This window comes from Lontra canadensis, unplaced genomic scaffold (assembly GCF_010015895.1).
Source record: "Lontra canadensis isolate GAN:19392208 unplaced genomic scaffold, GSC_riverotter_1.0 scaffold106, whole genome shotgun sequence".
NCBI classification, from domain to species: domain Eukaryota; kingdom Metazoa; phylum Chordata; class Mammalia; order Carnivora; family Mustelidae; genus Lontra; species Lontra canadensis.
Window position 1 is genome coordinate 2,457,689 of NW_022631100.1, and position 60,948 is coordinate 2,518,636.

Here is a 60,948-nt window from a genome sequence, read left to right on the forward strand (position 1 = left end):
TAGGATGGTTTCCCAGTGGGCCCGGTGCTTGCCAGGGTCCCAGGTCTTTCCCCCCTAGACAGGGCCACACCCAAGCTCAGCTTCCTGCAGGGTGCTTAGTTAGCTCTGCCACCATCACCTGTGTCTGTGGGGGTGACTTCCTGAGAGCACTAGCTTTCCAAATACCTCTGTAAGCAGCTGGTGTCCAAATAAAGACAGCCTGGTCTGATTATTGTTCTGCTGCCCACATTACCCTCAGGCCTACTATATTCAATTTACAAAAGGATGCCCATAGTCCACTCTGAGTCCAGGAGAGCGCTCTGGCTCGTGTGCCTCTCATTGGGACACTGAGAGCACCGGGACCCATGCCGTCACTTCTCTTATTTACCTTGGCCTTGTAAACTTTCTTTCCCTCATCATGTTCCTCTGCAAACACTATAGCATTGTGGCTCTTGGGGAGCAGTGGGAAGGGCAGACCATTGTTTGGGGAAGGAGGGTGAGAAGTCCCGTTCACAGAAGGAGAAGGGAAACAACACTCCTATTCTAACTTGTGGTCTAAGTCCACACTCCCGGTCTTCTGGAGCAGGAAGGCTGGCTGTGGCCATTCCCATTACACGACTGGTAAATGGAGGCACAGGGAGATGACGTGCTCTGACCAAGATCACCCAGCTGGGTAGCAGTGGTGTGAGGTGTTGGGACAAGCAGGCTGGGCTCTGTCTTTACGATTTCATAGGGGTATGTTACTTCTGGGAAAGGCAACCAGTGGAGGCCAGCACGTGGAAGAAGTCTAAACACGTGGCTCCTGTAGGTCAAGCTCAGTGACTGGAAAGGTTAGTTACCCAGAAGCTCACTAACTGTCATTCAGAGTACATTGCGGTGACTACAGCCTTTTGTCTAGCACGCATCCCCATGCCCCTGTCTGGCTGCATTTCCACCCAAACCTTGAGGCTGGCGGAGGCGATCAGTTCCAGAATCCCCCTCATCACAGGCCTGGGCAAAGTGAGTACTCGGCCACAGTACCCTGGCAACAGTGACCAATCCAAGAGGACCCTGGGAGAGAAAGCCGTGTCCTTCTGCCGGGCTCACTTGGGAAGATGTGAGTCTGGGCTGTTCAGAGCCTCTCTTCCTCCCCACCCAGAGAGAACCAGTCAACAGAATGAAGCTATACACGGAGGCCGGCTCGCTGAGATGGAGTTTGAGAGAGACACAGAAAGAGTCAGACAGAGAGAGGTGTTTGTTGATTAGTTGACTCTCTGACATAATTTGAGCCCATTGTATCAGCTGGGGTTGAGAAGAGAAGCAGAACTAGCAGAATCATGTAGATGATAGACAGACAGACAGGTAGATAGACAGAGGTACGGATTTGTTCATTATAGGGGCTGGCTCAGCAAGTCTGGGGTCCACAAGGCAGGTACTTGGGGTAGGAAGATCACAACCAGGCTGGAACCCCATGCCAAGGTCAAAGCTATGCGTCCACACATTGCACTGAAAAGGAAGATCCAGAGGGAAGGGAGAGTGCTTGTTGACCCAGCAGCTGTCCAGGGTGTCTCTTCTGGCTGAAGAAGCCAGGCCCACCCAGGACAACCTCCCACTGACTAACACAAAGGGGCTCTCACGACATCTGCAGAATTCCTTCACCGTAGCACCAACATGAGCGCAAAAACCAATGCAGGGCTGGATCTCATGACCCTGAGATCAGGCCATGAGCCGAAACCAGGAGTTGGATTCCCAACTGACTGTGCCACTGAGGTGCCCCTGTGTTGGCTTTCTATCACTTGGGATGAAAAACCTCCTCACCCAGCTGCCGTTCATCAAGCACCTTCCACATTCTCTCGCTTAATCCTTCCTTACACATAGACAAATGAGATCGGTAATATTTCTGATTTTGGAGCCTGAGACAGAGAGAGGTCAAGATATTGTTCAAAGATGCAGAGCTTCGAGCCAAATCCTTCTACTGCCGATGCCATGGTGCCAGTGTTGGTCAGCAGGAGCCATCCATGTGTACAAATTTCTTGGAGCGAAATGAGTGAAAATGTGTAAAGTGCTTAAAGCAGTACCTGAGAGCAGTCTGGAAGCAGATCTCAGCAAAAATGTTATTTTTTCCCGCTAAAAAGAGGTCTAGGAAATGTGCCTGGTTGAGCCAGCTCTCAAGTACCAGACCTGTGCGCCCCGTTGGAAATGAACCCTCAGCCCCAGTGGCTCTAACCACCACCATCTGCATCTTCCCTGCTAAGCCTCCAGACATTTCCTGACCTACTGGATTTGTGAGTGTTACCCAAAAGTTGGGTCAAGCCACGAGATTTTGGGGTAGTTTGTTACAGAGTAATAGTGCCTTGGAACCCCCATGCCATGCCACACCTTTCCTGGAAATGTTCCAGGGGTTCCCCATGGCCACCGGGATGAAATCCAGATTCCTTTGCCCTTCCTCGCCAGGTTCCTGCCCACCCCCAGAGCCAACTCCTGTCCCTCCCGCACACGTCTGAGCCGAGCCCCAGGCATATGGCAATCCCTAGAATGCTCCCTACTTTCCTAGACTTCATGCTTTTGTATGTGCTGCTGCTGCCTGGATGTCTTTCTGACATCTAGACCATTAAGTGAATCATCTAGCAAATTGGGAGATGTAAATCCATTTTCTTCCTTGAAATCTTTCCCCCCCCCCCGGAAGAATAGTGTTTGCATGGCCCTAAAATAGTTCAGGTGATCTGCAAGAGAATATTCATAGAATATGGGATATTTCCTGGGTTTCTGAATAAAATAACAGCTATCTGTATGGATTCTGGGGCCAGATTGCCGGCATTCCAATCCTGGCTGTGTCATTTACAAGCAGATGACCGTGTGCAAGCTACTCAACCCCTCAGTGCTCCCAGGCTTATCCCTCATCCGCAGAATAGGGAATCCATGATACTCCGTAGAGTTGTGATAAGAATTCAGTGAGTGAAAATGTGTAAAGTACTTAGAACAGTGCCTGGCAGAGAGCGCTCCGATCAAGAAGTGTTTATTTTTTATTTTATTTTTAAATTAAAAAAAAAAAAAGATATTTATTTATTTATTTGAGATAGAATGAGACAGCGTGTGCGCGCACAAGCACGGGGAGAAGCAGGCAGAGGGAGAAGCAGATTCCCTGCCAAGCGGGGAGCCCGATGTGGGGCTTGATCCTGGGACCCCGGGATCATGACCTGAGCTGAAGGCAGCTGCTCAACCAGCTGAGACCCAGGTGCCCCTCTTTTATTTATTTATTTATTTTAGAAGATTTTATTTTTTGTCAGAGAAAAGAGAGAGCACAGGCAGAGGGAGAGGCAGGCTCCCCAATGAGCAAGGAGTCTGATGTGGGGCTCAATTTCAGGACCCTGGGATCATGACCTGAGGCAGATGCTTCACTGACTTGAGCCATTCAGGTGTCCAGGAAGCATTTGTTTAAAATAAAATAGGTCTCCTGCAAGCAGCTGGCTCTAGCCGTTGCTACACTCACAGTGGGCAGCAGCTCTATGGACAGGCCCACATTTGCTCAGCACCTTGCCATCTGTCACTGTCTGACTCTATCATCGTGACTCAGTTAGTCTATTAGACCATTGAAGAAAGAGCCTGGGTTTTATTCCTTCCTAACTCTCCCTAGAATCAGAGCGGTATTAGACCTTCATTAAATACGTATCATTTCCTGCTTTGATGTTACAATCTGAGCCCAGAAGAGGTTGTGAGCTCTTCTAAGTCATACAGGTAATGAGTGGCAGAGTCGGGACTGAAATTTTCAGTCTTGTTCACTCCGACTGCCAGGTCTGAGCTAGTTACTGTGTGTGCACATGCAACACACGAGAGTGCAAGTGAGTGTGTATCTGGAGTATCTTCAGTACCCCTTGCTGAGAATCTGCTTTTAAAATTATTTTATCCAGGGACCCATAACAACCTGTGGTCTTTCAGCAGCCTTCCTCTGACCCTTACAATCACTATTACTCCTGGAGAAGGAGGGACATGGAGAGGGAAATGGATTTGCCTTCTTCTGATCATCCAGACTGTTCGCTTAATATCTGGGTAATTCCAACTCACAGAACGTCTTCCTAAGGAAGGAGATGGTTGCTTTCAACCGATCACTTTTCCAGGTGTAGAGGTCAGGGCAGCATTATTCAAAAACCCTAATTCAGGGGCGCCTGGGTGACTCATTTGTATAAGCCTCGGACTCCTGATCTCAGCTCAGGTCTTGACCTCAGGGTCCTAGTTGGAGCCTGCGTTGAGCTCCAATGCTGGGCAGGGAGCCCACTTAAAAAAATTCCCCCCAAACCCTAATTCAGTACAGGGGCTCCAGCAGCGGGTGAACCCTCTCGCTTCTACAAACTGCCACATTGTCAACACCAGACGGCGCTGTGTCCCCGCTGGCTTTTGAACCACCACGTCGAGCACACAAAAGGCCAGGTTTTCCTCCAGGACAGTTGAAGTTTTGGTTCCCAACATCCTGCATTTCTAACCGCCTTCCGTGTGTGTGTGTGTGTGTGTGTGTGTGTCTGTGTGTGTGTGTCTGTAGGGGACGGTCCCATCTTAACCAGTCGTGACCCTGTCTGAAAAGCCGCGTCTCCTGCTTTCAGCTCTATTATCGACTGGAACGAAATTCATTTAGATCGGAACGAGTCGAAGGCCTACTAGGCACCAGGCGCTGTGCGCCCCTGGCATCCCTCCGCCCCGCGCTGTGTGGCTTTCGCGACAGGGTCCGCCGAGCACACCAGCCCCGTTCGCGGTGCCCCGGGCAGAGACTCGCGCCCGGCTCACCTGTTCCCGGGGGCGAGCTGCGTCCATCTCTCCCAGGACCTGCACCGCACGAGCTCCCTCCGCGTTCCTCTTCTACTTTCCTGCCTCCGCCGGGATCCGTTAAGTGGCATTTTGTAGGGGGGAGGCGGGGAGAAGGGCGGGGAAGGGGCCTGGCGGGGAGGGGCGTCGGAGCGCTGTCGCCGAGTGTCGCGCCGCCCCCTCCGCCCCGCGCCGGGGTGTGGGCGCGGCGCAGCGCGCGGCAGAGGGCCGGGCGCGTGGGGACGCGGGAGTGCGGGGTTTTCCGCGAGCCGCGCGGCGCCGGAGCACGCTGGCCGCCTGAGCTCGGCGCGGAGCCCAGGGCCCAGAGCCGCCGCCACCCGCCCCTGTGCGCGCCCCGCCATGGAGCCCTCGCACAAAGACGCCGAGACGGCGGCGGCGGCGGCGGCGGTGGCGGCGGCGGACCCCCGCGCCGCGTCCTCGTCCAGCGGGGTGGTGGTGCAGGTCCGCGAGAAGAAGGGCCCCCTGCGCGCCGCCATCCCCTACATGCCCTTCCCGGTGGCTGTCATCTGCCTCTTCCTCAACACCTTCGTGCCGGGATTGGGTAAGACGCGGCGGCGCTCGCGACCCCAGCGCCCCGAGTCCCAGCGGGGAGGGCACGGGGGACGCCCTCGGGTGGCGCCCGCGCGCGCCCCGGCTCGCGCTCCCAGCGCCCCCGGGCTGGTGGCCAAGGCTTGCGGAGTGGGCGCCCGGGAGGAGGCGTCGCTCCGGGCTCCCTGACCCGCCCTTCACCTCCTCCCACCTGTGAGCGCGGTGGTGCGGCCCCCAAAGCCGGAACTTTGCCGGGGACCCCGGGGCCAGCGGGCGGCTCCCCCGCCCCCCGCGAGGCTCCGCTCCGGACGCCCCGGAATCCTGCCCCTCGCGCGCCCTCCCGGGAGCCCCTTTCTTTCAGGGGCTGGGGGCCCAGCCAGGGGAGCGCGGCGGCGTGGAGCTCCCGGGCGTTAGAGAGGTCCGCCGATCTCGGGAAGAGGGGGACCAGGAGGGCTTTGGAGACACCCCGCGAGCCCACCTGTCTTCGCGGGGTGCGGACCGTGCGGGGGCGAGTGTCCTCCGCCTCCTTCCGGGGTGTCCGCGATTCCATCAGTTTGGATGCCTGTGGGTTTGGATCGCTCACGGCCAGAGGTGACCCCATAGCTCCATTTGGTTCTCAAGAAAGTGGGGAGCGCGCCGATATAATTCTGTGTGGGACTCTGGCTGCCCGGAGGGGGCCCTGTTGCTCCCAGTGTTCCAAATTTTAAAAGAGTCCCATTACAGAGGTAGGGGTGCTCAAGGTTGCAGAGAGAAGTTTCCCTGACCCTCCCTCTCCTGACCCAACCCCAAATCTCTGTCTGCGCGCCCTCCCCCCAACTCCCGGCTTGCTTGCTTGGCACCCGGTGTTCTTGCCGGGAGGCCCGCCCGCACCCCAAGTGCGTGAGGGACTAGAGCGGTAGCCACCTCTGTGCCCTCGCCAGGAGAGAGCCTGCCCCCGCGCCAGCCAGTTGCCAGCGCCTGGCTCCAAGTTCCCAAGAACAGAGGTCAGCTGGAAGCCGTTTGCTGATTTACTATGGCCTTTCTCACGGCCCCGCGCTCAGCCGGCTCCCTGGGGCGGTGCGTGGCCGGGGTAGCGAAGGTCACGCCCATCCACGCGGGACGCGTTCACTTTCCCTTCGGTGCTTGCTTCTGCTTGTGCCCTGGGCGGCTGCGGGGGCCGGGCCTGCAGATCTGTCTGAGCAGGAAGTTAGGTGGGCGGCAGCCGTGCTCCCCCCTGGCGGCGACTCCAGCAGCCTGTCCCCTCCGCCCCCTCCCCCGCCCCGGGGCCGTGTCACCAGGCCGCTGTCCCCACAATTAGACGCCGCGGGGGACAGCTAGCTGTTGTTAGTTTGCGTCAGAAATTCCCACCTGCTGGAGTACAAACGCACCGCCTAGTCTCTCTGGGGACCTGAAGATCACGGTCGGGGATGGGTCTTCATTCTGCTTTTTTAAAAAAGTGAAGTAAACGGCACCTCGTATGGTCTTTTGCAGAATTATGCATTGCGTTCCCGTTTGGGAGGGGTCGTCCCAAGCTGATGGGTGAGGGGATCCCTCCCCACGGCAGACCGATGCAGGAGGCAACAACTAGCTGCCCACCTCCACGCTGTACTGGCTTTCCCAGCTCTCCCCTCTGCCCCCGGCATCCAGCTCTTTCTTCCCTCTTCGCACCTCCCTTTGTTAGATCAGAATCCTATGGGATTTTTCTAGGAAACCTTTCTGAGAAGCCAGAAGAAAATAAAGGGAAAATTAGCAAATGCAGAAGTAATAAAACAGGTGAGCCAAGGGTGTACAGTTTTCTGAATTTTCAAGGACCGAATCCAGGAATTCCCCCCACCGCCACCCGTCATTGTCTGGTCAGCAGGCGTACAGCTCCGCCCCCGCCCCAGCTCGCTTCTGCACTCTCAGAGAGGGGCTCCTGATCCTGGGTGGTGTTTCTCATCTGTAAGTCGAGGATGCCTGTCACTCTGGGCTGTGGAGGGGACAGTATGAAATTCTAGAAAGCTCAGCGGTTGGGCAAAGAGTCAGTGTTCCCGGGAGGGTGGGTTCCTCTTGCCCCTGGCCCTTCTGCAGGGCTGAGCACTGCACCCCCCCCCCCCCACTGGGTGTGTTGGGCACTCTCCAGGACCTTGGCTTTGAGTCCTTGTGGATCTCTCTTCAGCGGAGCCTGGGGTGACAATGCAGGCCACGCAAAACTTGCAGGTGTGTTTTGTTCTGTTGGCTTTGTTGTTGTTATTGTTTTGTTTTCCTTGTCCTCCATGAGCGGTGTGAGTGGCCTCAGTACCTGGAAATCATCTCCTTGGCCTAGATCCCCTCTGCCAGGCTCTGCCAGGTCCTTGTGGCTTATCTGAAGCTCCCATGAAAACTGAATATTGATGTCGGGCTCTGCCCTTTGATGAAATGCAGCTTTTTTTCAATGCATGTGATCTCATTCATTCAACCAGCACAGAGCAACCGCTACCTACCAGGCGCCGGGGCGTGAGGATGAGTCAGTCAGTCCAGGTGTCAGAGACTATTGGGAACATGGAGGCAAACTTTGTTTGGATTTGATAAATGCTGTCAAGGCAGCAAGAACAGAGTGTTTGAGCACAGTTACTTCTTCCTAGAAGGACGTAGGGTCCAGAGAAATCCTCCCAGAGGTGTTGTAGGAGGTGAGACCCTGCCTAGGGAGTCAGCCACAGGGCCCCAAGCCCTTGCTATCCTCATTTTACTCCCACTCTTCGAAAACGGGTCAGACCTTTGGCCCCAAGATCGGTTCTTTTTTTTGGAAACTTGCTCTTCTGCAAGTCTTTTCCACATCTGCAAATCAAATGGGACAGAGTGGGTGGGGTGGGGGGCGGCTGAAGGCAGTCATGTGTTTCCTCTGACAGGTGTCTCAGGGTCATCTAGCATGAGAAGCCCAGTCCTTACAATCCCCGGGGACTTGTCGATGTAAGTGACAGTGCTGTCATTCTGTCGAGGATGTTTCCTCTCCTGGGATTTCTGATTTGTGGTCACTCTGACTCCTCATTGGAACAATACAAAATAAATTTTAAAAACGGATGACAATAGGGGTGCCTGGGTGGCTCACTTGGTTAAGCATTCGACTCTTGGTTTCCTTGGCTCAGGTCATGATCTCAGGGTCTTGAGATGGGCTTCTCTCTCCCTCTCCCTTTATCCCTCCCCCTGCCCTTGCGCACAGGTACATATACTCTCAAACAAATCAGCAAATAAATCTTTAAAAAGCACGGATGGTGGTCAAGAGTGTGGTCCTCCACGTCATCTCACTCAGTGACCCACTGCTGATACAGACCATGGTCAGTAACTTCACAGTCCAAAAAACAGGGCATTTATAAGTTTATACACAATTCTTCACATATGTGATGAAAGTTAATTGTTATGCCCCAGAATGGATGGAAAGTTTGTCTGTTGGGTTACAGACAAAATTATACTTTCATACTTAAAATTTTTATCTTTATTGATTGACTTGGTGCAACGAAAATGTTGGTGACTCAGATGGCAACAGGGAAGTGATGGGGGGAGAGCTTCCCTTGACCGTTACCCATTCCTTCAGATTAATGTTAGCCATAAATCGACTGTTGGATATTCATAAATATTTAGTCTATCTCTAATATACTGCCTACCCTTTGACATCCAACTAAAGTCTTGCTTCCATAGCAAAAGCATCATGGGATGGCTCAGTTTCTGTCTTTCCTCTAGGCCCCGAGGCTCAAACTGCTGATGATTTTTGCCCTATCTTGTGGCATCTATTGCTGACTTTTTTTTTAAATTGTTTCAAGAGTTTATTTTTTGCCTCTGTAAATGTACGTTCCTTGAAAGCAGCAACCATTTTAAATTTCTCCTTGATATAGTATAGTATATGTGAATGAATATTGACTAGAATTATACTCCTGGAATAGACATTGGAGATCATCTGGTCCAATGCCTTTATTTTATATGTAAGTGCGGTGGTCCCAAGCATGCAAGGACCCAGGAAATTTACATCCTATTCAACCTTTTTAAGGAAGTTATTTAAGTATGTATTTCAGTAAAACCAGAGAGTAAACCAAGAGAGAATATACGAGATCCAGGAAACACGGAATCCGATTCAGGGCAGCCATGAAAATCGAGGATAAAATCATTCAGCAGGCCTGAGAGCAGTCAGTCTTCTTTAGAGTGGGAAGATGAAGGCCCCAAGAAAGAGTTTTCTGAGAATGGTGTGAGAAGGGAACATTCCACAGAGCTAAGAGTATTATTGGGACTGCCAGAAATTAAACATTTGGTTAAAAAAAAAAAAAAAAAGGAAGGCAATTAGTAACAACAGTAAAGACAAAAGGCTCTGGGAAAGCATTAAAATCCAAAAATGAAGCAAAATGCCCAATTAGATCAGAAGGTCAACAGACTTCAAAAAAGAAGAATAAAAATATTCCAAACAATAAATGGAATGAGAAAGGATTTGGAAGGTATTGGGGATATGGTGTAGAAAACACATGTTTCTTCCGCCAACAATAAAAAAAGAGAGGTAATGAGCGATTTCAGGTTGATCAAAAATTTTTCAGGGAAGGCATAGCTCAAATATGAAGCAGATCAAAATGTGGCCTGATATGGAGCAAATGATGGAATATAAAAAAGGCTCTTTGAGGCGCATAGAGTCTGTGTCATTGGAACTGTGGTGCACAGTATGGGTTCTTAGCACCCAAGACTCCGCAGCAAAGAATATTTGCTTAGTCATAATAATATAAATGCTGCTCATCTTTTAAAAGCAACCACAGACAAGGCGCTGAAGACTGCTTAATAATAGCTATAAAGGAAGATGTAAAGTTTTTCCATCTTGACAACATAAAAGGGAAACTATAGCCCGTAGAAGCTGGCAGGTGGATTGTGATAGATTATTATTCTCTATTATTCACTGTCCTCCCTGAAAAGAGGATGGCATATCTGCGCCTGATGCTATATGGCTTGCCATGCTTCCTGGGGAAGGGGGAGCCTTCCTTCCCTGCGCACTGATAACAGGCTTGGCCATGTGACTTGCTCTGGCCAGTCGGATGTGAGTGGCAGTGACATAGGCCATGACCGAGCCGACACTTTAAGGGGCCTTGTGAGGTTTTGGCATTGGTCTTCTCGTGCTCTCGTGAGAGTGGCAGGTTTCAGAGGGGGGCCGCTCTTCAGGCTGCTTCCCAGAATCAAAAGGGCATCAGAAACAGGGCACAGCACATCATAGGACTAAGAAATAAGCGTGAGTTGCCAAGATCCTGCAGCAGCTGGCATCATTACCACCCTAGGGCACCCTACAAAGCTGACTGATGCAGAGAGGGTAGGGGAGAGGTGTGACTACTGTCCCCGTATAAAGTTGGGGGGGTGTCAAGAGAGGCTGTCAGTAGTTGGTAGACCAAGAAATAAAGGGTACCAAGGTGATCAGTGGATGAACCGAAATAGGGCTGTGTTGGGACAGTGGGACAATTGTGGGACGATGATATACTGGGATAATATTGGAACAAGAGCAGCGGGAAGTTGAGGGCTGATGTCAGTCAGCTAATCTTACATACCATAGCAGAAAGTCAATGCCTAATGTTGATAAAACATGAGAAAGCAATAGAAGTACACTCCGGAGGTTAGAAAAACATCAGAAGAATTCCTACTCTTTCTGACATCGCCGTTGTTTCTTTACCGACTGGTTCAGTCCCAGCAGTGTACGTCCATGCTGACATTGTCCCCCCACCCTTTTAAAAATAGCCTGTTTTGATCTTCCACCCACCTCCCACCACTGCTCTTTCCCTGCTCCCCCTTACAGTACAGTTCCCTGCAGGAGTTCCTGGATTGGCTGCCACCAATCCCTCTCCGCTCGCTCTCGCTTTCTCTTGAACCCATTGTGGTCGTTCTGCGTCCATGGTCCGTCACTCACCTGAATTGTACTTTGCAGGATCCCAAGCTCCTCCGGGTTGCTAAATCCCGTGGCCAGGTCTCTATCTCTTCCTCCTGGATTGCTCCGTAGCACCAGACACAGTCCCCACGCCCTCCTTGAAAACACTCTCTTCCTCTGGCTTCTGGAACACTTCCCTCTCTTGGTTTACTCTGTACCTCACAGCTCCTTCTCCGTCTCCCTTGCTCATCTTGGCAGCCTCCAAACTTGGGGATCCCTGGGCACTTGAGGCTCTTAATCTTGGCCTTCTCTTTGACCTTGCTCTTTTTCCCGCCTACGCCAGCTCCTTTGATGGTGTCTCCTGGCTTTTAGTTGCATCTTTAGAATGACCACTCCCAAAGCCAGATCTCCAACTCAGACCTCCCCCTGGACTCCGGAGTCTTATACCCAACTGACTTCCCCACACCTCCACTTGGAAACCACAAGGCATCTGACACTAACTTACCTAAACCAAGCTCCTGCTGTTCTTCCCCAGACCTGCTTCTCCCTCCTTCCCCCCACTTGCAGCAAATGGCATCCATCCAGGAGCTCAGGCATAAACCCGGACTCATCCTTGACTCCTCTTTTTCTCGCACCCCACGCCCAATCTGTCAGGAAACGCTCCTGGCTCTGCTTTCAAAATCTATTCAGTGTCTGACCACTTCTTACCATGCTGCTTCTGCCTTGCTGGTCCAAGCCCCATCTTCTCCTGAATGGTTGCCATGGTCTGCTCACCTTTATTGATGTTCCTAGTGGTCTCTCTTCAACATGGCCACCAGGGCTATCCTTTGAAATCACGAGTGAGTCAGATCAGGTCATTTTTTTGAGCTGGAAACCCTCCAACGGCTCGGCTCTGCATCACCCAGAGCCAAAGCTCAAGGTTTTATCGTAACCCACAAGGGCTGGGGCCAGAACTTTCCCGAAGAAAGGTAACATGAGCCGCAGGTATCATCTAAAATTTTCTGGTACCTATATCATAAAACACTAAAAGGAACAGGTGAAATTAACTTTACCTAGTATATTTTATTTAACTCAATATCCCCAATAAATTTACCATCCAGTGCATGTCAATCATAATTGTTAAGGACATGTTTAATATTTCTTTTTTACATACCACGTGTTCAAAGTCTTAAAGCAGTTTCAGTTTGGACCAGCCCCGTACCACGGCCCGCAGCTCCAGAGTGTCCTCTGTCCACCGTCCTTTGGATTCACCTCCTCCTGCTCTCCCTCTTGCTCACTCTGTTCCAGCCCTACTGGCCTCTTTGCCATTCCTCAGATATTTTATTTTATTTGTTTATTTTTTAAGATTTTATTTGCTTACTTAAGGAAGAAAGAGAGAGCAGAGAGAGAGAACACACACAAGAGGTGGGGAGAGGCAGAGGGAGAGGGAGAAGCAGACTCCCCACCGAGCATGGATCCTGGTGTGGGACTTGATCCCAGGACCCCAGGATCATGACCCAAGCCGAAGGCAGACATTTAACCAATTGAACCACCCAGGTGCCCCCATTTTAGGAGCCACCTTCGCACCTCAGAGCAGTGCTGTTTGCTGTTCCTTCTGCCTGGCGGGCTTGTCCCACAGATATCTATGCGGCTCACACATTCAGGACCTGCTACAGTGCTGCGGCCTCAAGGCCACACAGCTGTTTTGTGGGTGCTGGGTTCCTCTTAACGTGCAGTGCAGACAGGGTGGCTTAAGCAACAGGAATTTATCTTCATGCTTCTGTAGGCTGGGCTGGCTTCTCCTGAGGCCTCTCTGCCTGGCTTATAGATGGCCGTGTTCTCCCTGTCCTCTCCCTGTCTTTGCTCTGTGCGTGTGCGTGTCTGTGTCCTAATTTCCCCTTCTTTTAAGGACACAAGTCGTCCTGGGTTAGGGTCCACCCAAAGACCTCATTTTAACTTAATCACCTCTTTAAAGGTCTAATCTCCAGGGGCACCCAGAGACTCAGCTGGTTGAGTATCTGACTCTTGGTTTCTTCTGCTCAGGTCATGATCTCGGGGTCATGGGATCATGCCCCATGTTGGGCTCCCTGCTCAGGAGGGAGTCTGCTTGAGCTTCTCTCCCTCTGCCCTCCCCACCCAAATAAATAAAAGAATCTTAAAAAAAAAAAAAAAGATCTAATCTCCACAGTCTTAAGAGTCTTAAGAGTCACAGTCACAGTCTTAAGAGCTGGGGGTGAAGATTTCAATCTGTGGGCTTTGAGGGGACACAGTTCAGCCCAGACACCTTCCTAGATGATCTTACTTAAGACGGCAGCTCTCCCCTTCCTCCCCACTCCCCCTCCGCCCCACACGCCCTACCTTTCCCTACTTCTTTTCCTCGAGAGCACTGTTGCTGTCAAACATAGTGTATATTTAACTAATTTTCTCTATTGTCTGTTTTTTTGTTTGTTTGGCTGGTTTGGGTCTATTCTGTTCATTGCTGTATCTCTGCACCCCAGAGCAGAGCCTCGTTCATGACGGGGGTTCCATAAATAGAAGTGCTTGCCTTCGGGAAAGCTGGACTTGGCAGGGAGAGCTCTGAGTATAGGGAACTGTTGCTTTCCCCTAAAAGCCCTTTTCCCCCTATTTGATTTTTTAAAACCTGTGTATTACTTGCTTTTTTGTGGGGGGAGGGCTGGGATAAGAATCAATGCCACGGAAAGAAAAGGGGCTTTTATGTGTCACTGATAGGAATGTAAATTGGGACATCTTTTCCAGAAACCAGTTTGGCTTGATACTTTACGTATCAAGAGTCTTCGGGGGCTCCTGGGTGGCTCAGGGGGTTGAGCCTGAGCTTCGGCTCAGGTCATGATCTCAGGGTCCTGGGATCGAGCCCCGCATCAGGCTCTCTGCTCTGCAGGGAGCCTGCTTCCTCCTCTCTCTCTCTCTGCCTGCCTCTCTGCTTACTTGTGATCTCTCTCTGCCAAATAAATAAATAAAATCTTTAAAAAAAAAAAGAGTCTTCAAATGTTCATACCTTTTAAGTCAGTAATTCCACTTGCAGGAACTCATCCTAAGAAAACAATAAAAAACAGGCACAGAAAGTTAGGCATAAAGATATGCCATGAAGCCTTATTTATAACATTGAAAATTATAAACAAACCTGGGCGCCGGGCTGGCTCAGTGGGCGGAGCGGGCGATTCTCCATCTCGGGGTCATGAGTTCGAGCCCCACGTGAGGCATAGAGATGACTATAAAACCGGTATTACAAACAAACCCAGATGACAACAGTAGAAGGATGGTAGAATATTATTTACCCATTGAAATGGTGTTTACAAAGACTTTCTGATGAGGAACAGCAAGCTGTAGGAGGAAATGAGAAAAAAGTAGTTTGAAATTGTGTGGTCTGTAGGATTTCACATCTTTTGCATTTCCCGGATCCTAAGGCACCTCTTTCCCCCAGATGTGGATGTTTCTGAACGTGAGACTGCTATCAAGAGAAATGGTTTCTTTCTTTTTTTACTTTCTTTCCTAAAAAGTTGTTGCTCAATTCATGGTGTGTTTCCTGATCAGTGCAATCTTTTTTAAAATTTATTTTAAAATTATTATTATTATTTTAATAAAGATTGTATTTATTTATTTGACAGAGAGAGAGAGATCACAAGTAGGCAGAGAGGCAGGCAGAGAGTGGGGTGGGGGAAGCAGGCTCCCTGCTGAGCAGAGAGCCCAGGTGTGGGGCTCGATCCCAGGACCCTGAGATCATGACCTGGGCTGAAGGCAGAGCTTAACCCACTGAGCCACCCAGGCACCCCTGATCAGTGCAATTTTAAAATCAAGCATGTACAAGGTAGAAGACAGACGGGTAGATAAATCCAGGCGACCCTGGGATGTTTACAGGTGGGGAGTGCCTGGGGACTATTTTCTTCTTTATACTTTTACACATTTCCCAAATTTTCTAAAACAAACACAAAACGTATTACTTTTATAATCAGAAAAATGGAACCAGCATTGTCTCGAGTGAACCTCCTTCCCGTAGGGCTCTGATGGTCTAACGCAAGTATGGACGTGTTTTTACAACAGTGACGTGCTGGGAGATGCCCGAGGCAGTGGGGTTCCCGCAGGATCGTTAATAAGCAGTGTCCACGGAACACTGTGTCAGGGGTGGCAACGGGGTCAGCACATGGCCACTCTCAGAAGCCGAGTGACAACTGCTCCGTGCGTCTCCCGTGGGATGTGTCCTGCCGCGGCTTGGGCCAGGGGTGACCAGGTCATGTTTAGTAACAACAGCAGCATCCCTGTTTGCTCTGAGATGTTGCAAGGGACCAAGCTGCTGGAAGTGGTCAGCCAGTGGGTGCTACTAGGGAAGTCTGCATTTCCAGTGAGTGTCACCGAGCGCTGAGCCAAGGAGAGTGACTTCCGAGCGCCTCTGGCAGGGCTGACCGGCTGACAGGGGGTGCGCTGTAGTAAATGGGTGTGTGAGTGTGGAGGAAGGGCCCCCCTCATGTGGTCACAGTGGTGAAGGAATGCTTTCCACTAGAACTGGTTGGCTGGGAAGTGAGCAATGGGCTGGACAGAACCATTGCTCACCTGGACGGCAGGGAATGGAGTAACATTTCCAGCAGTGGGTCCCGATTCCTGAAGCCCCAAGTGTCATGGAAGCTGGGGGCAGTCTCCGAGTTGGCTCTGGTTCTCAAGAGCACAGAACTCTGAGCAGGTCCCCTTACCTCTCTGAGCCTCTGCGTCTCGGACGGGAGCTCAGGACTCGTACTTGGCCACCTCACAAGGTCATTGTGTTCTCTTAACCACTAGTTAGCATTGACCGAATGTTCTTTGTTCCCAAGGTCGTTTCTAGGGGTGTTCTCTCAGTGCCCCCCACTGCAGGGTGGGCAGGACCCCTGGAAGCACTTCCTGGTCCCTCAGAGCTGAGACCTGGTTCACACGTCCGACACGCTGGGGGTGCCCCCCAAACCCAGGGCCTGAAGCCCACCTCACTGTTGGGCTAGAGGCGATGTGAGCAGGGACCAGTGAGGAGTGTGTGTGTGTGCGTGTGTGTGCAGGTGTGTCGCACACACAAATGCCCTCCCAGGCTTTACCTTTACCTTTCGAGTGGCCCAGATCCTTGAGACCCCACCACCGGTGCCAGGCCTGCGCATTGGGCCTAGAATGTGGGAGTTTCCCGAGAGAACGGGGTGTGGGGCCTCCGTGCCCCAGGCTGAGCCGAGCTTACCAGCAACGGAGTTTCTAAGGGGACGCTAAGGTGAAGGTGTGAGGACCATATTTTCTTACTCAAATGGCAGAACATGGGGATATACTGGGCATTTTTTGAAATTCATTGGAGAGGCTGTTTTCTTGGCAGGAGGGGCTGACACGAGACCAGGACTGTTCTGGAAGCTGGACTGTGGGGCAGGCCCGGCCGGGGCGCTCTGAGGGAGCTGAGCTCCCCATGGGCTTTGGTCGTTGTTGACTGGGAAGCCCAGCTCCTATGCCAGGAATAATGTGGTGTTTGTGGAGAACAGCCTGTCCCAAGACTCCGCAAAGGAAATGGCCTAGCTCTCCCGGGGCCAGGCAGCTTCAGGGAGGCTCCAGTCCCCGCATTTTCCTCAAAAGGGCCCTCCTGCCACCTCCATGCCAATTGCCGTGTGTGCTTATTTGCCGTAATTGCCACTTGTTGAATTAAATGTGTGTGCGGGCCTTGTAGCGATCAGAGGAGGGACTGTGGGCTGGAGACCCGTCAGCCCTTCCCATCACTGCCGTCGCACAACCAGTAGGCCGCTATCGCCGTCTGGTGTGAACGGGACTCACATGTGTCCCGGAAGCTGAGTGGTACAAGTGACTTGCTTTATGGTGACCCTTGCTTTACTGGGGAGCACTGGCGCCCAGCCCGCTGTGTCTTCTGGGGCCCCCTGCACACACTGGAACAGTCACTCTTTCAGTGTCCCATTCTGTGGTTTTTGGCCCTTTGACCGTCCTTTTGTGCCTCCCCGGCTCCGTCCTCCAGTCTTACTCCTGACTACCTTCTTGCAGATCCTGGGACATGTGACGTGACAAGAACACATGAGTACAGGTGCCTTCAAGGAAGCTTCTGGCCTTGCTGCCTGGGGGCAGGGGTGCAGGAGCCTGTGCCTGGGTGGCCTGGGCACACGCATGCAGGCCGCCTGGAGGCTCCTGAGAGTGAGAAGCATCTGGAAGCCAGGAAGGAAGATGGACAGCGAGGCACCAGCACAGAAGCCAAACCCTGGGGACTTTCCCAGGTGCAGAGACAGCCTCCCCATGCGGACAGGCCGGCTCTGGCCGGGCCTGTGCGTGTGACAGGTGTCCCCCTCGGGCGTGGCTGCAGGAGCCATGCGATGGATGTGGGCCCTCCTGGGTCACAGGGCAGTCAGTGCAGCCAGGGCTCAACGTTTCTGGGCCAACAGGGTCTGTGCCCCCAGATGACAGCTTTGCTCGCATCTCAGCTCTGACTACTTGCTCTGCTGTGAAGCCTTTGGCAGCTCCCCACCATCCACAGGCCCAGTTCCTATTCCACGCCAGGCCCTCGGGACCCAGGGAACTTTCCCTGCTCTCCCCCCACTGGTTTCTTTAGTTCACGGTGCCCCTGTGCCTGGGATTGCCTCCCCCCATCGGGGGTAGCACCTGCCCGGCCGTCAAAGCCCACCACAGATGGCCTCCTGACCCCTCTGTGAGGTGAGCTCCCCCTTCCAGGACTGTCGGACCACTCAGGACGTTCCCCTTGCTCCCCGGAAATTCTGGTTCTTCTGTTTTAATCTTTTATAAATATATATATTTTAAGTTTTATTTATTGAAGTCCTCTCTACACCGCACATGGAGCTCGAACTCACAATCCCGAGATCAAGAGTCGCACGCCCCTCTGTCGTCTTAGTCTTACATGAACCGTTTCCTTGAGGGTCGGGGCCGTGTGTGACCTACCCTCTGCCTCGCTGGGCGCCTAACACTGTTCTCCGTTGTGTGCAAAGCAAGCTAAATACTTAGTGATTTCTGGTTGTAGAGGTGGAGTCCTTGTTCCTTGAACCTAGTGAACCCAAACCCAAGGGATACAGGCTTTTGTGTCACTCTTCAGCCTTCCCAGCTCAGAGGGAAGTGGGGGGCAGGGTTCTCAGGACTGTAGCTGGGATGGTGGGGGCTGTCTCTGAGGAGTTCTTGGTGTCCCAGCCACTCCAGGGAGGGACATGGGGCAGAGGATGTTGGCTGCCCCCTCGCTGGGACAGAGCACCTGCTCTGTGGGGAATTCACTGGGACAGTCATGAGCTTGCTGAGAAGAGCGGGGCCACCGCCCCGTCCCTTCAAGTGGTATAGCTAGTGGCTGAGAAGTTGTGGGGGGCAGGGACCGTGGAGATGGGCAATCCCAGTAAACCGTTTTGATCAAGACTGGTTCGCGTGATAGCCATCAAATTAAATCTGGGGGAAATTCTGATAGGGAGCAGGATACTTGCGTGGTCTTAAAGTGCCTTCATAGAAGGTTTGTGACTTGCAAAGGGAAAAAATCAACGCAGCATCCTGTCTGAGTGAACAGAATAACGTGGCCTGGACCTTGAAAACATTACACCAGAGGAAGGAAGCCGGTCGTGAAAGACGCCGCACTGTACGTCAGCATTTATATGGACAGAGGCGGAGGGCAGCTTGGCCGAGGAGTGTGGCTGGGAGCACATGGGATGAACTGCTGATGTCTAGGGAGGTTCTTCTGGGGCGGCGAAAGTGTCCGGAAACTGGTTGTTCTTGATTGCACACCGAATTATTAAATGGGTAAAAGCTATGGGATGTGAATGATAATCCCAGTGAAGCAGTTAAAGGGTTGGCATCTCCAAAGTAGGACAGATGGACATTGCGTGGGATCTCCTGGGAGGAACACACCTTCCCAACCCAGGTGCATGGCCCGAGTCTACAAGGGAGGAACCAGAGGAGCCCAGACTGAGGAGCAGTCCACAAAACACCTAGCCAGTATCCTTGAAAAGCATCATTGTCACAAAAGATTAAAGAAGACTACACAAACTTGAAAACCAAATTGCAAAGCATAATCTTGGATTGGCTCCTGTACTGGAGGAAAAAAGAATCCCAAGAAAGACATTGTTGAGACAGTTGGCAAAGTTGGAATATGGGCTGGACCTTGACCCACCGCCCATGCAGCCCGCTTCTGGGGTTGACCAGGAATCCAAACGTTGCAGCCGGAGCTGGAGCAATCCCAGTGGTACAGATCTCTTTTGGAGAAGTCTTGTTTCTTGGTTATTCCTGTTTGACTTCTCCCTGTGGAGTCCGAGAGTCATTTGTGGACCTCAAAGAAACCAACCTCAAACCAACCACCAGCGAGCACATGGTGCCGTCACGCCAGGAGAGCATGGGAGAGCCCTTCCCTGGCCTTGGCTGCTCCGGGGGGACCTGTGGTTGAAATGCAAGTGGAATCCTTCCAGAAATCACTCCGTGGCCTGACTCAGAGGTGAAAAAAAACAAAAACAAACCCAAAACCATAACGATCTTAGGTCCCCAGAACTGGGGTTCTTAGAGGTTCAGAGCAGAAAGGGGCCCGTGGAGGACACACCGAGGCTTGCAGGCTGGGTGAGGCCAGGTTCAGTCAGTCCTGGTCTCACTGCCTGGGGTTGGACTCCGAGTCTGATACATCCTGAGAAGAGGGGCCTCAGTGCTTGGGAATTGAGGTGAACTGAAGGAAAAGCAGGGAAAAGCCACGGCTTTGGCAGGGGACCCGATGGCTCGCGCCCACTCTTGGATGGGACTGTTGTGTGTTTTATCTTTCCTGCTAGCTCTCACTCTGGCCTGTGCAGCTGATGCGGAGGGGTGCTCTCGATCTCCCTGTATGGATTCTCAGGCATTCTTGGAGACTGACCAGAGCGGTCCTCAAAGGCAGACCAGGGGAAGACAGCGGTGAGCACCTGGGTCTCCCCAGTGCTGTTTCCATCCCAACATTTCATGTTCTGCTTGCGGTTCCCCACCCCCCACCCCCAGCCATCAGGGGATCGGCGTCAGCACCAGTCGTGATTCTTAACACGAGTCTGAAGATTGTTAACCCCGACTGGGGGACAGTGGCTGGAGTGTGCTTGGAAACCAAGCGTCTGTTCTAGTGAATCATCTGGTCTACCTGCTGCTCTCATTTTCGCTTTTCCCGTTCATCCCGTGGGTTGGTCTTGTTTCTCTGATGACACCTACTCTGTGTGTCTTCCCCAACTGTTGGTCCAGTGCAGAGAGCACAGCTGGGTCCCAGCATACCTCCCGACTGATAATGAGCCCAGAGGGAGAGCGTGGCCTTCGCTGGGCTGAGAGCCGCTCTCTCGGCTTCTCTTCCAGCTCTGCCACGTGGGCCGCCGTGGGCTGCTGGGGCTCCCGTCCCTGTCTGGGCCCCAGTGTGTAACTGTGAGGCAGGGGTGCTTACCAGTCCTGCCTCTTTGTTGCCGAGGTAGTCAAAGACCAGGGCTGTAGGCACCCCATACCTTTAAGTCAGGAGGTAAATGGAGGCTCTGCTCCAGGCCCTTGTCCAGCTGGCCCTGGCTGATGTCATGCTTTCAGGCTCTGAGGAGTGAGAGCCTTTCACTCTCCCTGTGCTGCCCCCCGCCCCCAGACCTCTGTCAAAGCAACAGACCCTTTGTTAAGAGCCTGGCTCAAGCTGAGTTCCTGCTGGGACCCCTCTGGGGGCAGAGCTGATTGTTGCCAGTCCCCCCTTATGGGCCTGGGGGATCCCAGTTCACAAGCTTGGCACCATGACTGTCCCCCACGCTCCATTTTCCTACAGAAGTTGGTTCTAGTGCAGTCTTCCTCCCAGGGGCTCTGGAACAGCTAGTACAGGGAGCCAGAGCATCCTGCAGGGTGAGGAGTGTGGGTGTCCAGCTTCCAAATGGCTCTCGTGCTTGTGACACGCCGTGTTCCCGGGTGGGCTGGGGGCCGGGGCTGCGTGTGACTTCTCAGGCTTCCAGCCGGGGGTCCTCTTCCATGCATCCCATACTGTTTTCACGCTCTTGCCTCGCAGTCATCCACGGCACAGCGCTGGGTTCGCGAAGCTCCAGGCTGACCTCGCCTCACAGGGAAGCCAGGCTCTGGAAGGTTCGCTGTCCTGGGAGTGCTCGCGCCTCCTCGGCCTGGGCACCCCCCTTCTCTTGCCTTTCCCTCTGGACCACCACCCACTCTACCTGCCCCCTTCCCCATGGTCTGCAGACATCCACTTGGAGGAACTCGCTCCCCATCCATCAGTGATACTCATGGCTCCGTCTCCAGCATGACGATCACTTGGGAAGAGGGACCATCTGGCTACTGCTGGCACCGGGCGCGGCTACCCCTCTTTCCCTTCCTGAGATAAGCAGAAGTCACGGCAAGCCAATTACCACCTCTGTCCAGCGTACTTCCAGCTCCCTAAGACCTAGCATTTTGCTTCTCGCTCCCTCTCCCAGCTTCCCTTCTGCTCCCCACCCCACCCCTTCGGAGCCTGGGACCTGGCAAAGAATGAAGTCTTCATTGCGTGGTTTGCTTTCTCTTCCTCTTTGCACAGAAAGAAACCCCAGTGTTCGGGTTGCTAAGGCCCCCAGTGATTCCTCGTTATGGAGAGTCCTCAAAACACACCTGTTACGTGTTAAGTCTTCACAAAAGACACCAAAAATGAGCTCACCATCTCCCTGCAAGCCACACCAGTTACGTTTTTAAAAGCAGAGAGGTTCGAGTTGGGTTCTTCTGAATCTGGTTCTCTCCCCCTCCTGTGTGACTTGTGTGCAGACTTCAGAGAAGCAGGTTTTATAATAGAGACTCAGCTGGGCTAAATCACAGTGGCAGAACCTTATGCAATGGCTAAAAACCTATGAGTTAAAAATGGAATAGTCTTGCGGAGTGGGGAAGGTAATAATATCAGGGATGTGAAAATAGAAAGTAAAAAATTAGTATTTCAGCAGCGCAGGTCTCTTACCCACATCTTTTTTCTGCACCCGGAGAGCTTGGTGTCATTTTCCAGAATAAATCCAAAGTGTGAGCTCTCACTAGAAAAATAAAACTTAGTTTTCACAGGTTCAACCCTCTGTCCCCAGCAAATCCGGGGTCGAGAGCCCTTTCTCCTGACTTCTGGCCCTTAAGCCACAAGGCACGTTTTGTGTTGGTTAGAATCTGTATGTTCACTAATGCTCATAGAGGAACAGATTTCAGATTTTTTATAAGTGGGTTTTGTTAATTTGCTATTTTAAAAATACTTGTGAGACCTTTACAGTTGCCATGGTGATGTAATTTCCATAAACATGATTTTTTTTTTTTTGTGTGGGGATTTTTTGCACATTGAAGGCTGAGGTTGATACGCAGTGTTGGGGGGGGAAGTAGGTGGTGAATTTGGCAGGCATCCCATTGCTGCCTCCCTCAAATGCTGCAAGTCTGATCTCAGGGATCCACGTCACGGCAGAGACCTAGACCCCTAATCACCACACCTGACACTTGAGGCTTCTGGGGGAGGGGGCCTGGTCTGGGGAGAAGGGGGCCAGCCGCCAGGTGGTGGGTCATGGGCACCTGTGTGGCCCATCAGTGGTCCAGCCCATGCCAGAGCGACCTGCACTCTCTCGCCAGGCCTTGGAGTACCTGACCTTGGAGCTGCCCGAGGGGTAGAGGAGAGCCTGGAGATTCTTTGCCTTTGAACCAGAGTCATAAAAAAAAAAAAATCCATTTTAATTCACAATACTGCTAAAATGCTGAAGGTTTACAATGGGAAATGAAAATGTAAAAAAATTTTAATTCTTAAACAAGACAAGAAGACATCAAATAAGAAAGCATTGTTGTTTGGTGCTCTAGAAGGCCAGTATTTGAGAAAAAGCAGGTGTAATCAGAAGAAGAGTTCGATGGTCTGAGGGGCACCAAACTTCTTATCAATAAGACTAGACATTTGCTGTGGCTTACGGAGAGGTTTCACATTAAACTTTATTTCTCAGAGAATGGAATATACAGAGAGATCAAGGGAGAAGCAGAACAAATAAGAGAGAAATTTGTAGTAACTAAGAACGTTTGGGGAGAGAAATGGCCAGAAAAAGGAATTGCAGGAGGAAGTGTGTCTGCCTGAGACGCCAGAACAGGGACTCCACTGTGTCGGGCCGGGCACTGGATGCCAGGCGCTGCGTGACTGAGCCGAGGGGTTTGAATCATACGGAATCATGAATCATAAGGAATTATGAATTACTAGAAAGCCATTGTGTTGACTGTTTTTATTTAGGTAGTACCGTAAATTCGTACAGGGCCACCCAGAAGGGAACGTGCCAGACTCCCGGCGTGGTGGGTACCCATCTCCATCTCTGGAAAGCTGAACCGCGGTGTCTGGGAGAGGTTGCCTGTGCACGTGTCAGCTGGATGCCCGGAATGTGCACTGAACGAGGGCGCGTTCGGAAGTGTGCCAGGAAGGCACGGAGCACAGCTGCGCGACGCACAGTAGGCCAGCGGACTGGCCCGTCTGGAGAAGTGTGGCCGCATGGCAGCTGTCGTCTTTGGGTTTGTTGAGTGTGTCTCATGAAGAGGAGGAAGACGTGAACCCGGAGCGTGGGCTGACATTCTGTGCCTCTGGAGTAGTGGGGCTCGGGGCGGGGCCCTCTTGGAGGGGCAGGGGCGTCCAGGCTGTGCCCTACTTCGGACTCTGGCAGGTGAGCTGGCGCCTGCGCTGTGGGGTGTAGGTGGCTAATGGGGCTGGATGGGAGGACGTGCTGCACAGCGGGCTCCCCAGGTGTTTTTGTTTGCCCTGAACTTGCCCGCAGGAATTTGGCATGGCACGCCTGCCGGAAAGTGGCTCACCATGCCAGCCGGAGTGGGGCTCAGCACCACGCTGCACCAGCCTCTTCTGTAACACACATTTAATGTAAAGGTTTTTTTTTTTTTTTTTTTTTTTTTTAATGCCTCGGTAGCAGGCAGCTTGGCTCTCGGCTAGGGCTGGTGGGTGGTGAGGAGGAGAGGGAAGGCTCCTGCTGTGGTGGGAATGCAGCATCCCAGGACTGGTGTGGGGTGGGGAGCGCGGGGGGGACAGGGGGGCTGGCGGTGGGCACCCCCCTCCTCGTTGGGTCCAGGGGTGGGTGTGGGGGGAGAGTTTTGCCCTCAGGGTGTGACCATCCAAGTTGCTCTGTGATGCTCCAGGATGTGGACAGGCCAGGACCGGCCCCTGCTCCCCTCATCTGGAGTGGGAAGATGTCATCCTTGGGGAGGAAACAGTGAGCAGAAGTACAGCCCCCTACCGCATTGCCCAGAGAAGGGAATGTGGTGGGGAGCGGTCTCCTGTGGGTCCTTGAGCGCAAAGGACATTTGATGATGGGGAGCCAAGGACCCAGTGCTTCCCTGAATCCTGGTGACCCCTTGCTGGATAGAACTCATTTATTTTGCTGGGGGAATCCCTCCTGGATCCCACTCTACCACAGGAGAGCTGCATGACCTTGGGCAAGTTACTTAAGCTCTCTGTGCCTCAGTTTCTTCATCTGCAAAACGGGGGCAATCCCAGGACCCGGCTCCCAGGACTCCTGAAGATTAAACGGGTTGTTATGTAGAAACGGCTTGGAATAGTGCCTGGAGCATAGTGAGGGTTACATGTCTTTTCCTGGCTCCAAAGGCATTGATTTTGGTCTCTCCCCTCTCCCCTGCAGCGCAGTCTCCGGTAACCACATTCCACTCTTGTCACTGAGTTTGGCGCTTTTTTGATCGCACACGTGAGATCACGCAGCATGTGTCTTACTGTGTCTGGCTTATATCATGTAGCCTCAAACCCTCAAGCTTCATTCATGTCACAAACGGTAGAGTTTCATTCTGATTTTGAGGCAGAATAATATTGCACTGTGCACATGCCATATTCTTTGTTCATCCATTGACGGACATTTAGCTTGGCTAGGAGGCTGCACGGAATGGGGGGGCAGGTATCTCTCCGAGACCGTGATTTCGTTCCCCGTGGTTCTCTTTTTTAAGGACCCTCTGCGCTGTTTCCCAGAGCAGCTGCACCAGACTGCATTCCCACTGACAGCGCACAGGGGTCCTCTTCCTCCGCGTCCTTGCCGCAACTGTCATCTCCACTGGTTTTGATGATGGCCATTCCGACAGGTGTAAGGAGAGAGCTCCTTGAGGCTTTGGCTTTCTTTTCCCTGGTGATTCGTGATGTCTCTGTACCTGTTGGCCACTCGTGCGTCTTCTCTGGAGATATGTCCGTTCAGGTCCTCTGCCCATGTTTTAATTTTTTTTTTCTGGTTAAATACTATTCTTGTCTGGGAATGTGTTTTGGGGTGGGGAAGCCTGGTGCCCTCCAGGGAGAGGAGCTGTGGCCAGATTTGTTCTAAAGCATGTTTAACTTGGAACCACTCTGCAGGGAATGGCGAACCCAGGGTTCCTAGAAATGCGGAAAGGAAAGGACAGCCCAGGACAGGGCTGTGGCTCGCTGGTCCCCTGAGCTGTATCCACCTGTCAGAGCCCCTTTTGCCTATTCTGCCTGAGCAGTGGGTCTTCTGGGCCCCCCCTTTCCTAAGCACCTTCCCTGTTCGGAGTCTGTAGGCCGCCGTGGCCAGGACGGTGGCCCCCTTTCTGCCCACGGCTGTCACCCAGTGCTCTGACAGTTGCTCCTCTGGGTAATTAGAGCAGTTTGTCGGGTTTACTTGAGGCTCCAAATGAGACCTTTGGAGAACAGTGGCGAGTTTAACCTAAGTGGCCCAAGAACAGGCAGAACAGAGCTGAGTGCGGAGGAATGTGCTTTTATGAGCTGTGTGTTTAAAGAACCATCTGGGATTTGTTTCTTAGCAACGGGGCTCATCTGGAGCACGCCGGCAGTGTCAGAACACCCAGCAATGCCCACAAGCACCACAGAAAATACAATAAAAATCTGGAGAGTAGGAGAGAAGATCTAAGCGGAGTGCCTCCAGCAGGAGAAAAAAGCTCAGAGCCCTGAGCCGATGTCGTCGACACAGGTGTAGACCAGAGTGGTCTCGGGGGTGGGTGGATGGGAGGTTCCTAACCTACCGGCTAAGCCACCTGCCTCCGCAGGGCTCCCTTCCTCTCTGACCTGCATCTTACAGGGCCTCCTCCCCCATCACATCTCCTTCTCTCCCTGGCATCCGGATCCTCCAAATGGCCTTCTAGGGTCTGAACTGGAGGAGTGGCTGGTTGGAGCCCCAGAGGCGATATCAGAGAGACCCAAATCCAGGGTCGCCTGGGTGGCTCAATCGGTGAAACGTCCCACTCTTGATTGCGGTGCAGGTCATCATCTCAGGGTTGTGGGATCGGGACCCACGTCAGGCTCCCCGCTCAGCGGGCAGTCTGCTTGTCCCTCTCCCTCTGCTCCTCCTGGGCTCACTCACTCGCTCTTGCTCCCTCTCAAATAAATAAATAAATAAAGTCTTTAAAAAACAAACAAACAAACCCATCCAAATCCAGAGGTTCCGAACCCTGTTTTGGTGCCATTGGACCCTTTAGCTGTCTGGTAAAGACCCGGACCCCTTCTCAGATTAGTAGGTTTTTAATAATGCATTTTAAATGCCTTTAATATGTAGACTCACAAAGGAAACCAAAAATACTGAGAAATAATTTTCAAAATTATCAATAATTATTTTTAAAAGCTCCAGGTTTTTATACTGAAATGCTGTGCTCCTACTGTTAACACGTTAGACGGGAATATCCAGCCGTGGGTCCAGTAAGTGTCATGACGTCGGGCAGAGATTCATGTCTGTGATATTTTGGGAAATCTCCCCAGCTGCACTGGGGTATGGGAGTATCTGTGATTTCTGTTGATGATGACGACCAGGCTCTACTCATATTCTAGCGGCTGTTGTCTTAATCTGTAATGAAAGGAAATGCGAATGCTGAGTTAGAGGTTAGTGTTTAAGCACAGACGTGATGCCCTTCAGTCCCAGCTCATGGATGCCCGGAGGGTTGTGGACCCGGGTCTACCCCAGAGAAGCTCTTCCTCATGCATCCTCCTGCAACCCTCGTCTGTGTCCCTGAGGCCTGTTAACGAAGTTGCTTAAAAACCTGTGTGGGGCACCTGGGTGGCTCAGTGGGTTAAAGCCTCTGCCTTCAGCTCGGGTCATGATCCCAGGGTCCCGGGATCAAGCTCCGCATTGGGCTCTCTGCTCGGCAGGGAACCTGCTTCCTCCTCTCTGTCTGCCTCTCTGCCTACTTGTGATCTCTCTCTCTCAAATAAATAAATGAAATTTTAAAAAACAACAACAAGAACAACAAACCCTGCGTTGTCAAGGGGGCACCTGGGCAGCTCAGTGGGTGGGGCGCCCTGCTCTGGTTCTCAGGTTCGTGCGTTCAAGCCCTGCGTTGGGCATGGAGCCTACTTAAAAAAACAAAAAACAAAACAAAAAAGTCCCCAAGCCCTGTGTTGTCAGAGCTGCTCTGTGGGCATGGACGGACAGACAGGCAGGACAGAGAGGCAGTGAGATGCTCCTGAACAAACACCTCCAGTAACTAGCTGCTCCAGGGCACAGCAGTGCTGGGGCCGCTGGGAGGACCCGGCAGCATGGTCACCTTCCCCCACGGAGGGCCATTCATAGCACCCACGGATGTCCAGGGACAAGGTCACTGAAATGGCATTTAATCTTGGAAAATGAGTTTCTCGGGAAACACGAGCGGGGCCTTTCTTCCATCTGTTTTTCTCCTAACGTCCAATCTGTTCACTTAACAGCGTATAGCAGGTGTTTCATGAAGTTCCTCGGATGCGGCGGGCCCTCGGTGAGGTCTGGGCCCCCTGTGCTGTCCTCATGAAGCAGGGCTTCCGTGGAAGCTGGAAGACCCGAGGTGGGGAGGTTACCCATCCAGTGTGGCCAAGTGCTGGGGAGATGGGGAGACGGGAGGCAGAGAGGGTCAGGGAGCTACACGGTATAAGGGTACAGGGGGCACCTCCCAAGGGCAGGCCTGCAGGGTTAGGGCAACCCAGCATTCCCACAAGGGTCTGCTACTGGATAGGGTTCCTGTGAACCAGGTGCTCTGGCTGCCCGACCCGGGCACGGCCACCTGCAGGCTCCTGGGACAGCCCCTGACCCAAACCTTAAGTGTCCAGGTGCTCCCCCCCACTTCACTGAGTGGGAAGGTCATGGAACCCACGGTGTCACTTCTGCCACAATGGTGTTCTTCCATTTCACAGGACCAGGGTCACAAAACCTGAGAGCTGGAAGGGTTCTTGGGGAATATGCCATCCAGATGTCTGGTTTTACCGACATGGACCCCAAGGCTCGGAGTCAAGAGGGACTGTCCCAGGTCACAGGACAGCATCAGAGCCAAGGCGAGAGCCAGCCGTGGGAGGGGACCACACCTTCCCCATCTCGCTCTGCCCCCACTCCCCAGGAAGCCAGCTGGAGGTTGTGCAGGGTCCCCGGTTGCATCATTTGCCCTGTGTGCAGCTTGCTGGCTTAGTCCAGCAACCACAACGGTTATCTGGGCAGTTCTGATACTGGTGGTCTGGAAGCCCCCGAGGGTTAGTGAGCACGTGCTGCTGCTTTCCCAGACCGGGGCAGTAGCCTGCCATCCCTGGCTCACCCTGTCTCACCTCGGCAGGTCACGTAAGCTCTTTGTGCCTCAGAACCTGATGTACAGTACCCACTTCACAGGCTTGTTGTCACATGAGGGTTAATACACACAGAGCTCTGGGAACAGACAGTGGTGGGTGATCATCTTTTTGTTAGAAGATCAGGAAGCCAGCTCCATAAGCCGTATTGCTTCACTGAATGTATTGCTTCACTGACCTGGTGGATTTCAGGCCTTGCTGGATCCAGGCACTCAGGGATGTCCTCAGGACTCAGTTTCTCTTCCCAGCTCTTGGACCATCTTCCTCTCCCCTATATTGTTTGAATTCTAGGTGAGCCGTTTCCACGTGGTGACTCCCGAGTACCCCGTGGTGACTCTGTCCTTTAAACTAGCAATTCCAGTGGAGAGAGGGCTTTCCCCCAGTTGTTCCAGTGAAACTTCTGGAACTGACCAGGCTTGAGTTGTGTGCCATCTCCGAGCTGGTCACTGGCCTGGGGACCAGAGTGCTTGGATTGATCAGGCCTCTGGCATGAGCCCACCTTAGGAGTTAGGGGCCAAGGTCAGTCCTCCCCAAATTTTGTGGCTGGAGAGTGAGGGACAGGCAGACCCCAAAGGAAGTTACAGGTGTTGTTTCCAGAGTAAGGGGGACCAAGTGAAGTCAGCAGAAAGAACAGGTGACCAGATAGGGTGAAGTTCATGGTGACCACACAGAAACACACATCTCGGGGAGCTGAAGGTGGGGAGTTTACTGTTGCCAGGAAGGGACATGGTGTTGGAGACATTGTTCCTGACACGGTCCCAAGGCAGTCCTGAGGGGTTTTCTTGGGGAGTTACTCATGTCACTTAATAGACTTGGGCCCATGAGTCTGGTTCCCATCCCCCGTCTCTGCCCTGTGTGAGCAGCGGGTGCCTTTCTGAGGGCAAAGGGGTGGGCCCTTGTGGAATTCCTTATCGCCCAATCTAACGGTCCCCGGGGTGGATCTGGGCTGTGGTGGAGATAGGATTCCTGCACCATAGAGAGGGTGGAAGTCAGGCTCCGGCACTGAGCCAACCAGGGAAACGGAACAGGGCTCAGGGCTAGGGATCAGGGGCCCAAAGCCAAGGGCCTCACAAGCTCCCAGGGCAAGTTCTATCCCATACTCGTGGGTCACAAGCAGATGGAGCAGGTGTGGACCACTGCCTCCATCCCATCTCATAACCAGAGAGTTATGGAAAGTGTCCCTGATAGCAGGGTGCAGGACACAGGTGTGGGTCGCGTGGCTGGATCCCCGTGTGCCTGGCTCCGTTGCAGGTGCTCTGTGGATGTTAACCCACTGGGTCATCACGTCCGGCCTGTTGCTGGGGGCTGAACTGTGTCCCCCTGCAAATCCACATGTGGAGGCCTTCGCTCTCGAGGTCTGTATTTGGAGCTAGGGCTTTTAGGAGGTAAAGTGAAATGCGGTCCTAAGTATGGTCCTAAGTATGATGTGATAGGATTCGTGCCCTTATAAGAAGAGACACCAGGGGCGCCTGGGTGGACAGTCAGCTCAGCATCCACCTCTTGGTTTTGGCTGAGGTCGTGATCTCATGGAGATGAGATCAAGCCCCGTGTGGGCTCTAGGATTAGCTCGGAGTCTGCCCAAGATTCTCTCTCTGGCCTTCCCCTCCGTATGCTCTCTCTCAAACAAATAAACACGTCTTTTTTTAAGATTTTTATTTTTATTTGTAAGCAAGAGAGAAAGAGAGAAGTAGACAGAGGGAGAAGCAGGCTCCCTGCTGAGCAAGGAGCCCGATGTGGGACTTGGGGATCGTGAACTGAGCCGAAGGCAGCTGCCCAGCCGACTGAGCCACTCAGGTGTCCCCAGATAAATACATGTTCAAAAAGGGAGAGACCCCAGAGATCTTGCTCAGAGCTCCCGCTCTGCTGGGTGAGAACACAGAAGGTGTCTGCAAACCACGAGGAGAGCTCTCACCAGAAACCACAGCGGTTGGCGTCCTGGTCGTCGGCTTCCAGCTTCCAGAACCGTGAGCTATGGATGTCTGTTGTTCAAGCTGCCCTGTCTTTGGTACTGGGTTCCGGCAGCCCGAGCAGACACCTGTGAGGCAGGTCCTCGTGCCGTCAGCCCCGTTGAGCGGGAGGAGAGCCGAGACGCTGAGTCCCTGATGGACCTGCTCTGGGCAGGAGGGGGCGGAGCCAGTGGACATAGACAGCCTGGCAGCTGCCCCCCACCCCCTGGCTGCCTCCTCCCCACCCTGCATGGGGCATCCACTTCCTGGGGTTTAGGCTTTGCAAGCAGAGCACCTGCACGGGCCTGGCACAGAGCAAGCCCACGGGGACAGTGAGCTTTGTCGCTCAGCTCCACTGCACATGTCAGATAGGACACAAAGTGAAGGAGGGCACAGTTAGAACCCCCCCCCCCCCAGCGGAGGGCAGAGAGCACCTGCAAAGACAGACTGGCCTGGCCTGGTTCTCCAGGTGGGTGATGTGAGAAGCGAGCAGGACACAGGTAAGCGGGTCCCCACCCCTGGCGGCTAGGCCTGGCTGCTCTGGTGCTGGGGAGCTCCGTGGGCGTGGTGACACTCAGTGGGAGGAGCCAGGTGGCAGCAGGGAAGTTGTGGGGCGGTTGGGGGAAAATGCCTGGGCCAGCCCCTGCCTGGACGTGGCTGCTGGAAGAAGACGTGGGGGTGCTCCTGGGAGTCCAGCTGAGGACGAGATTTCATGGCACCACCTCCAAGAGGAAGAGATAGTTGTTTACACGTGAACTGTGCACCTTAAACAACCACCATTTTCCAGCCAGCACTGGGCGGGTGGGAGCCCACAGCGACTAGCCTTGCTACCAGAATATCAAAGGGAACCACACTCTGAACACAGATTGAGCCCGTCACACTGCAGTCTTGCCCTAATAGGAAATGTCTTCTGGTGAGTTCTCCCCAGAGTCTGCCTTGGCATCTGGCCCAGGGCTGAGTCTTGCTTGCCCCAGCTCCAGGGTGTGCTGCCCGGGATTGCAAAGCCCCAGATCTAAGTCTTCCTGCACCTAATGAACCCTGTTCTGAGAAATCCATGGGCCGCGGCGATGGCTCTGTCTGGCCCTGTCATTCCCTCCTTGGCTCCGCAATCAGGCAAGCACCAGGAGGAGCACTCCGCTCCCAGTGCCTCCCTGGCAGGGGGATGGATGGCTTGTCCTGACAGCAGGGCTCAGAAAGACCTCATTAAAGGTGGGGGATGCACTGTCTCCTGGAGCTGCTGGCCAGGGTGGCTGCAGAGCACAGTTAGAGGGACACGGCTGGCACGGTGTGTCCTGGTGTCCCCGCCTGGGGTGCCCCCCCAGGCAGCCAGGAGCCCAGATTTGGCCTGTACACTCTCCGTTCCTATGCATTAGACCTCCTTAATCAGTTTGGCGTGTTGGTCAGGGAGGAGAAGGGGGATTCTGCCGTGACTCCAGAAGCTGCGGGAGAAGGGAGTTCAGTGGTGGGGAGATGGTGCGTGAGCAAGGTTCGCGCTGGCTGCTGCATGGGGTATGATCATCAGGTCCAGACCCGCCTTTCCCTAAGATTCCTGGTCATCGCTGAGTCAACCCACGTCCCCAGGGGACGTTTCTTACTGTGAGGTACGTAATGAGAAACGTACCGAGGTCAACATTTTCCAGTGTCCAACTCGTGGCCTCGAGCACAGCACTGTGCGTTCATCACAGGGTGACTCTGAGCATCTGGTTGCCTGGGAGGCAGGAGGAGAGAGGGGGATCTGCTTCCGGTTAAGCACCCTGGGGCGGGCACTAGGCCGAAGGTGGGCATGCTCTCCCCCACGCCGGCTTGGCCACGCGTCTCGAAACCCCTCCTGTGAGCGACGGGTGCAGATGCGGACAGGGGACCCAGTGATCCTTCATGCTCAGAGGAGGGCCATGGGGAGAGGTTCTCGCTCTCCTTGTCCATCTGGATCGAGCCTTCCGGGACTGCCACAGCCACCGGGGCACCAGCCTGAACTGAAAGCTGGCGCCGAGTCTGTAGCAGAGACCCAGAGAGCCCTGGCCCTTGGTGACCTGGTGATCTGCTTCAGAACAATTCTGGACCTTTCATCGCTGGAGTTCATAAGGGCTTCGTCCCTGTTCAGCTAGTTTGGGTCGGCTCTGTGTCACTTCCAGCCCAAAGCAGCCTAAGAGAGAGCATCTGTAAGTGTCACAATCTTCCTTTCTGTGGCCTTGAGTTGCTCGTCTTTGGAAGCAATGCATAGAAACAGGGGCAGTTTACCAGTCACAACAACGACACACACCTGTTATTCATTGTAAACACAGATAACGTGGCACAAATGACCATTTTTGTTTGATTCATCAACCAGTTACACTGAATATAGACACTGCTATGCCTGGGACCTGGGGAGGGGGGAGAGGCGGTGTGCTGCATTCAGGAATGGCAGGTGCCTCTGTCCCCCTGCACCTGCTTTTCCGAGCCCCGTGGTGGTGGCCCAGGCTCGTCAGCAGGTGATGTGCCGAGTCTGAAATGCAGGGAGGGCCTGACTCCGCGCTAATCTCCCCTTTCGAGAGGAAGCTGATGATGCTGGAGGTTTTAGCAGCTCCCCAGCCTCCAGAACCCCTGGACACCCATCCCTACCAGCGATGCACAAGGAAGAACAGAAGTGCCTTTGAACACCATCGCCCTTAAAGGGGTGACTCACAAGTGGAATCGGTTCACATGTACGAGATGCTCTCATCCCACGTCTCTGGGTCCCAGCGGGGCTGCTGCTGCTCAGAGCAGGCCGAGCGCCCTCTGGGCCTCCGCTGTCTCGGTCAGCAGCTCCTAAGAATGAAAAGGCTAAATGTTTCCAGAAACGCACCCAAGGAGGGTGAAATTCATTTCTGGAAATGGCCAGAGACGTTTGCAGGCAAGTCTGGAGAACAAAGTGGCAATCAAGCCGACCAATCGGACTTCTGTCTGGGGGGACCTGCGACCCCACCCCAAGTCGGCTTCCTGATGCGGGTCCCGGGACCGCTGTGCCGGGTTCAAGTTCTGCCTGCACCGCCTGAGGGGCTGCTGTCTGTGCAAAGGGGGTTCTGGTATCTTCGGTGGTTTCTGGCATGTCACTATGGGGGGGTCGGTGATTTGGCCCCAAAGCCTCAGGAGCTTTTCCCTGATTTGTGCTCGGGTCTGTTCGTGAGGGTCAGGGCACACGGTCCCCATGTTGTTTGGTAGCCCTTCTGCACAGAGCTTTGGTGTCCTTTTGTCAGGCTGTCTGTGTCCTGAGGGCTTCTGTCCCTTCCCATCCCTGTCCCAGACCCAGCCAGGCCTCTGGGAGGGGGAAGAAGCTATTTGCCCAACTGTGCCGCCCCAGAGAAGCAGGGTCGTGCCCAGTCCAAGCATCCCGTGCGCTGCATTCTGTGGGGCACCAGCAGTAAGAACACCAGTAAGAACGACCCCGGGTGTGGGGTGCTCTGAGAGGGGGAGAGATGGCCAAGGTCCTGCATGGTATGGCCGGAAGCCAGGATCGTGGTTTCGTGTTCCTCCACCACGCGTCTCAAGGTCAGAGGGCTTGCAGGCAGCCTGCTGGTCTTGGCGGAACCTCAGCCCGTCCCTCACCTGCAGGGACTGGGAAGGGCAGATTGGTGTCCTCAGCCTGAGTGACCATCGGCTTCTCAGTGAGGGTGGGCCTCGAGGGCATCAGTGCCAGTACTGCAGGAGGGGAGGCCGGTGGGGGGCAGTGCGGGAGCTCAGGGAGCGCATGGCCCACCGGGTACCCTCCATGTGATGCCCGAGAAGAGGGCAGCTCGTGCAGTGCTGTAGACATGCGGATCTTCCGGCCTCAGCCGATGCTCTGGCAATCTGGTCCTTCGAGAAGCCTCACTAAAGGCCTGTGTCCCCTGGTGCCTGGGATGGGGGAGGAGGGATGCAAACCTAGTGTCTAGCGCAGTAGCAGCTGGCATGCACACTTCCATGGGGCATGCGGTACTGGGTACTGTTCTGAGCACTGCACATCCCCTAATGCTCAGGCCAACACAGAGAGCTGGAGGTTATTGCTCTCATTCTCAGCGGACCAAACCAAGCACAGAGAGGTTAAGTGACTTGTCCAAGGTCACACAGGACCCTGATAACGTGGCAGCGCGGGGCTCAAACCCGAGCAGTCCATGTTCAGAGTGGGTGTTCTTCTGGGCTGGACTGCCCCAGGGGGCTCATAGCTGGTGCAGAGGGCCAGCTGTACCTTCTTGGAACCACCCTCCACCAGGAATTGTCCTTATGCTGGTCGCACGAAGGGATTCTAGGAAATTCAGATTCATTAGGTGCCTGAGTATCTTTGATGCTCCAGTTCTTCTTGTAGGCAGCTGGCAGGGGGCGCTCGGAGAGGAACAGATAAGGCTTGTGCCCTGGGGAGAGTAGATCGGAGCATAAATAGCTCGAAGGGGTGATCTGAACTGCGGGGGGCCAGGTGGACTGTGGGCTACTGGGCTCCGAGCTGGAGCACTGAGCCGCCAGCATGTGCAGCAGGAGGGAGTATCAGAGGGGAGGATGGGGGGCACGGGGAGCCAGCCAGTGGGTGGGGAGAAGAGGAAACCAGCAACTTCGGCTGGGAGTTGGTGGCCGGGGTAGGAAGTGGGGCCCTCGGGGAGGAGTTGGGCTGATGGCCCACCGGCCCACCACCCTGCTAGGTGAGTCCTTCCTGAACCAGCCAGGCCTGGTCCCTCGGGTCTCTGAGAGACTACAGTGGCCCAGAGCCTTTACCTGGACTTAGGAGTGTGCGTTTCCCCCAACCCCCTGAAGCTGCCAGGATTTCTCTGGGATTCCACTGAAATCCCCCTGTTTTCCATTTCTAACTGCTGCACACCCAGCTGCTTTCTTCTCCTCCCCTCCACTTTCGCATCTTCCCCGACGGGCATCGCTGCCCCAACCCCCTCCTGTGGCCCTTGGCCTAGTCCCCGCCGCAGCCTCATTGGCCTGATGTCTACAGCTTCCTCCGGGAAGCTGTGATCCCAGGGTCCCTGCCCTGGCCGGTATCAGGTCCAAGCCACCTGGATCTGGGGACAGAAGGCCTCAGTCAGGATAGCTGGTCATGATTCTGGGTCCTTTCCTAATGTAAATTTCCTATTAAAAAGTAGTTTTATCAGATCTGTTCTGTTGTTTGCTTGTTAGGAAATCAGCAAGTGAATTTTTTTTTTTTTAGATTTTATTTATTTATTTAACAGAGAGAGATCACAAGTAGGAAGAGAGGCAGGCAGAGAGAGGGGGTGGGGAGGGAACCTGCTTAGCAGAGTACCCTATGTGGGACTTGATCCCAGGACCCTGAGATCGTGACCTGAGCTGAAGGCAGCGGCTTAACCCACTGAGCCACCCAGGCGCCCTCAGCAAGTGAATCTTAAAAGGCTACCCCAAGCATGGCCCAGGGTACCCCTCTGGGGGAAGCCAGATCAGGTTTGTTTGGACCTTATTTTCTGGAAGGGTGTCCTCCAGGCGCAGTGTGGATGCACTGGCAGAAGCCCCAGTCCTCAGCTTCTCCTTCCCCTTTTCCAGCGGCCACAGGTTTGGGGAAATGGGCCCTGTTGGTGCCTCAGTTGGAGTTGCTCCCTAAAACTTTGTGGCTTAAAATCATGATTGTCCATGGAGAGGTGCCTCCCCAACCCCAAAGAACACCGTAAAGCGGTTCTTCTTCGGTAGCTTGTTAGTCCATCCCCGTGCCTCCAGAAGGGTCTAGAAGGGTCTTCAGGGAACCCCCGTCCTTCTCCACAGCCTGTGGTCCATGCAATCTGCTGCGCCCCAGCAGGCCTGTTGCCGCTTGAGGGAAGGAGGCTGGGTGGGGGGAGCAAGAAGACATCCAGCTCTGTGTCCAGAAGTCACAGTGGCCCAGCATCCCTGTCCCAGGCTCTGGCCGGCGGTTGTGAGGGTCAAAGGCCATCTCCGTGTGGCCTGGCAACCCTGTGTTCGGAACGTCGATGCTTCCAGGGGCCTCGCTTCCCTCTGTGAAGTGTGGCATGCTCCCATGGCATGAGCGGCCACAGAAGGCCCACTTGGAGAAAGCCATCCGAGCCTGATTCTGCGAGCCGCTGCAGGAAGCTGTCCCTGGCCCGGGAATGTGCGCTCTACCCCGCTCTTCACCCCTCCACCCCCGGCATGGCGCGCCTCCAGGAAGGAGCAGGTGCCTGCCAGGCGTGTGAGGAGCCCCCGGCCAGACAGAGAGTAGCCGAGCACAGGCCTCACGGGCCTCTTGCTGCTCTCCCAGCTTCTTCCCTACTCCTCTGGGAGGCCTGACACCAGGATGGTGGGGCCATCCCCTCTGCCGCTGCCTTCACAGGAGTCCTTTTCTGGCCTCCGCACGAGCCTCAGCGTCCTCCTGGTCGCGTGGCCTCCAGCAGGTTGAGCTCAGACCGTCTGTGCAGCTGAGACCCTGGCTTTTTCAGCTTGTCGGGGAAGGACGCCCTCTGACTGGGGTCTTCTTGGAAGGTCAGGGGCCTCTGCCATGGCCCCGGCATGGTCACACAGCATCATCCGTTTCCTCTCTCCCGTGACTGCTACGTGGCCTTTTCCATGGCCACTGGGATGCCCTTGTTGGACTTGGCCCTTGACAGGTACCTGAAACTGTTTTAATGGAAGAGTGCACCTTGCTTTGAAACAAAAAGGACCAGCTGCCTGCAGCTCTGCCCGGTGAAGCAATTCTCATGCGCTCCCGTGCTTGCCCACAAACGGGAATGGTGTTGGGCAGTCCTGGGAACAGCATACATGCTACGGTTAAAATTCACTTAAAGTGCTTGCCTGTCTTGCTGTGTGACCCTCATTATCACTATTTTTCTGGCCACACAATGCCCTGGCATACGGGTAGGCACCGGGCCTCGGGCTCCATGAGGCCAACAGAGTGAAGACAGCATCACGGGCCACAAACCACAATGATGACAGGCTTCGCTGGGGTCTTTAGCTCATCTGACCCCCTGAATCCCTCCTTATCTCCAGGCTCTGCTCAGGCATCGCCCCCTGGGGAAGACTTTCTGGACGGGGCTGCGACCTCCCTTGTGTTCCCACGTAGCCCTTGCTGAAGGCACACTATGTTCTCAGGGCTACATGCACGATGTCAGCCTCAGGCCCGCCCCATGAGGCAGGTTGCAGATGGGGAAACTGAGGTCTGGACAGGTCCTGTCACTGGGCAAGGCCTCGTGATGTTCCAACGCCAGGGCCCCCTTTTGCAAGCGCGGCAGCACTCCCCCTCCGCCCCTCTCTCGGGGACTGCCCACAAGACCGTGTGTTCCTTGGCCAACTCGTCCCTCACTGCTCTGTGAGGTCCCTGAGGGCTGGGATGCTGCCTTTCTGTTCCCAGTTCTTGGCATCCAGCAGGTGCCTCATAAATGCCCCTGAACCCAAGGGAACCCGAATGGATGGAATGACTCAGAGGAGATTGTGAGGAAGAGCAGATTTGTGCCCAGGAAGGCAGGTTTGAGCGGGTAAGGACACAGTGACTCCTCGCACAGGCTCAGTGCTGAGGACACAGTAGGCAAGTCATAAATGACTGATGGGACTTGGAGGCTTGAACTATAGATGGAGGCTCAGCCATGAGCCCACAGGTCTTGGGCAAGCCCCCGTGGATAAAAGACTCCCACGAAGGCCACGGGTGGCTGCAGGATGCGGGGATCCCTGCTCTCAGAGCCTCCTGTGGGTTCTTCATGTGGCGGGTTCTCCTGGCGTGGACCTCTAGGCGCCTGTGACCTTGGGCCAAGCCCCTCTCTGTTTTCAATCTCAGTGTCTGCCCATCCATGGAAATTTCATCTTGTCAGGCTGCAGATTCTGAGCAGACGGAAACGTGTTGTCCCCTCCAATGCCTGTCCTCGGGCTGCCCTTGCCCACCTTCCACCTGACTGACCAGACATTACACCGGTCCTGCTAGAGAGTAGGGAGGACACAGCCCAGCCACCAAGGGCCTCAGCGTCCTTGTCCCTGCACAGCCCCATTTCCACCCCCTCCCCCTCTGGCATTTGCACCTAGAATCTGCTGTGACCCAGCTCGGAACTGGGGAACAGAGAATTCCATGCGGTTAAATTTCTGCTGAGGTGCAACACCCTGGGGAGAGATCGGGGGGCCTCCCCAGGCGCCCTGAGAGAGACCTGAGTGTCCAGTTCTGCTCTGCATTTATATGGGGGTGTCGACCACGGTGGAGAGCAGGGGAGCTTTGCCAACAAAGCACGGGGAGGCTGATGCAACCCAGGGCTATTAAAATTAATTATCAGCTCCTGTCAACCTAGCCTCCAGCAGGATAATCAGGCTGGTATCGCAGTGGCGGCTCGGAGAAGGACAGAGGGAGCCGGCTTCATGTTCTCTGTCCCCTGTAAGAAGGACGACAGACTGGTCTGCGGCAGCCAAGGGGGCTCCGTGTCTTACTGCCTTTATGCCACAGGGCCTTTGCATTTGGGGATGCAAGGCCCACCCCCATGGCTACCATAGCCACTGAGGACTGTCATCCGCTGGGTCTTACCTGTAAGCCCCTGAGCCATCTGAAGGCTTCTGCCTGCATCCATTCCCCGAGCCCCTCAGTGTTCGCAGAGGCCCAGCGAAGCCTAGGCATCCGTGCCCCAAGCTGGTACTTTCTGCCTCCAGGGTGGAAGGGGAGGGCCCCTGGGTGTGGAGAAGCCGCTGAGGCTAAGGGCTGGGAGGCTTGTTCCCGTTGTCCTCCACCTCTTCCCTGAGGAGGGACACAGGGCCTATCTGGCCGCCCTCCATGAATTGTCTTCTTTGGAACCTGTGTTTGGAGAGAGTGAAGTCATTGTAAACTCACTTCCCCGTCTCGGAGTGATCAGAGATGGGTAGAAGGGTCAGTAGTTGCCGCTGACCGCAGGGGACGGCCTGGTCACCGCAGGGCGATGATGTCCTTCCAGCATGTGACTCATTGAGGAGTGTGCTGTCGGGTTGTGGGAGACCGTCCACACACCCTTTTACCACCGGTCCAGCAGAGACAGGTCGAAGGCACAGGCAGATTCATTCTCAGGAACTTTCAGTGTGGTCAGGAGGACAGGAGACCAGAACTGGCCATGTTTTGCCCTCCGTTCCCCTGTCTCTACTTTGCTAGTTCCCCATGGGGCAGGTCGTGAGGCGCAGGCCAGTGCTGGGTCCCCAGAACGCTTTCTGCCCCAGGACAAAGCCGTCCCCACTGACCTCCGCAGCCTTGAACCCTGGCAACTGTCCTTTGGCTCCCTTCACCCTCCACGACCGGCACTGGTCTGCTCAATGCCCCTGCCTCTCTGCTTCGCCCACCTTGACACTTGCTTGTGCTCAGCTCTGCCTACAAAACGGGCAACGCCTTCCTACAGCACATGTGAACACAGGTGCCCTGGTCCTCCCCCTCCTGCCCCTCCCGAGACCAGCCCTCAGGTGTGTGCGTGATGGAAGGACTGCAGAGCGCCCTGCAGGGGCCCGAGGCCTCATCTCCCGCAGCTCACTCGGCCTCACCGAGGCCAGTATGCTTTTGTTCAAACCACCCTTAGCTTTCATCCAGAATCATGTGTGAACTTGTCATCCTTCCTGCCTCTGGAGGGATTAGCTAACGTGATGACAAGCTGGGTGCCCAGACGTGGTGCGTTAGAGTCTCGGGGAGCTGGTACCTGGCTTCTTATGCCCTCCAAGGTCTGAGATTTGGAACGTCTGAGGGCTGAGTGTGACCCGTGGGTGACCTTCTGTTCATCTCGTTCTGGCCCGGACTGGACGGCAGTCGGCCACGAGACCTCTGTCCTAAGGTGTAGTGTCTCCTCCCAAATCGGCTGTGAAATTGGGGTGAGCTGTCCTGCACATCTCCCCCGAGTTCCCTGAGGCTCAAGGTCAGGGTCTGCCCAAAAGCTGCACCGCCAGCCCTTCCTGGGGGTTGAAGAAGAGTGTGCAGGTGACGAGCAGCGCATTGTGGGGACAGCAGGGCCCGCTGCCTGCATCTGGGGGGGCCACACCCCTGGAGACCCCAGTTCCAAACCCTGCACCTTCCACAGCTCCCACAGGAGTCATGTGAGAAGCTGAACCGGCTGGGGGCTTGTGAAGGAGGTTCCCAGGACCCCAGCCCTACCCACCCCCACCTCCACGTTCTGTCCCAATGGGGTAGAGCAGTCCCAGCAGGTGCTCCAGGGCAGTTTTTCTTCTAGGGTGGGAGCTCCAGGGGGTAGAGGTGGACGGATCCTTGCCCTCCCCGCTGCTCGTCCCTGGGGCCCAAGCCCTGAGCTCCTTGGGGATGCTGGCGGCCCAGCCGCCTCAGGGGAGCAGTGGTGGCCAGAGGGGTTGGTTCCAAAGCCCACTGGATCTTTGCTGTGAGTCTGTGTGTGTGTTGGGGGGATCCTCCTCAGGCTCTTCCGTGGCATCACAGCAGGACGTGTGTGCGAGGGTCACACGTCCACGTCAAAACTCCCGGTGCTGGAGACCGTGCTGATGTCACCTGCCTGGTGCCCAGTGGTGGTGACATGGCCTTGCTCTTCCCCCCGGAGAAGTGTGCCCTGGGCCCAGTCCCTTGCCCCGAGACTGTGCTCCGAGGGATGATCTCCCCCGACTCAGCCCTGCGCAGTGGGTGTCGCCGTTGGGCAGTGCGAAGGGCCAGAGTGGCACCTGGGGCTCCTGAGAGGGGGTGTGACTCTGGTTCTGTATTTCGGAAGCCCCCTCCCCTTAAACCGGACAGTACGTGAGAGTCAGATGGGGTGGGCTTTCTTGCTTAAACCAGGAATTCCTGGGTTGATCCCTGTGCCTTTGGGGATCTGGGATGTGGGGCCCAAGACCTGCATTTTTAGAAACCCCAGTTCATCCTGATGCACAGGTTGGTTTGGAAAACGGCGGTAGGCCCCCTGCCCCACCCATCAGATCCTCATCCTCCGGAGGCTGGGACCTCCTCCCAGTCACCCCCCCCAACTCAGCGACTTCCTTATGCTTCTTGCATGTACTTTTTTTTTTTTTTTTTTTTTTAAAGTCGTCCTCACCCTTGTCCTGGAATCCACACACCTCATTGTCTCCCAAACCTCTGACCTCCTCCTTCCACCTTGGCACCCTTTCAGAACCCCCGCTGAGGCCACTCCTGGCATGATGCAGTCGGCCCCGGCCTGATGCCCCGTCCCTGCCACTGGCTGTCTCTGCGGAAGGGGTCAGTCCCCGACTTCTCTTCCCTGAGTCAGCCTCCTGTGTCCGGGACCTCAAGCCTCACCCCTCTGACCTGTTCCTGCACCTTCGTGGCCTCGTCCCTTATACCCTCTCTGTCCTTGCTCACCCAAAGATCTTGATGTCCCCCTGGCTCTGGCCTTGACCTTTCTTCCTTGAATTCTGTGCCCTCCCGGGTGATTTCCACAGCCTGCAGCCCACCCTCCCAAATCGCCATTCACGCTCTCCTGGCCCATGATCCCTGGGTTCCCCCCATTTCTTGGCTCCACCTTTAGGGTGTCCTGGGGGAAACCAGGAGCCCGCAGCTTTCAGGGCCCCCTCCCCGCACCTTCTGCGTCCTGCAGCCGACCGCCCAGTCCTGGGGACACTACCTGCTCTAACTCCTTGGGCTCCTTCCTACCTCGTCCCCGCCGCTACTCCTCCCTTCCCACCTCTGACTTGTCATGGGATCTTGGCCATGTCTCTCCTCCCAGCCTCATGCCTCAGCTGTTCCGCCCTGTCCTCCCCTTGGGAGTCACAGCATTTGTTCTAAAATTAAAACCCGACCGTGTAATTTCCCCCATTGAATCCCTTCCCAGGAGCTGCCATCGCCTGGAGAGGGAAGCCTGACTCCATAGCAAGGCCCTTGGGGCCTTTCCGGTGTGACCATGGCCCACCTTGGCCCCATTCTTTTAATTTATGAAGGTGGTTTATTTTTCTTTATTATATTATTTATTAATTTGTTAGAGAGGAGGAGGGGCAGAAGGAGAGAGAATCCTGAGCAGGCTCCATATGCAGCTTCGAGCCCAATGCAGGCAGGACTCGATCTCACGACCCTGGAATCACAACCTGAGCCAAAATCAAGTCAGATGCTTCACCGACTGAGCCACCCACACACCCCAATTTATTATTATTATTATTATTGTTATTATTATTATTATTACTATTTTTTACCGAAGCAGGAGCCAGCCTTGTTTTCCTCTCTCCCCTCTATGTGCCCAGCTGCCCTGTGCCACCCTCTGGGCCACCGGACAGACTCGCTGGGTCGTGTCTGGGATCCTCTCGCTTTCTTTCTTCCCTGGACCATCTCCGTCTGCTTCCAGACCTTTCCCCACCATCACGTACTCCTCTGTGAAATTCTTCCCGAAACAACCGAACAGAATTTGTCACTGTTCCTTTCGTGACCCTGGGAAGCTTGCCGGAGGCCAAGCTTCCGAGCTGGGGGTGCCCCCCACAAACTGCCTGACCGGGCTCTGTCCTGGACCTGGCATGGGCACAAGGTTGGTGCTCAGTGGGGTAAATTAGAACTAACACGGGGCTGGCCAGGGCTCTTTATTTAGCGGGTAAGACTCATTTGAAACAATTAACACCTCTTCACATGCAAATATGCTAAAATCATTCTTTAAATTTACTGCTGAAAAAATTAAAATGATGTTTTTATAGTATAAACCCATCCACTCAGGCCTTACTTTCTGTGGCACGTGTAATCTTATACAGCAAAAGGGACCTGTTACCAACATTTCCTACTTAGTGAAATTATTGATCCTAATTAATATTAATTGATGTTTAATTTATCGAAGTGAATGCAGCTGCTGGTAACATCTGTACATATACATGTTGTACAAATCACTCAGGGTACGAGGTGCTCGTGTTTCTGTGCGCGTCCCAGAGTTACGCTGAGCATGTCCATGTGTGCGAAGGAAAGGGGTGACCAGAAGTCCCCCCCAACTCACACCTGTAAGTGTGCCCCCCTTTCTTTCCCTCCCTCCCTCCCTTCCCTCCCTTCCCTCCCTCCCTTCGTTTTCTTTCTCTTTCTTTCTTTCTTTCTCTCTCTCTCCCTTCCTTCCTTCCTCCCTACTTTCCTTCCCTTCCCTTTCCTTTCCTTCCTTCTTTCTTTTCCTTCCTTCCTTCCCTCCCTCCTTCCTTCCTTCAAAAGATTTTATGTATTTGAGGGACAGTGAACGGGAGGGAGAGGGAGAGAGAATCTGAAGCAGACTCGGCTGAGCTCCGAGCCTGATGTGGGGCTCGATCCCACAACGGTGAGATCACAACCTGACCTCAAACTAACAGTCAGACGCTCAACCAACCGAGCCACCCAGGCGCCCCGAGTTTGTCTCCTCTTTCGAACACACCATGGGCAGGCCCGTCTCCTCCCAGCAGACGGGCCTGGGTCTTTGCTGGCGTTGCCATGTTGTGAGGCGCCGTGTGTCCACAGAGCGGCCGGTGTGTCGAGCTGTCCTCTCCCCTCGGCGGGCGGACAGGTGTGTGTTGATGCCCGGCGCCCTCTATTCAGTGTGGGGATTCTGGTGAGGGGTTTCTGGTGAGGGGATTCTGGTGAGGGTCTGTCTTTTGACGGTTGATGGACCAGATGGCTTTGTAACTGAGAGCTTGGAGCTCAGGGACAGAGTTTCTCAGGTCCCCAGTGTCCGTCTATGCAGCAGGCCGAGCTGTAGCCTGACCCGCAGAGATGGGCACTTAATGTGGCTCAGCCGAACGGACGCGGGCAGACAGGCTGGCGTTCGGCCACAGGTCGGGGCCCCACTGCTCCATGGCCTCCTGAGGACGACTCTGGCCGGAGGAGGTGGAGGTCCTCAGGGGTCTTTTGAAAATCATAAAGGATGATGTTTCTTTACTTACGTATTTCTTTTTTTTTTAATTGTGGTAACATGCGCGTAACAAGAAATGGGCGTGAAGTCCACTCGCCCTGTCCTGCCACCACCTTCAGCATCCATCTCCAGAATAACTGTCTTGTGAAATGGAAACTCTGTCCCCATGAAACTCTAGGTCCCCATCCCCCCCCCAGCCCCTGGCCATCACCCTCCTACTCTCTGTCCCTATGAATGCGACCCCTCGGGCGCCTCGCATAGACGGAATCATGAAGTGGCTTCTTTCACTCGGCATAATGTCCTCAAGGGTCATCCTGGTGGTGGCAGGGGTCAGGATCTCCTTACTTTTGTGGGCTGAAGAACATTCCGGTGTGTGTATACACCATCTTTTGTTCATCCTCTCGTCCACCTGTCGGCATTCGGGGCGCTCTCATGCTTTAGCCGTTAGGAACAACACTGCTGTGAACGTGGGGGTGCACAGAACTTGCCGAGGCTCTGCTTTCTGTTTCACAGACCCAGAAGTGAAACTGCTGGGCTAGCTGGGGATTCTATTTTTTTTTTTTAAAGATTTTATTTATTTGACAGACAAAGATCACAAGTAGGCAGAGAGGCAGGCAGAGAGAGGAGGAAGCAGGCTCCCCGCTGAACAGAGAGCCCGACGTGGTGCTCGATCCCAGGACCCTGAGATCATGACCTGAGCCGAAGGCAGAGGCTCCAACCCACTGGCCCACCCAGGCACCCCTGGGGATTCTATTTTTGAGTTTTTGAGGACCCTCCATATGTTCTCCGCAGCAGCTGAACTAATTTTCCTTATTTTTTAGTGTAAGGGTCCAATATCCTGGCAGAAAAGCGTTGAGGCTGCTACACCAGACAGATCTGCATCTAGACCACGGCTAGGCAGTGTGGCCCCATCATTCAGCCTCGCTTAGTCCGGGGCCGCCCAACTTGTCACTTGTTTTTTTAGTTTCTCCTTTTTAATGGTGTCAGTCCTTGTTCATCTCATTTCCCACGACGCACAAGATCAGCAGAGGCAAAGGACGGAGGTACACGCTTCCCAAGGGGCCCCAAGTCTCCTGTTTCCTCCCGTGTCCACTCCCAAGCCCTGAGTCCATGTCCCGTTATTCCCCAGCTACTGCTGGCTCATCCCTGACCCTTCCAAGCCACTCAGCATGCTGCTGACATGTCGTCTTCAGTCACTTCTTCTGTCTCGTCTCTCTCTGGCTCCAAACACTGCCAGAGCTCCATTTCCCCCAGCTTAGGGGTGTGCACCTTCTCTGGGCATTCAGAGCCCCTGGCTAGTGCCCCAGCAGCCTGCCACCCCTGCCCAGGTCACCGGTCCTACCCCCACAGCAACCTCCCTCTCCCCAGGGGAGGAGGCTGTGTTCAAATATCATCTCCATCATCCCCTCCTCTGTAAACTGGGGCGCACCCCTAGCCCCTTCCTCCTCCGTCAGGTGGGGATAAGGAGCTTCCTCACTCATCGGGGGGTTCCACAGGGCAGGCACCGCTTCAGGCGTCTGGGTGAGCTGCTGAGAGACCCCAGCCAGCCACAGCCCCCAGGAAGGAGGGTCCAGCCCTGCTGTGCGCTGCTGGCCCGGCTGTCCGTGGGTGTGAGAGGAGAACCACCTTCGGCTCCCAAGTCTCCCTGCTCTGTGCCTGTAACATGGAGGGGCCACTTCCTCCGTGGTTCTCACACTTGAGTGGGCATTTGCATGGAGGGAGGAACTTTCCTAGAAATACAGATTCTCGTGCCCCCCGCCCCCCGCCACTTCCCACCTGGTGATCTAAATTTGGATTAGGTGGGACTTGGGCATCTGCATTGTTTTCAGCTTTCCTGAGAAATCGTTGAGACCCATCACGGTGCGAGGTTGAGGCGTGCAGCGTGATGGTTTCGCGGCCGTCTGCTGTGAAGTGATCAGCACGGGAGGCTCTGCTAACATCCAGTTGCTCCTACAGATACGACACAAAGACACAAAGCCCTTGTCTCCATGTGGCGAGAACTCAGGATTTTTCCGTTCCTCCAAGTTCCACAGCAGGGTTGGCTACGAGACACGCTCCGGTGCTTCCTTCCCTTGCACGTGGGGTTTGGAACCCTCTGACCCCCTCCTCCAGCTCTCTCACTCCCCCATAACCACACGTCTGATCTCTTTTCCTGAGTTTGTTTGTTGTTTTTGTTTGAGATCCTACGTATCCGTATCCGTGAGATCCTGCAGTGTTTGCCTTTCTCCGTCTGGCTTATCTCACTTAGCGAGATGAAGGCATCATGTTGTCACGAGTGGTAGGGTTTCCTCAGTTTTTATGGCTGAATAATATTCCATTGTGCACACACGCACCATGATGTCTCTATCCATCTCTCCATCTGTAGACATGTCTTGGCTACTGTAAATGATGCTGCAGTGAACTTGGGGAGCGGATATCTCTTTGAATTAATGTTTTCATTTTCCCCAGAATGGGGTTGCTGGACCATATGGTCGTTGTGTGTTTCATTTTTTGAGGACTGTCCATACTGTAAATGGCTGCACCCATTTATAATCCCAGCAGCAGAGCACGAGGGTTCCTTTTCCTCCGCATCCTTGACAACACTGGGTATCTCTCGTCTGTGTCTTTTGATCATGGCCATTCTGACGGGTGGGAGGTAACATCTCGTCGTGGTTTTGATTGGCATTTCCCTTAGTATCTTCTCATGTGTCTGTTGGCCGTCTGGGTGTCTTCTTTGGAGAAGCGTCTGTTCAGGTCCTTTGCCCATGTTTTAATTGGGTGGTTTTTCTGCTACCGAGTTGGATGAATTCTCTCTGTATTTTGGAGATTAACCTGTTATCAAGCACACTGTTTGCAGGTATTTTCTCCCATTCCACGGGTTGTCTTTTCACTCTGTGCATGGTTTCCTTTGCTCTACAGAAGGTTGTCCCACGTGTTTATTTTTTGCTTCAGTTGCTTGAGCTTTAGGTGTCACATCCGAGAAACCATCACTAGGACCCACGGTGGGGGAGCTTTGTGTCTGTGTTTCCTTCCAGAAATTTCGTGGTTTCAGGTCTTACATTTAAGTCTTTGATCCATGTCGGGTTAATTTTTGTGAGTGGTGTGAGGTAGGGGTCCAGCTCCATTGTTTCGCATGTGAATATCCAGTTATCCCAGCACCACTGATCAAGAGACCATCTTCTCTCCTGTTCAGCATCCTTGTCAAAGACTAAGTGACTGTACATCCCTGGGTTTATTTCCAGGCTCTCAGTTCTGTTCCACTGGTCTGTTTTTTTGCCAATATGATATTTGTTTGCTTATTGTAGCTCTCTGTATATCTTTTAAAAAATTATTTATTTGAGAGAGAGAGAGATCGAGCGCACCCAGGAGCTCTTCTGGGCAGACGGGGCTGTCTCATCCCTTGTCTGGGTGAGGGTAGGAGGCTGCTCCGGGCAACTCTCACTTCCCCAGACTCTCCATTTGGGAGGGGCCAGGAGCTACCCTCAGCCTCGGCCAGGAATTCATGACCCTGCCTCTGTGGACCAGAGAGACCGTCCACAGCAGGGACAGGCTTTGCCCTGGGGGTAATCAGCTTGCCTGCCTGCCTCGGCACATGTTCCTTCCTGCCCTCTGGTCACACGTGGCTGGGAGACCCTCTCTGGGAGACCGTCTCTGGGTGTCCAGTGTCTGGAGATTAGGGTGGGGACCCAGTGACCTAGAGGGTGAGAACCTGTAAAGGAGGTGGTTGGGGGGTGGGCTCTGGACTGGGGGCGGTCAAGTGCTAGCTCTAGGGTTAGTCTGTCCGGGAGCAGCATGGGAGACTGGTACAGACGGGGGGTGGGGAGCAGACTAGCTTTTCTGCAGGGTGGCCGCAGGGCTCAGAGCCCACGGAGGAGAGAGCCTGGCTCCGGAAGATGTCACTAAGTGCAGCACTAGCACGTGCAGGGATCTGGGAAGTCCTACTGGCTAAGGGACCTGGACACACATGCTATGTTGCTTTGCGGCTTGTGGATATTCAGCAAGTCTTGGGCCCCCTGTCCCTCCCCTTGCAGGTCTGGTGTGTCTAGGGGAACCCCGTCAGAGATGGGTCTCTAAACACGGGCACCGGCCTGCGCCTTCTTCACCCTGCAGGAACCTGGGTCTCTGCTCCTGTCCCTTTGCAATTAGTGAGTGTGCTGGGGGGTCACTTCCTGAATTTGCCTCCGTGGGTGGCTTCCATGTCACCCCAGGGACTCTGGTTCCTACCTCCCAGCTGCTAGACCTTTACAACTTCTGCCACACAAGATGGATGTCCTTCCCCCAGGCTGTTCGCTGTCCTCACAGGGGGCTGCACCGTGGCTCCCTCGTGGTAGGGACGGCTTATCATGACCCCAGGACTGTGCTGGGCCCCAGGACTGTGCTGGGCCTGGGCCCACACATCCTGGGGCTGGTGCCTCGGCTCCCCCAGCATAGGGACCAGAGGCGAGCTGGGTCTGAGTGGGAAGGAGCTGGACATGGGCCACCCCTCTCCTAGCTCCCTGGGGGTGGCGTTGGATAACAGGGCCCCCGGCTGGCCTAACATGCGAGTGGCTGTTCCCCCCAGTGCACTCAGAAGGCTGTCCCCTCCGGCCTCTCACAGGCACGTTTGTCTCGGCCTTCGCGGTGCTGTGCGGAGCCCGCACCGACCTCCCGGACAGGCACGTATGCTGTGTCTTCTGGCTCAACATCGCAGCGGCCCTCATCCAGACCCTCACGGCCATCGTCATGGTGGGCTGGATCATGAGCATCTTCTGGGGCATGGACATGGTCATCCTCGCCAGTGAGTAGCCACCCGTGCGTCGGGGGCTGGGCTGGAGGAGGGGCCGGTGCTGGATGGTCTGGGCCGTGTGGTCCTGCCAGGGGTAACACCTTGCCGGGAGGTCTCCCCCTCCCCGGGGCCGGGCGCTCAGGATGGCACATCTGTGTGCTGGTTACGGGAGTCTGCAGCTGCCTGGCAGAGGGGACCCTTCCCCTGTCCCTGACCCTGACCCTCCGCATGCCCAGCCCCATGCCTGCAGGGAGTCCTGAACCCGAGGGTGTGAATGAGACAGGATGGAGCTTCTGATCAGCTCAAACACCTTGGGCATCCTCCTTGTTGAGGGAACAGCCCCGGACCACCCTGGGAAGCCGGGGTGCGGTCCATGTGCCTGGTGGCCCCAGCTTCCAGAAAGAAGGAGAACCCACATGGTCTCCCTGCCCATGGGAAGCCCTGTAACTGGGTTGTTGTGTTGTTTTGTTTGGTTTTTATAGCCAGACGGCACGGTTTTCTCCTTCCTTTGACCTAAGTGTGGCTCCTTCTTGAGGGGACCTTCGCCCGTCATTTAGCACAAACTTGAGTCAGACACAGAACTGTTTTGAGAAAGTGCCTAACGTTACAGAGCTCACCGGATGGACATAACATCTGTGAAGTAACCTTGAGCTCTTAGAGCAGACACTGCACGTGGCCGGCATTTTCACATGTTCTGTCCACGCCGCCGTGGACTCCCACGGGCAGGACCGCATCCCTTCAGGCACGCCGTTGCCCTCTCTTCATGCCCTAGGCACCTCCCGGTGTCCTGTGCAACAAAGCCCCTCCTGGGCTGGCCTGTCCGTGCCAGAAGGTGGATGGGAGTTATGGGGACCGAGCTAGAACGATCTAGAATGACCTGTAGCTGACTCCCTCTGGGTTCAGGGTCCTCAGGGGAGGCAGGGCACACACAGCTGCCAGGCCAGGCCAGGCCTTCGGTCAGTGACCAGTCAAGCCACAGGCCAGAAAAAAATGCAGGCCCCGGAGCCCAACTGGGGTCCCCTGGAGCCAGTTGATTGGGCAGACTGGCCACCTGGAAGCAGGACATCCAGCAACAGAGGTCTGAGAGGCAGTGGCAGACCCTGGGAGGCTGGGGCCAGCCAGAAGAACAGGAGGGGACCAGCAGGCCTGGCCAGGAGCTCTGGGGGGGGGGTTTGGCCCCGGGGGGGGCTAGGCTGCAGAGGGCTGCTCTCAGGGCAGGCACAGGGAGGCTCTCAGGGAGGACCGGGACCTTGGGAGGGGAGCAGGCAGAAGAGTCAGAGACCCAGGCAGGCCTGCTATAGGCGCCTCGCCCTGTGCCCGGGACCAGGGACTGCAGAGCCTGAGGCTTCCCGGGGGCCTGTGCGATGGCCCCCTGCCTCCTGACCCTTTCCCATTTGGGACCTGGGGGCCTTGCTGTGGGACACGTCCTCAGCTGTAGTCGGAAGGCCTGACCCTGAACGAGGCCTGACCCCTTTGACGGCTTCCTCCCGCGTGACCCCAGTGTCTGGCCCGGCTCTTGGGCACCTGAAGGAGGAGACTTTCCCCTCAAGTGGAACGCACCTGTGTCACCCAGCCCCCTTTCAGTGAATGGGCGCCTTGTTCCTAGAGCTTTCTGGTTGTTTTTATCTTGGTCTCCCTTAAAACCCAGGGGTTTTAAACACCACAGGGTCTGTGTCTTAGAGATAACTGGAAGGGCCCCCGCATCAGGTCCTAGACTAGGAAGCATGGACCCCGACGAGTCAGATGGGGCCTCTTCCTCTTCCTCTCTTTGCATCACCCCAGACTGTGGGCTCAGCCGGAAAGCCTGGCCCTGTGGCTGGCACTGAGAGTGCAGCCAGGATGCTTGGTGTGAGAAGCTGGGTTCCCACCCCGCCCCTGGGCCCCGGGCCCTCGCTGTGGCCACTCAGCTTCTTGGATGTCTGCACGCTGGCTCCGGGGATGCTGGTTTTTTTGCACCAGACTTTTCAGACTTGGCTGCAGGAGAAAAGCCACCGCACCTCACCCCTGTCCCCCGGCTGTGCCGCTCGCCGGACTCAGCCACATATCTCGGCAGGGGTGACTCGTTCCAGAAAGTAAACCTGCCCTGGAAGGGTGTGTAATCACTGCTGTTGAGAGGCCGCTGCAGGCCGGGGTGGCTCTGAGGGACGGCGGAGCACACACGTCCCGTGGGGGTGGTGACTTTGCCAAGAGGTCCCACAAGGGACTCGTCTGTCCTAACCGATAGTTGGACGGGGGCTGTTCTTTCTGGGTTCACTCCAGCCCCTTGCTGCAAAAATGAAGGAAACCTCTCAGCTGCAACAGTAGAGGATGATTAAAAAAAAAAAAAAGGTTTTACTTATTTATTTGAGAGAGAGAAAGAGAGAGACAGAGAGAGCACAAGCAGGGGCAGTGGCAGGCAGAGGGAAAGGGAGAAGCAGACTCCCCGCTGAGCAGAGGGCTTTATCCCAGGACGCCAGGATCATGACTTGAGCGGAAGGCAGACACCTAACAGGTGAGCCCCCCAGGTGCCCCGAGGATGGCCTTCCACACAGCACTGGCCAGGGGCTCATCAACACATACACCATCCAGAAAAGCCGCTAAGAGGGCGAGCAGGGAATTCCAGACCTCAGCAGACGTTAAAGTCTGGGACATAAGCAAGCCACTGTGTTGATAATAACAACGAGCCCACCACCGTCTGTCCTGGTCGAGGATGGAGAAATACGGGGTAGTTCCCCGCGCTCTCTGCCCCACGTCCACCCCAACATGACACCATCTGCTTACATCTGTGTGTTCTCCACACGGGACTTCGGCGCCTCTGCCGGTCCATCGGGGTATCTGCAGAAGGAGATCTGTTTGCCTCTGTCTGTCCCCAGGCATTAGGGACTCCTGTCTCTAGACGGGGTGACCACACAGAGCCCGGCTGGGGCCAGGAGCATCTTAACCTCCTGAGCATGTCCCGCAGCTGTCCCCCCGCAGGTGCACCTAGCACACTGAGCCCCTCCGGGGCCCGCGGCCGGCTTCTCCAGGCAGTTGGGGGTGAGCCCAGAGCGAGGGTCAGCAGGTGGCCCCAGGGGAGGAGTGGGCTCGGCTGAGTTGTGGGGCTGCAGGCTGTGAACCTGGGGTGGGGAGAGTTCTGGCCACACGCCCCTGCCCCAGCATCCACCTGCTGGTCCCCAGGGCCTGGGCAGAGCGTTTACACATCCTGATGCTTTTTAGACTTCCGCCAGTCCCTCTGGTCTCTGTTTTCACCCTGTTTTCTTTTTCTCTTTTCCTCCTCTCCCTCCTGCGGCCTCACATCCCTGTGTTGCCCCCCAAGTTTCCCAAGGTGAGTCTGCTGGTGGGCGCAGGGCCCCCAGCCTGGGCTGCCGCCCCGCTGCGCGCCACCCTCCCCAACACGTTCACTCCAGCGGGCCGCCGGGCTTTCGTCTTGTTTTTGATTTTTATCTATTTTCTTTTATTTTTGTGTTTCTGTATATCCTCTTTGTGTTTTTGTTTGGTGGGATTTCTAGCTGTAGTGTGGAAAGTATTGAGGTGTAGACAGAAGTCTGGGGCCTCGCACACTGAGCCCCTCGGGGCCTGCAGTGGCTTCAACAACACATGGTCACTCCTGTGTCATCTGTGATGTCATCTTTTTTCTGCATTTCCCGCATATGTTTTGGACTTAAAATTGGTGAATAATTTGGTAAATAATGAGAGAAAACAACCGTTAGGTCCTCAGAAACTCCTCTGGAGCTAAGTTGCCAGCTCTCAGTGGGGTGGGAGGCATTTCGCCAATCCCAAACTCATAACTTCATCCCTAAATGTTTCAGTGGCTCAGTTTCCCCAGTGGTCTTGTGACAGTCAACAGTGTTTTAAAGGCTCGGAGTCCTCGGTCATGTTTGTCTGTGTCCCAGACGTCTGGCTGATTGAACAAACACATGGTGACGGTCTTCTGTGTCCTGTCTTGCTGTTTTCCTTTCCGTCCTCCTCTCTGTCCACATGTCCCAGGTGCCTGGTGCTCGGGGATGGAGGCCCACCCGGCAGTCTCCTGGGCAGTGGTTTCGGGGCATGTCGATCACCGTGTCCCGCACCCCCCATCCCGGATGCCCTCCTGTCCCATAACCCCACTAAACCCAAAGTTCCACAGTTCTCCCTGCATCTTTCTGTTCTGGTTAAAAAGCCCATGCCCTCCAGAAAAAGTGGACCCTGAGTATAGCAGCCATTCACACTTTAGTGTGAATAAGATTTCATGACCATATTGCAGTTTACAGGCACCTCCTGGAGAAATCCTGTAGGAAGTGCGCATCTCATTGTCTCTCCTCTTCTTCTTCCACACAGGCTACAAGGAGCAGGGCATCCCACAGCAGCTGTGAGTCGAAGGCACTGCCGAGAATTCCAGGGTGGTCCCATGAGGGCTGCGCCAGGCTGCAGCGGGCACCAGGACCTCACTTGCTCTTCCGCCATCTCCCGGGGTTGGAGTGGAAGAGGGGGATTTAAAAAACATTATTTATTTTGAAAACGCATCTGCTGTTCTTGGCAGGCTGCGAGGCTGCCAGCCCCTCCCCCTGCTCCAGAAAGACGCAGGCCCCCAGAGCATCTCAGGTGGGGTGGAGGGTGGGGAGTCGGGGGCGGGATCACGGACAGCAAGGCTGGGATGCTCGGCTTGCCCCTGCCCTGCACGTCTCCCTGCCCCCTGCCAGGGTGCCCCAGAGCTGCCAGGCAGGGGCAGGGTTCAGTGGACCCTTCCTCTGGGTCCCCAGCCCCCATCTGAGTGTTTGGTCTCCCTGGGGCTACGCCAGGGCAGGAGTGAGCCAGGGCAGGAGTGAGCACTCAGCCCGGTGTGGAAAGGTCTGCTGTGCCCTCCGCCATCCCAGGGCTGCCTGGGGACGGGTCCCCAAAAGTCTTTCCTGGCCCTGTGCTCCCTTACTGCAGCCTACCGTTCACCCACCCCCCTCCTTGCCACTGAAATCTCTGGGCCTGGGTGTGTTTTGAGCTTTGTTTACCGACTCCATCCCTGGGCAAAACGGCTTGCCAGGTGTGCAGACGCAGGCTCCCCAGTGCAGGTGTGGGCGAGCACAGGCCTGCTGAGCCTTCACATTATACACAATACCACGCCTGGTCCATAGTCCTCCTAAAATCCATGGGGCTGGATGGGTCTCCGAGTTCAGAAAACGTGTATCTGAGACGGAGTAAAACCCATCTACCATGCGTTTCCTAACACCCCTGCAGTCCGGGGCACCTCCCGACTGCCAAGCGCATGACTGATTTTGCAGAGAACCCTGTGAAACGTCAGACTAATTGGGATTAATAAAACCATGAATAGCGTCAGCTTGCTTGGTTCAGGTCAGATCTTGGCCTAAATAAGTTATGGAAGAAAACTTAGCATTCGAGAGCTTTTGGGAGATTTAGAATTGAAAAAAAAATTGTCTGGGGTGGCGGACTTGTTTCTGAAAATCCCTCTTGCAGGGCCTGGGACTCCTGCTGGAGTCACGCGGGGATTCCTCCCTTTGCAAAGGGGTGGTGGGGGCCTTCACAGCGCCTGCCTGCATGGTTGTTGGGGAGTTGGACCCTGGTGGGGGAGGGACTCACGGGAGGTGTTGGGGCCACTGCGGGTTGGGGATTGCTCTGAAGTGAAGAGAGAGGCCATCCAAAGTCACGGTGGATGTCTACACGTCTGTTTTCATTTGCTTCCTAACATGGGAATGGCAAAACTGGGGGACTGGCCCAAAGCTGTTTACAGAACCCCTTAGACTCCCCGGGGGAGGGCTTTTCTTGTCTGTCGGAGACTCAGAGTGTGGCCAGGGCTGGCAAGGTGCCCTGACTGGCCTTTTCCTGTCGCTGGGTGGGTGTGCTTGGGGACCCTGCCGCTGGACAGGCCTCCTTGCTCCCTAAGCCCACTCACCTCCCCTGCTGGGCTTTCTGATTCTCGCCCTGCTGGGGACGTGGGCCTTGGGCTCCCTGTGGGTCGGGTAGCTCTGGGCCACCGTGGAGACCCAAATCCCCTGCCCAGAGCTCGGCTGCACTCTTTGAACAGCTGGCTGTGTCTTTCTTCCTGCCCCCCTTCCCTCCCGACCCCAGCCAGGCCTCTGCTGCCGCTGCTGCTTCTTTTGTGCTTGGAATCCAGTGCGTTTTCAAGGCGTGGGACCAGCTTTGGTTTCATCCAGAAAGCCAGAGCCTTTGAGAGTGTGAAGATGGCATCCCCTGCCCGGTAGACAGCAGGTGGCTGCTGGTGGCACCCCGGGAGGCTGTGTCAGTGTGGGAGCCTCCCCTGTAGCCAGGTCGGAGGAGCAGCACCCCGCTGCCCTTGGCCCCCACATGCTTGAAGGGACCACGGGGAGGGACCATGGGCCTCGGGCGCAGCCCCCGAGGTGGAAGCAAGGATCTTGCATTCCCTGCTTGGGTGGCTGCTGAGGGGGACAGAAGAGAGAGCAATTTATGGGGCGTGCTTAGTGGTGATCCAGACCCGGTGGGGGTTTCTTGAGTGAACCCTGGTGTGGGATGGGTAATACAGGGGTTTGTGGGCTCAGAAGGACGGCTCCCTTCGGCTGCCAGCTGCTTCCGAACTCTAGGGGATGTCAGCCTCCGGAGGAAGCCCTTCCCGTGGAGCTGATGTGTGCGAGGATGGGGGCACACCCGTCCTCTGAACCCCCAGTCTGTGACAACAGCTGCGTGGGAGAGTGGCTTGAAACAGCAGCTCTCTACATGAAACTGTGGCCTTGGTGTCACCGGCTGAGACGAGGGACAGGGGAGGTGAGGAAGGGCCCTGCAGAAGGGTGCCTTCCCTCTGCCGCCCCCGAGCCACATGTCAGCCCCGACGACAAGGACAGCCTCCAGGTGTTGGGCCCTTGCCAGGCTCGCTGTGGCTCCTTGGACCGCCTATGACCTTTACCAACAATCCTGGCAGGAGGGACGTGAGTATGCAGAACTTCCAGAAGGCAGGGCTGAGGCATTGGGAGAACAAGGCCCCGAACACGCAGCTCACAGTCTGTGGCAAAGCCTTGCTGCAGAGGGGATGGGATCTCTGGGCCAGAGGGGCTCTGGATGGCCTTGCCACGCGGAAGGAGTAGGTGATAGGAAAAGCCTCCTCAGCAAGGACTGGACGGCTCCACCACACGCCGTCCTGGGCAGCCCGCCAAACCACAGCCCAGAGCAGGAGTGGGAGCGGGCAGAGGATTGCTCCCAGCCCTCTGACCCCCCCGCCCCGTCCCAGAGGCTTGGCGGGGACTTCAGCCTTGTGCAGACGCCACGAGGACCGAGGAGCAGTGGGGAGCATGCGAACTCGAGAGGGTCGAGAAAGCCACACGGTCCGAATTTCCCCAGGAAGGACAGGGACCTCAGGAAAACCGAACACTGAGCCCCGAGGCCCCAGAGAACACCTTCCAGAGTCCTGAGGCGCTGGAGGAGGAAGCCTGGGGTCCACAGAGGTGGTCCTTCTGCGCCAGCCCAGCTTTTTAAACCGCCCCCGAAATCTACTATGTTTTCTTTAGTGAACCCCATCCCTGAGCAGATGGGGACGAGTTTGTGAAGCCCACTTGGGGGATGGGGCGGGGCCAGCATGGGGCGGGTCCGATGTGGGGCCCCATCCTGTCCCCAGCCCAGAGGCCTTCATGACCTGGAAGGTTTTCTCTGGTGGTGATACGGGCTGCCCGGGCCTATGGAATTGGTTTAGGGATGACTGACCTTGATGTGTCCCCTGGTTGGTGGCGCAGGCCCTTGTTGGCTCCTGTGGTTGGTTTGTTTGGGAGGCTTTCAACGGAGGGACTGGAGGCAGACAGGCACCCTCGGAGGTTCCCCAGCCGCGTTGACCGTCCCCCAGAGACTGGGACCTCGCAGGGGCGGGGGTGCTGTGTGAGCTGCTCCCCATGAACCCACCTGAGGCTGAATGGAGCCAGGGCTCCTTATACTCAGGGATCCCCCAGGCTGGCGCCAGGTGGCTCTTGCAAGTGGGGCCTTGTGTTCCTTTGTGTGTGCAGCAAGCACTCAGCGGGCCTGAGGGTGGCTTCCAGGGGGCAGCTCCGGGGCCGCCTCACCTGCCCTTCCCTCCGCGCAGGTGGAACAGCAAGGTGAGTGGAGGCAGGAGGCCAGGCTGTGGGAGGGGAGGCTGGGGGCTGCCTGAGCCAGGGGGTGCTGGTTGGGGTCCCGCGATTCTCACCTGTTGGGTTCTGAGAACTTGCGAACGTCCGTGGGATACGGAGGCATGCAAGCGCGGCGCGGCTTGCCAATCTGCCCTAATCTAATCCCTGTGCTGATGGGGAGCCCCGTGCCCCAAACACTAGGGCAAGTTCCAGCTCAGTGCTTTCTCTCCTCCCGTCTTGTGCCTCAGCTGGACCATCTGTACGCCAGGCAGCCAATGCCAGTCCCATTTCTGTCAGAGCAGAGGCCTTGGAGGATGGCCCCAGGGCTCCGCAGAGGCAGAGGCAGAGGCCACGGGCCCCATGGACTGGGAAAGGGCCACACCGGAGCCGGGACTCTTTCTAGTGACAGACATGGCGCTCTCTCCCCTCCTGATTCTGTCGCACGGGCAGGCGGATGACAGGGCCATCTTTGCAGGTGTCCTGAGTTTCCAGTACAAGTTGTCTCTCTGGACTTAATCCCCAGTTCTGTCCCTGCCTGCCTGGATTTGCCAGCATGCCAGCCACCCCCAGGCCAGGCCACTAACACCCTAGGCAGGTAGAAGCACAGACATATGCACACTCCCTTACACATGTATGTGTACTCCCCGCCCCCCCAACTCATGTTCACAGCCCCTCCAGCTGCTGGGTGAGGGCAGGACTCAGGGTTGGGACCTTGACATCCAGAGAGGGTCCCCTCACATCGCCCAGGAGCCGTTCCTCCAGCGTGGGCCCTGGCAGGTGGCACTTGTCCTCATCACCCAACACAGGGCTCAGATGCACGCAGTTCCCTTAATCCCGAAGGGCCGCTGTGCCTGGAGCCCTTCCTCCCAAGGTCCATGGCTCCACACCCCCAGCCACCAAACCTGGCTGGCCTTCGTGGGAGGAACGACATGGGTCTCCCAGAGAGAAGGGGACCATGATCCCTTTCTGGGCTCTTCTGTGGCTGTAGATAGTCCTCCCCACCATCCCCCCCGCCCCCCCACCCGGTCTCAGGATGTGAATCAGTGAGGAGAGACAGGCAAGGTCATACCCACCCCACTTTCTGGGTGAGCATCTGGCTAGTGTCCCAACCAGGGAGATGTCGGTGGTGGCCATAAGTGACCAGGGCCTGCCATGGGAACACTTGTTTGGCCCTTTGCACGGGCTAGGGTAAACGTGCCATTGTAAATGGTGCCAAATTTTTGAAAACAAAGTACATTAAAAAAAAAAAACACTGATTCTGTGCATATTAGCTGAATTTATATTTGGATGAGTGTTGTGCTGTGATTTATAGTTTTCAATACGTGAGCGACTTTGGGTTTCTCTTCCTCCTGTTGAAAGAATCACTGTCCATTTCTCTTGTTCTCTGTCAAGACCCTCTCCCAAACCTCCCAGGGCTTCCTCATTTTACCTCTGTCCAGACCCATGGGGGTCACCCCCCACCCCCAGCCGCTGCCCCTGGGATCCTCGCCGGCCAAGGGGTTCTTCAGCCCATCCCAGTGACTGGAGCCTCCATCGGTTATACAAGAGGAAGAAATTCTCCAGCTGGGGACCTAGAGAAGCTTCCAGACTTGCAGTCTGGGGCCTAGGCCAGTCTGTGGCTCGGCCTTCTCCGCACCCTCAGAACCCAGCCCCCACCAGTCCCCCCTCCTGACTGCCACTGGCTAGGTCCTCACAGCCCCTGGAGGTGCAGGGCAGGGTCCCGAACTCCCCGGCGCCTCACCAGCTTCGGAAGTCCCAGCTCAAGCCCCGTGGTCATCCGTGTAATAGGAAACAGCATGCATGACCGTCTAAACCTGTGTGTACATATCTCCGTACATATTTATATTCTGATTATAAATATACAAAGCATGGCATCTCTTTGGCATTCCAAGTTTGTGTTTTTTTAAATCCTGGAAATACGGCTTTAGGAACTTTTTCTTCCTTTCCCTCTTTTCTATGTAATAAACATTCATGTGACCTTTCTGGCGGCTTCTCAAAGCCCCCGCGTGCTCTTTTTTCCAGGTGGTTGGACCTTGACTTAACGCCCTCTCTCTGTGACATCTGCTTGTACAGTGGTCTCAGCACGAAGAATGTCCTTCCCTGGGGTCTCCTGGGGACCCCCATGTTCGGCGATCATATCCCTCTGCCGGTGGGAATCTGCCCACTCAGGCATCAGGCCCCCCCCGGGTTTACCAGGAAGGCGGGGCAGAGTCTCCCCTCCAGCTCCACCGTGGACCAGCTGGGAAGGAAGCATGTGGAAGCGTTAGGACACGGTTAGGAGGGCTTGCAAGGAGCAGATTGGCTGTAACTGGCGGAGCTGAAGGGAGCTGGGAGGGAGGTGTGGGGCTTAGTCCTCGGCCGGGCTGGCATTTGCTAACGGGCCGGGACCCGCAGAGTTTGTGGAATCCGTGGATGAAGACAGTGGCTAGATCAGATGAGCACGGGGGAGCTGAGAGCTCCTGACAGGAGGCAGTAATCCAACCAGATGAAATCTGTGAGCCGAGGAGACAGCCGCCCTAGGCCGTCCTCATGCCCGCGAGTCAGGGGCGCACTATGCTGTGTTCTAGAAGCCTCAGTCTACAGAGAGGCGCACTCCAGGGGGCCCTTTCTTGATCCAGAGACTCAGATCATGGTGGGAACGCCGTCTGACAAGGAATGCTTACCGCAGGCTCTGTGGCCGCAGAAGTGCCCCTTCCGGGGGTGGGGGGACGTTGGGCATCTACTCCCCAGAACCCCAGGCTCAGGGACAGGCTCGGACCTGCTTGTCTCCTCCTGCAGGGGAGGTGCCTGGAGGGCCGCAGTTGGGTCCATGGACTGGCCATGGCCTTCAGAGAAGACCCTCCAGCCGGGTCGCTAAAGGCTTCTCACATAGTGACAGAAGCCAGGAGTTACTGAGGAGAAGAGGGGAGCCCCAGAGAAAGAGGAGATAGCGTAAGGGCCACTCGTGTGAAAGGGGTGCGGGTTCACGGCTCGGGGCGGCTGGATAGCCTGGGCCCAGGGCTCCTCGAGACAGACCTGCAGGCCTGGCTGGCCCTGGAGAGGGGGAGGGCCTCCTCATCCCACCCTGGGTTCAGGCCCCCAGAAGCTGGCTCTGTGGGGAGTTACCGGGCCAGCAGGAGCCTGCAGCTGTCTTTCCCGTCAGAGCCGTGGGGATTTTCATGTCAGGCAAAGAAACTTTCAAAACTGGGAGTGTCATTGGTGGAGGAAAGAAGCCCTTCGAGAACACTTGGATGCTGTCCACATCTCCTGAGGTTCTGGGTCAGGAAGGGGAGCCCAGAGGGCAGGGGCTGGGGGTCTTGCCTCTGCTCTTGGCTTCTGGGGAACCTCAAAACATATCCAGGATCTTTCAAAGAAGCTGAGGTGGGATGAATGGATTTTATCACCAAGAAACCAGTGTCACTGCTTTGAGCATTGGGGGTCCCCAGGATCTGCACCTGCTCTCACCCCTCCCATTCAAATCCTGGCTGAGCTCAAGAACAGCTCCCCTGGGGTACCCTCTCACCCCGGGGAGAGACAAACTGCTCTCGCTAGCTCTACCCTCTGCTCTGCTGGGGGGACGCTGCCCGTGGCTCGACTCACCCCATCCCAGCCCAGCCAGTAGCTCATCCCGCTCACTGAGTGAGCCTGCGAAGACGGAGAGCTTTCCTGAGACCTTGGGGATTGTCCTCTTCGGTCCTGGGGCTGTAGTTTATAAGCCTGAAGGCATCTCTGGCCACGGTTCCTGCCTCTTGGAGACGCCAGACAAGAGTGCGGAGACGCAGAGAAGGTCTCAGTCCTGCCTCGTGGAGGCCAGTCTTCACCTTGCCCCTCCCACCACCAGCCCTCTGTGCTCCCCGCCCTCTTGCCTCCTGTGCTCCTCCCTTCCTATCTGCAAACTGGTTCAAAGGGAACTGCTCTCACTAATAGCAAAAAGCTCTAAAGCTATCTTTGCTCCAGAGAGTCTCCTCTGACCCTCTGTCTTCGCTGACACAGTCCCGGCTTTTGCACATGACAAACACACCC

The 60,948-nt window shown here is 55.2% G+C and overlaps 1 protein-coding gene across 2 annotated transcripts; it reads left to right on the forward strand.

Annotated features, from left to right (window-relative positions):
• The first annotated feature begins 4,948 nt into the window (after window positions 1-4,948).
• STUM (stum, mechanosensory transduction mediator homolog) lies at window positions 4,949-53,870 on the forward strand. 2 transcript variants are annotated; one of them, XM_032838783.1, is made up of 4 exons: window positions 4,951-5,314; window positions 48,746-48,925; window positions 52,209-52,217; window positions 53,210-53,870. In XM_032838783.1, exons 1-4 carry the CDS (start codon window positions 5,113-5,115, stop codon window positions 53,242-53,244), a joined length of 426 nt encoding a protein of 141 aa, XP_032694674.1. In that variant the 5' UTR covers window positions 4,951-5,112; the 3' UTR covers window positions 53,245-53,870. The 2 variants fall into 2 exon arrangements, with proteins under 2 accessions (XP_032694675.1, XP_032694674.1); XM_032838784.1 differs by lacking the exon at window positions 52,209-52,217 and having other exon boundaries at window positions 4,949-5,314.
• The last annotated feature ends 7,078 nt before the right edge of the window (window positions 53,871-60,948 follow it).

What these genes read in the sequence shown, in the direction of transcription:
- STUM (XM_032838783.1), top strand. Translation starts at nt 5,113, where the DNA reads ATGGAGCCCTCGCACAAAGACGCCGAGACGGCGGCGGCGGCGGCGGCG. An exon ending in CACCTTCGTGCCGGGATTGG is followed by an intron (nt 5,315 to 48,745) that starts GTAAGACGCGGC and finishes GGCCTCTCACAG; the next exon opens with GCACGTTTGTCTCGGCCTTC.